This window comes from Sphaeramia orbicularis, chromosome 11 (assembly GCF_902148855.1).
Source record: "Sphaeramia orbicularis chromosome 11, fSphaOr1.1, whole genome shotgun sequence".
NCBI classification, from domain to species: Eukaryota; Metazoa; Chordata; class Actinopteri; order Kurtiformes; family Apogonidae; genus Sphaeramia; species Sphaeramia orbicularis.
Genome location: NC_043967.1, coordinates 27,729,198 through 27,801,286, shown reverse-complemented (window position 1 = coordinate 27,801,286; position 72,089 = coordinate 27,729,198). Strand labels below are relative to the sequence as shown.

General features: G+C 36.8%; 1 protein-coding gene and 1 long non-coding RNA gene across 2 annotated transcripts; both read left to right on the top strand.

Annotated features, from left to right (window-relative positions):
* Window positions 1-22,640: 22,640 nt before the first annotated feature.
* fndc5b (fibronectin type III domain containing 5b) lies at window positions 22,641-67,214 on the top strand. The gene is made up of 6 exons (XM_030147839.1): window positions 22,641-23,057; window positions 33,062-33,180; window positions 38,859-39,057; window positions 57,330-57,419; window positions 61,535-61,723; window positions 65,805-67,214. Exons 1-5 carry the CDS (start codon window positions 22,988-22,990, stop codon window positions 61,672-61,674), a joined length of 618 nt encoding a protein of 205 aa, XP_030003699.1. The 5' UTR covers window positions 22,641-22,987; the 3' UTR covers window positions 61,675-61,723; window positions 65,805-67,214.
* Window positions 67,215-68,160: 946 nt separating this feature from the next.
* LOC115428679 (uncharacterized) lies at window positions 68,161-69,460 on the top strand. The gene is made up of 2 exons (XR_003936671.1): window positions 68,161-68,559; window positions 68,590-69,460. It is a non-coding gene; the product is annotated as an uncharacterized LOC115428679 (long non-coding RNA).
* The last annotated feature ends 2,629 nt before the right edge of the window (window positions 69,461-72,089 follow it).

The window sequence follows — 72,089 nt, the reverse complement described above, 5'->3', positions numbered from 1 at the left end:
TTGTTTATGTTCTCTATGATGGAACCTACAAGTCTGACAGCAGATATCTTTCTGCTTTAGAGGAAGGTGTCATATTTTTTTTCTTTTCTGTTGCTAATCCTACATTACATTAGTTGTAATTTTTTACTGACCATGGATGGATGTATGTTAACTTGTTTAGACTTTCTAAATCATTTAGAATATTATAGTGCCTATGATCACATACAGGTCAGATATTAAGGAAATGATATAAAACGTCTGTATTAATAGAGACATTGACACAAACTCCATCATTTGCTCTAATGTAAGATAAAATAATAGCTAACTTAGCTAGCTTAGAACACAATTGCTACCAAACAACAAAAAATGTGCATGAAACTACCCTTACTGTTGTTTCTTTTAAGTGGTTACAGTATTTATTGACCCTCTGATGATACACAACCACCTAACTTAAATTTAACATGAATAATCCAGTATGTAACAAAACAATAGTTCATCTGTCTCTGTCAACAACTCCATTCAATATGAGCTAATGCTAATTAGCATCTTACCTTAGAGTTGTGTAGATCAAATTAACACTATATTGTGAAGACAGCCCTTCTAGTCCATTCTGTATGTCTCTCTCTGCTGTTACATAACTGTTACAAAACGAAAGATCCAAAGTGTTTGTTTTGGAGCATCTCTCTGATAACACTGAAAAACCCCACAGTGATATAATGAAGACCAAAAAGACTGACAGGTGTAGGAACACTAAGGATGGGCGGGGCTTAGACAACACATTAAGCATCTGCTTATGGTTGAGGGAAATGACAAAACATGAAAAATATCCCTAATATTACAAAATGCAGCAATGTTTATTTCAAGTGGCTCACTTTGGATGCTAACTGAGGTGGTTGTTGCCTTTTTCAAAAATTACTTAAAGGTTCAATGATCAAAGTCAATGATTTCACCATCTCTATTGTAAACTAAGGGTAGATACTGTTGTACTGCATTATTGTTGTAGAGGAGCAGAAGACAGGCATTCATGAATTAGAGTGACTTTTTCATGGAAACACTGACCAAACCCTCTAAACAGAGCTCAGTCAGCCTAGTTAATCTGGTGTAAATGCTTCTGAGGAGTTGGTCCCTGAGTGCCTTCAATGACGGCTCACTGCTCCTAATGTGTTACTGTATGTGCTAATGCTAATTGCTAATGCTAGGTACTGTATAGGATGGCTAAAATGCAGAGACCAAATTTTCCTTCAGGGATATTAAAGTGAGTTACCCTTAATCTTTTTTTAAATTTTGCTTAAAATTTGCTTGACAGTTATATGGAAACATGCAATGTTGTGATGCATTATATTTTCTTATTCTTTTAGACTGTTTTTGATCCATTTCAATACTAACTTCTGGTCCCTGCTGGTTAAAACACTATATTGCAGTGAGGTTACCACATGACTAGAAACAATTTCTTCTCTTTTGTCTCATGAGACACTAAAACGCAATTGTGTAGAAAACTTGAAAAAGTTTAGCCAAGAAAACGAGAGAAAGTGAATGAACGAAAGAATACCAAAGTTTATGCGTGTCTGTGTTCCTGTTGACTTTTGATAGCAGCGGTTTCATCAAGATGAGCACACACACATGCCTCCTACTGCTTTTCAAAGCCATTGTGGTGAATAAATAATGCTTTCAGCTGGAGTCCCAGAGCTCTTACCTTTTTGATGTCTTGCTGCCAAATATAGAGACAGTGTGCACAGAGGCAGAGATGGAAGGATTATTATATAACCACTGACCTCCACCACTGGACTTCCTCCATCATTGTACAGTATGTAAAACACAGTGCTAACTGGGGTTACGGTGCTATTTTGTTTGGTTTGATCATTTAATAATGTGGATGTCTACTTTTGGCTTTGCTCCCTTGGTGGGCAGCCATACCTCCAGGAGGCTTCCAAGGAACTTTGAGCCAAAATGAGCTGGATTTATCCACTTAAAACTACTCTCATTATAAAGAACCATGCGCTAATTATGCTTTTGATGGAAAAATACTTCTAAAATCTACATTTATTTTATTATATTTTAATTATAGAACACTTGTTGTAGCATTATTTATGCAATTATTATGCAATGTCACAATAAACATCAGAACATTTATTTAAGTCCATTGTTGTATTATTTTTCTTCAAGATCTTGTATTGATGATGGGAGAGTGGAACCACTATGTTAAGTTTTCTCCATCATATCCCAAAGATTCTCAATGGGGTTCAGGTCTGGACTTTGTGGTGGCCAATCCATGACTGAAAATAACATCTTATGCTTTTTAACCACTCTTTGAAAATTTGAGCCTGATAATCCTGGTGTTGTCATCTTGGAATATATCTGTGTCATCAGGGAAGAACCAGTGATGTTCATTCATGGTCATTCAGTTTATTCAGGTCCAACTGAGCTCATGCTGATCCAAGACCTGACCAATGCAAATGACAGCAAACTTGATGGACCGTCACTGTGGGACAGGGTCAATCTGGACTCATCAGACCACATGACTTTTTCCTTTGCAATCCAATCTTTATGCTCAATCAAATGTATTTTTATATAAAGAAATGAAAAGCTCCTCACTGAATCAGGGTAAAATATCTTGGTGCAGTTGAAACACATTAATCACTGTAGTAATTTTCCACTGGAAGGCTCTTATCTATTTGCTCAGTTAAATCCAGGTACCAACTTTTTCTTTTTACTATGCCGTGTATCATCATCCACTGTAATGTCCTCCACAGGTTTTTCGACTGCAATTTTCAAGCCAGCAGTTTGTGTTTCAGCCAGAAGTGACCATATTTGGTAAAAAGGGTGGAGCTCGGAATGTGTCAGGATTGATGCTCAACAGGTATTTACTGACACACAAAATGGTAAAGAATATTTTAATGGTCTTATTAATGTAACTTCTTGACTATATTTACAGTTTATATTTCTCTCAAGGAGAAGAAAATATTTTATTCAATAAACAGAAGCCTCAAAAGTCTGATTCAGGAGGAAAGTGAGCATCTATCAAAGGTCATTAAAATCTTTTCCCTGCCCTAAAATATTATTCATGTAAATATGGAGCACCAAACATGATAATAATAATAATAATAATAATAATAAGAAGAAGATGATGATAATGATAATGATGATCTGATAAAGTGAAGTTCCTGCTTAATCTGGTCTCGTGTCAATTGTGGAGAAACAACTACAAAACATCAGGGATTCAGGATTATGTTCTTAGATTATATCTGAACAGTTATGCCTTATATTGTATTGCTATAATTTCATAATATATTTGTATATTTCTAGTTGTTTGAGGCTGTTTTGCAAAGTGAGCTTTGTCAGCCAGAAGTAGTATCTTAGTGGAACTGGTGCCAGTAATACCAAACCCTGCAGGTATTATGCTAATGGTTTGTATTCTGTGCAGGAGAATCATGCTAACTGCGCCTTAATATAATAAATATACATAGATAAGAGTGTCACATTAGCACACTTTACCCACAGGCTGCACTGTTACTGCAGCGCTAATGAAGAAACACTTGGTGAACAGGGGGATCATTAAACAGAAGAAGCAAAGAATAGTGTGGTGACTCAGAAGAAGTTTGGTCCTGATGATGATGATGATGATGACGACGGTGCTATGAAGACCCATTCCAAAAAACAGAGGAGTGAGGTATTAGCTTCACTCGAATCCACCAAGAATGGTTAATGTGTCCCCATTCTGCCCTAATGAGAGCACACTGGCGATAATGGTACAGCCTGAAGCCTAGAAAGACAGAGACAGAAGAAATGAGCAAGTGTGCGGTTGATGTGTTATAGATTAGAAAACAGGCCCGTGAAGTGAACAGATCAGAAAAATTGGGATTTTGTTCGTTCAAGCTGTTGCTCATCATCAGGTAGTGAGGAGACGTATAGAGAGACATAAAGATAGAGGAGAGAGAGAGGGTGATGGCAAAAAACCATTCATCAAAAACTCGGAGAATCGCAGAAAATTAATCTCAAGGTGTTTAAAAGCTGGTGTTTTGCAGTGCACTGACAAAAACAGAAACAGACACCGATAGATACTGGATTTGTGTGACAGAGATATTGCCACAGACACACAAACTGGGTCTGTTCAGGGTCTGAGGGCTTGTCAGCGTCAGTGCTGCAGTTATTCATCAAAGCCTCTCCTCCCTTTCATTGCTCTCCTCGTCTCCTCTATCTATCCTTCTTCTTCGTGCGACTACTCATACGAAAGAGCAGATGCTGGAATGCTGCTCAGCGGAGTAGAATCAGTTAATCAAATGACCACAATCTGGGGGCATTTGCATAATCCAATGAGATCAAATGTAAAAAAGAGCAGATTTCCATCAGATGAATAATGGGGTTGAAGGGCTGAAATGATGGAAAGACGAGTGGGGAGTTTGCTGAAGAGGGATTCCAGGACCAAGGAGGTTCCTCGAGGGTTTCTTGCCACAGTGAGCCAGTTTAATTTTGCAATAATTTCATTCAGGAGAGCATATCCCATTAGAGCACTATCCAGGAAGGGTGATTTAATAATAGGCATTTCCATCCTACTTATTATCTCTCCATGACAATTTAATATGAAATGATCATGCACAACAATATGATGTGGGGGTTCAGGGACTAATCAGATGAATTCCATCTGGTCTAATCTAAGAATGAATTGAAGTGAAATTGAGTTTAGTGCTACAGAGCTTTCAAGAGGTATAAATAAATATCCAACCATCTCTTGTGTACATGTGGAAGTTGAGAGATTATTTGTCATTTATGCTCACAGTAGTTATGTTTCAATAGCTATTGTGTTAGAAAATGTGTGTGGAAATGATCAGGAGAGATAGTTTATTACTTTTGAAAAAAAAAAAAAAAGTCACTGTGGTTAATGGGAGATGTGAGGTTTGACCATTTAACTCACATTTAACTCACATTTAACTCACATTTTTGATTTATTCATGGATCTCCTACATCTTCCTGTCTACTTACAACAGATAGTGTAAATTATCCCTCAGTCTCATTTGTGGAAATACTCTTTAAATGAAGGTTTTTTACCAAATTTCAACCCTCTGGTATTGGTGAACTTCTTCGGTTTCAATAAAAATCTTCTAACATGTTTCGTTTTTTTTTTGTGGAAAAACACATTATACAGTATTGGCCATATGGTATGTTTTGAATAAATATGGATATTCTGCAAAATGGATTGTTTTCCTTTACATTTGGGCTTCTTGTCCAGACATAAGCAGTATTTTAGTTCACAAACCCTGAGATTTTTAACCTCCTGAGACCCAGCTATGGGTTTTCTGTCCACATTTGTGGACAAGAGTGTCACAACTTAATACAAAAAAAAAAAAGAAAACTGTCCACCACAAAGGACATTCCATAAAAATTTTGAAAACTGCATCTGAAAAAACTGTTGCATCATGATGTTTCCAATATAGGCAGTTATTTAATTAAAAAAAAAAAAAAAAAAAAAAAAAGCTTGTACTTTGCTGACATTTCCTGGGTCTCAGGAGGTTAAAAACTCATCCTTGTATGTATCAAGGTGGACAGGAAAAACTATAGCATCGTGTGCGTATCTAGTGTTGTCACCTGAAACATTAAATACAGGTGTGTAAATCCACGTAGAAAGTCATGGTCAGTACAGACACCTTTGGACATGTACCAACGTTGTGACAAATCAAGGATACACTTTGATTATATTACATTTACATTTATGCATTTGGCGGAAGCTTTTTTCCAAAGCGACTTACAAGGGGAAGATGAACAATTAAGCTCTTTCTCTCTCTCTCTCTCTCTCTCTCTCTCTCTCTCTCTCTCCTTTATTTGTAAAGCAATCACAGTGGACCAAAGTGCTGTACAGAAAAATAAATAAAAATCAAAATAAAAGAGTGAAATACAAGAATAGATTAAGGACATAAAACAGCTGTGCAATTAAAAACCGTGCTGTACAGAAGAATAAAATGTAAATGTCAATGATTATATGAAGTTAATGTAAGTCAGATGAATGACTAAAGCTTGTGTTTCTGCTATTTTCATATCATCTGGAGGTCCATGGGGTCCACAGTCTAAAATTAGAAACCAGAAACAGTGGTATATCCAAGAGTTGATACTGTTTTGAAGTTGTTTTTGCATCATAATGTGGACAGAAATATTTTGGGGTCAGCTTTTGGTCTAGAACAATACCCTTTTAGAAACACATCCGTACTAGTGTGACCAGGCTGTTATATTCAGACACTAACCAAAGGAGTGTCTTTTTTAAGTGTGAGTTTGCTGAGTGTACTCTTCCATAGAGTTAACTGCAGATTAAGTGTCATATGGTGCATGTGTCTCATGAAAGAGGAGTTTGCTCCCTCAGCACTGGGCACCTGTACATGTCCTTGTGGGGAGAGAGCCTCACACGAATGCTAAGAAAAGACACTTACGTCATTTACCTCCGTTGCTCTCCTGCTCACACAAACACACACTTTCCATCTCCCTCTGTGTCTGTCCCTGTCACTCATCTTTCCTCTCCTTCTGGCCCTCCTTGTGAGGAGGACAGTCCTTCTACCTGATGCCAGCACTTCAATCGGAACCACTTAAGGAAATAAGCTGCTGCTGTCTCCCTGCTACTCGTGGCTGCCACCATCCTTTTCAGAAACCTGATCAAGGATACAAGAGGAGCACTGATCTGAGAGAAGAGAATGTCCACCTCAAAATAATCATACATGTTAATGAGATCATAGTTAATTGGGAATATGCAACACAGTCAGGGACTAGAGCTGAATGAACCCAGACCTTCCTTCTGGCTCTCATGATGACAGATGACACTTGCGACAAAATAACTCTGGGATGTTTTGGTGACTCTTGTGGGTTGTCAGACCACATTCCTCTGATGAGAACAGTTACTGTCCACTCATGTTTATTATCTGATATATAGTATATCTACTCTGGGGCGCCGTAAAGGGGGGGTAAACATGACAAATTCATGGGGTCCAGCATTTGTGAGGGGGCCCATTGAGCAGTGAAGGGGGTCCAGTGGATACAGGTTAGAAGTTCTGAAAATTTCATTTTAGACATATAAGAGAGGCATAGAAGTAAGGAGTCAGGCATTGAAAGCATGTTAAGTTTCAGTTTTGTTTTACACCAGCATAAGTGACAATATTTATGGATCGCACCCACACGTATATTATATATTTATATATGAAAACTTTGTATAATGTATAAGTACACCAGTTAGCAGGCTTGCAAATATTCTATCTAAAGAGTGGTAAATTAGTTATTGTAGCTACAATATGCTAATGAGCCATACATTGGTCCAATCCCAATTCATCCCTTGAACTTGGCACTACCCCTTGAAAAGGAGTCGCAAGGGGTAGGGGTTAAAATATTCCCCTATGAAATTAGACAACCCTTCAAGACCTGTTACATCATCAGGAGTGATTGATGCTGCTGCAGACAGATGCAGCAACTTTGTTTCTGAAAGAATTTACCATGCCGTCAGCATCTGTAACCGTCTCTGTGGCATGGGTTTCGGGCATCTTTTTGCGGCTATCAACTGCAAACTGCAGAAATGCGGTCTATAACACATTAAAACAACATTAAACGGATGATCAAATGATTAAGTTGTTTACAAAGAAAATTTGTACATTTGTGTGTTTCTTTCATCACACTGCTACACTTTTTTTGGTGTGTTTACCTCCATCTTGCCAATGATTCAAACTGAATTGTCGGAAAATTGTCATACCCTTCTGTTTGTAGGGTGGTCTTGAAAAATTTCTGTTTTGAGGGCCAAACAGCCCTCCCCCTTAGGCCCTCCCCTCCAACTCATTGAGAATTGGGACACACCTACCCCTTCACGTGAATGCGCAAAATGGAGGGGTAGGGCTAAGGGGGAGGGGCCAAGGGGTGAGTTGGGATTGGGCCATTGTCATTAACTTCATGAAATATCTGTATAAAACTACAGATATATATTGACTGAGTCTTGCCAGTGTAAGTTGAAACTAAATCTATGTGACCTCAGAATAAAAAAAACCTTTTATGCAAAAATATTAAACTGAAAGTCAGACTGCCTAAAAGCCCTGTTGTCAGCCCTAAATATTGAATAACTGAATTTTAAGTGAAAAAAAAAAAAACTGAAAACAACAAAGAAAAAAAAAAAGATACGTACAAAATACATCGATATACAGTCAATTTTTACTAAAAGCTCAATGTGTAAGATTTGAGAATACTGTTGTGACATCTTGAGGTTTGTGTTGAAATCTGCATTATGTGGAGGTCTAGTGTTTTGTTGATGTTAGCCAACATTAACCGACCAGCTAATGTTGCAAATGTTGTCAATGTAGAGGAGCAGAAAAGAGGTGACTGAGGCAAATAGGAAAGAGTACAAAGACTTTCATAGAAAAACTGACCTATGTCCTCTGCATAGACGATCATACGAGCCAATACAAGCATTAGTTTAGAAATGAAGGTAATACACATGTACCCGCTGTACTTGTGCGTTGTGAATAACATGTTCCTCTCTTTCCTTGCCATTTATTCAGGAAGACAGCATGCAAAACTTCCCTTTCTCAGTAACAAAGTAAATACAAAGTAAATAAAAATGCATACCTGGCAGAAAACACAACGTCAGTTTCACACTTTCAAGATAAAAAAAAAGAAAAAAAAATCACAGTTAGCTAACACCACAATCAGACCATGAGCATACATAAAGAACATTGCCATTCAAAAAACATGCTCAGCTGACAGGGAGCCACAAACACAACGGTAGAAAGTAATCATTCAGATATGAAATTTAAAAAATTTAAAAATGTAAAATAATGACAGGACCAACATGGAAGACAGCACGCAAAACTGCCACTATCTCCCTGGGGTGTACGACCCTAGTTTGCAAGGGTGTGGTGTTTAATGTCCCTAAAATAAAATTGTAATTAACACAATAAAACAGTGTGAGATGGCAAGTGGAATCCTAGACTATATACATTAACTCCGTTACAAACACATGAGCTCATCACAGACTCAAACACAAACTTCACAGAAATACATGGACTAGCACAAATATTATATATCCAGTCGTCTATATTGGAGGAAATGATGACAGTGTATTTCTAGGCAGATGTTGATGTTTTTGAATGGGAGTCAGTTGCAGCCAGGATTTTTTTTAGAACCAGCATGAGCCATCAGTTGTAACACATGTTAACATACATTTGCACTAGCCTCTGTGTATTTCTCAGTTTCAATTTCTTTTCTGCTCAATATGACAGAATGAGGACCCGCTGATGAGCACAGTCATGAAGTCTGACTGCTTCTGCAAAGTTATGGCTGCGTCACAAATTCTGTCTCATAAGCTGTCAGTGTTTCCAGTGTTTGAGTATTAATGAGAGTTTGTTTACCAAAAAAAGGGCAGCAAAATAAACTAAATGAAAGACTGAGGCCATAGAGTTGAAATGACTTTGGGGATGCCAGTTCATAAAGCTGCTGCTACAAAGCCTCACTAGAGTGTTACAAGAACATCAACGGCACACAAACGCAATCACACATCAGCACTAGTGAAAAAATGTCAAAAACTAGCTTAAGCGTTACACACCTGCTATGTATACAGGGTGGGGAAACAAAATTTACAATATTTTGAGGCAGGGATTGAAAGACAGTGTATGACCAATTAGTTTATTGAAAGTCATGAGAATTTATTTGCCACAAGAAAATTGACATAATAGAAAATGTTTTTATTCTATGTGTCCTCCTTCTTTCTCAATAACTGCCTTCACACGCTTCCTGAAACTTGCGCAAGTGTTCCTCAAATATTCGGGTGACAACTTCTCCCATTCTTCTTTAATAGTATCTTCCAGACTTTCTCCTAATAGTTTTGCTCATAGTCATTCTCTTCTTTACATTATAAACAGTCTTTATGGACACTCCAACTATTTTTGAAATCTCCTTTGGTGTGACGAGTGCATTCAGCAAATCACACACTCTTTGACGTTTGCTTTCCTGATTACTCATATGGGCAAAAGTTTCTGAAAAGGTATGGATAATAGTGTTAGGTATGATTATGACATCAATATGTGTTTGGTTTCAAAACAATTGACGTAGTGCCTGCTGAGAAAAAACAACTAAATGTTCATTGTAAATTTTGCTTCCCTACCCTGTATATGTGAAGTTCTTAACAGGTCTGTGTGCTTAACGTCATAAAATCAGAGTGGTGCAGAGCTTTATGAAGAAATCCACCAACGCTTCTGCAGCCAGTGGAAATACATGATGATTACAAAGTCTGACACGCTCTACTTACATCAGCGAGTGCAGTAAAAACCACTGATAGTGATCACATCTGTCTGTGTCAAACTGATTTAGCAGGTGATTATTATAATTGGTCACCCTTCTTACATCTACTCACCGTTATAAGTAGGTTAATTTACCTCAGACTTTTGGTAGTTGTGTTCTTTTTGGATATTTTTGTATGTACTGGTTTTGTGTTAACATTTTTTTGTCAATGTGAGAACTATCTGCCATCTCTGCAATCACGTAATTTCTTAAACACAATTTTCTCTTTTTTTTATTTAAAGGGGTCAAATCCTCCTGAGACCCAGGATAGTACAAGTTTTGGCTTTTTTACATCAAATAATTGCCTTTTTTTTGGAAACAACACAATGCAACTGTTATTTCACATGCATTTTTAAAAATTATTTTCATGGAATGTCCTTTGCAGTGGACAGTGTTTTGTTTTTGTTTTTTTTTTCAATAAAGCTGTGAAACCCTACAGCGGACATAAATGCATTGCTGAGTCTTAGGAAGATATTTTGCTAAACCCACTTTTATTAGTCTTTGGTACATTTATTTGTGTATGTGGACCCTAATAGTTCATAAAGTTTGAATTTGAACCCTCCAGGTGCTACAAAGCTCTCTGTGTATTCATTCCGCCAAAAATTTTGTGGATTTCTACAACCCGTTTTAATTCCTGCTTAATTTGTTACATCTATTACTAGTTGCATCACGACATTTGCACATATAAGGTCAAGACTTCAGATGAACATTTCTCAGAGTACAGAGAAACGGGACAAAGCAGCATGGTTAACATCCTGGAGGGGGCGGGGTGTGAAGTGGCTCAAGGGCCAGCGCTCAAAACGACCTTTCTGGTGTCATTAGTCAGAAATAGGGTTGAAGATGGACCTGTGGAGTTGAATTAGTGAAGAATTCAGATCCAAGCATAGCATTTACAGTTTATGTAGACCACAGGGAAATGTTTAAAATCCATAATTCCATTTAAAAAAGCAAAATATCACCTCCTTTAACTAAAACTACACAATGTAATCTTTAAAAGGTTCATCAGTTCATTAGATAAGGGTAGCGTCATCCACAAGTGCTTGCATTGTGCTTATGTCTCTATAACCAGCAGAGTTTCCTGCTCCAGCGTTGCTTTCTGTCTATTCTTATCCACAATCCTCTGAAACAAAGGGCTAAAGTTCAAAACCTAATGTTAGTATGTCCTAGTTGTCTGCACACCACATGGGACAGTGCATAGCTCAAGCACATACCAACCCTTAAAAGAACAGAAAATGTCATTTGAAGTCTAAATTTCTTTCTTCTATAATTTAATGTACATGCGCAACTGGGATCAATTCTAATAAGACCCATAATGAACACTTAATGAATGATTTAAACACCATTTGTATGAGAATGATTTTGTCCCAGGTGTTGTTTATTAGTGATCTTTGTAACTATGATCACACATTTGTTTTTGTTTTTGTTTTATTTGTTTCTTTTCCTTCTGTGTTTGTGTTTTGTTTTATTCTGTCTTTTCTTTCAAGGTGGCTGGAAGGGATAATGTCTTACTCTAGTTCATTCATAGAAGCCATTTAGGTTAGATTAAAATTGTTGCTCTCAGGATACATTGTATAAAGACAACTGTCTACTACCTTGTTGAGCCGCATTATGTAATAAATTCCCATTATGTAATAAAAGTTCAAAATGTAATAAGAATGTCACGTCATCTTGTAATAAAGCTGCATTATGTAATAAGCATTATATAGTAAATTTTTTCACATTATGTAGTAAGTTAATACAATTTGAGAAATTTATTACAAAATGCACTTGACACATTTTTTAAAAAAAAATGTAATAACATGGTTCATTATGTAATAACAATCCAAATTAATATAATTTCAGAGCAATTTAGAAGAAATTAGTCACAGGAGCTACAGGTAATGTAATCAGAACTTTAACCACATAGTTTAAAGATGAAAATAAAAATGTGTCAAGTGCATTTTGTAATAAATTTCTCAAATTGTAATAACTTACTGTATAATGCGAAAAAATTTACTACATAATGCATTGAGGTATTTTATTACAAAATGCGTCAATTTATTACATAATGCGGTTTTATTACAAGATGACATGACATTCTTATTACATTTTGAACTTTTATTACATAATGGGAATATATTACATAATGCGGCTCAACATACTAGAACACTTGGAAATATTGTACATGTTAGATATTACCATGTGTGTATGAAAATCCAATAAAAAGATTTATTTAAAAAAAAATGTGATCACAACACACTACAGCCAGTGTGTTCCTTGCACCTCGCTTTACTTTTATTGTTCTCATGCGTATTTTTGTGTTACTGAGGACTTTACAGTACAATTTTAGTTTTTTTTTTCTTTTTTCTTTTCTTGTTTCTTCATGTTTTTACATCCTTAATAGGCCATATGGCTGCTTGGCTGTCATTAAAGCTGTGGAGTTCAGTACACAGCATGGCCATAACTCACACTCTTTGACAAGTGTGTTGTGTTCTTATGTAATTCTTCACTAGTTTCAAAGAAAGTGAACATGTGACTCCATACGAAACTTTCTGCCTCATTAAGATGAAAGTCTTTGCGTGGTGGACACACTGTGCTGTGCTGTTTACCTACAGTAATGTACAGTAGAGAGCTGTGAAAGGTGAATAACTTCAGTCCCGTGAGAGTGCCTTATAATGGACCGTCAAGGTGAAAAGGGCCAAATATTCATGAATGTGAGAAGACTGATGAAGTCAGCAGCTCTTTGCTGGAGCTTTTTTGGACGGCGGCATGAGCATGCGCACATATGAGCGGTGAGTGGATGTGTGACATTGCGGCGATGTCTTTGTGATGAGTTGAATGGGTTCAGTTTGGCAACAGGGTACTTTGTTAATGGGCTGAAATTCTTTATTATCTTTATATCATACATTTGACATTTTTATAATCAGTTTTTACTCCTTTTTAATTATTTGAGTGTTGTTCCATCTTCAAATCTGGTCCTTTTCTTTTATTTTGAGCGATTAGAGCTGTAATGATGATTACATTTTAGTTGATTAATTATGATACTAATAATAACTGTGATGCTTCTGTAAGCCTGATAACTTATTAACACATTTATTATACACTAAAGCATATATAGGCAAGGGAAATTTATTTGTATAGCACAATTCATACACAGGGCAATTCACAGTGCTTTACAAAAATGGAAAAGAGACATGTTAAAAACATAATTAAAACATAATCAGTAAAACATAAATAATAATCAATTAAAATAAAGTAAAAGAGCAGAGTGCAGATAGAACCCTTTCAGTTGTTCTATGCACAGTTGAACAGAACTGTTTTCAGCCTGGACTTAAACATTGTCAGAGGAGAAGTCTGTCTCACATCATCAGGAAGACTGTTCCAGAATTTAGCTGCATGGAACTGAAACATAGCTTCACCCTGTTTAGTCTGGACTCTGGGCATCAAAAGACCTGCCCCTGAGGTTCTCAGGGTCCGAGTTGGTTCATATGGGACCAGTGTGTCAGACTTTGATTCTGGCAATGTTGTTGAGATGGTCCTAGGTTTTAATTTTAACTTAATTTCTGGCATTCTGATGACTTTTTATGTACTTATTTATGGTGAAATTGTCTTTATCTAATGAACACAAGCACCAGGTGACAGTTTAAAACATATTAAGCACAGTAATACTTGCAAACACTGTTGTGTCCGTTAGTCACGTAGAGGAGCAAATGCATCTAAATATCCCCTTTTGTCTTTGGCTTTTAAAGACAAATTGCACAGGACGCATGTAATATAAATAATAACATAAATACACAAAGACATCACACCTAATGACAGGTCTCAGTAGAAGTTCAGATTGCTAAAGATGAATGAACAGCAAGATGTTAAAAGAGCACCAGTCAAATTGATCAGAGAGAAAATGATGTGGAAATGGTGGTTGAATATAACTTTTCTTTTAGTTTTAAGCATAGACTTTATATAAAGGTAGATTATGTGATCCTGTTTCCTCCCACTGTGCAAAAATGAATCCAAAATATATGTGAGTTTTATGTCTGTGTATCAGAGATGCAGAGGTGTCACATCCACCCACTGGTTTCCTGATTGGTTTTCAGAGGGATTTAGGACCACGGGTGGTCATTACAGCTGTCAGCCTCACATGATTATTGCATCAGATAACTTTTAAATGGCACAATGTTTCTACACAAATTACTATCATTGGTACAAAGTTTTTCATGAATTTCCACCATTGTGTCACCAATGTATTATATGCGTACTGTCACTGCATAAATTCAGACCTTAGATCATGCTGCTTTTATTCAGATGAAAGGACACAATTCTCATATTTATGCAAAATAATTACAGTTGCTTGAAATAACTCTGGTAAGGTGATTATGTAATAAAAATGGAAGCCTTAGTGGTATTCCATTTTTGACCATACATTTATAAACTACACTTCCTCACCTCATTTGAACCATGATCCTTCATCGTGTTCATTTACATAAATACTCAGCACACACACACAGACATGGACGTCTTAAACATATAACGTAATTAAATTATTCCAAGGGCAGTTTGGGGGTTAGCATTGAGTAGAGGCAAGGAAAAAGCCAGCGATAACACCACTTCAAAGCTGGTGAACTCACCTTCATTCCCCTGCAGCGTCAGATGGATTAAAGGCCACTTCAGGCCTGTTTGTACCCCATGAGCTGCGCTACAGTTACACACATGCACAAAGCTCTTCAGGCCAAATGTTTTCAATGATGCTTCAAACTCTATTAAGAAGAACTCATGAAACGGTCACTATCACAAGCACACAAAGGAGCCTAATGCGCATATTGTTTATAATGTGAAATTAATAGTTGAGTTTTTCTCTGCACAAGTCACTGCATATAATCTGAATTGACGTAAGCAACAAGGCAATTTTGTGAGGAAATTATTATTGTTTTTATTACCTCCACCAAGGAATGGTGGAGGTTATGTTTTCATCGGGGTTTGTCTGTTTGTTTGTTTGTTTGTTTGTCTGTTTGTTAGCAAGATAACTCAAAAAGTTATGAAAGGATTTTGATGAAATTTTCAGGAAATGTTGATACTGGCACAAGGAACAAATAAGTAAATTTTGGTAGTGATTGGGGTGGGGGGGCTGATCTACCTTGGTGGAGAGCTGCACTCTCTGAGTGCTTTTCTAGTTACCTCCACCAAGGAGGTTATGTTTTTGTCGGCTTTGGTTTGTCTGTTTGTCTGTCTGTGTGCAAGATAACTCAAAAAACTATGGTCGGATTTGGATGAAAATTTCAGGAAATGTTGATACCGGCACAAGGAACAAATGATTAAATTTTGATGGTGATCGGGGGGTGGGGTGGGGGGGCCACTGATCTGCCTTGGCAGAGGTCTGTGCTGTCTTTTCTCAAAAAGCACTCGTAGAGCGCAGACCTCCTCCAAGACAGATCAGTGCCCCCCACCCCACCCCCGATCACCACCAAAATTTAATCATTTGTTTCTTGTGCCAGTATCAATATTTCCTGAAATTTTCATCCAAATCCGGGGTGCTGATCTGCCTTGGCGGAGGTCTGCGCTCTCCGAGTGCTTCTAGTTATTAATGGAACATTCATTTTAACACAGTCCAAACATAAATATAAAATTAATCTCTGAATTAATAATAATAATAATAATAATAATAATAATAATACATCACACTTATATAGCACTTTTTTGGACACTTAAAGACGCTTCACAAACAAACAAAACAAAAAGAACAGAGAGAGGGAAAAAAAGAGGCTCAAGAGAATACAACTTTAAATAGGTGAGTTTTGAGTAGTGATTTGAAGTTTTGGATTGAGTTCGAGTTCCTGATGTTTTGTGGGAGTGAGTTCCTTAGGGTGGGGGCGGCTGCAGCAAAGGCTCAATCCCCCAAGGTCTGGTGCTTTGTCCTAGATGTGGGAGTGAGGAGGTTGGTGTTGGCTGATCTGAGGCAGCAGGTGGGGCAGTGCTGCTGAAGGAGATCAGAGAGATAGGGAGGGGCCAGGTTATGGAGGGACTTGTAGGTGAGGAGGAGGACCTTGTATTGGATGCAGTATGGTACAAGGAGCCAGTGGAGTTGTTTGAGAATGGGGGTGATGTGGTCTCTGGAGCGGGTGCGAGTGAGGAGGCGGGCAGCAGAATTCTGGATATATTGCAGTAAAATAGAATCACAAGACAACATAAAAGCAGATAAAAATACAAATACAGACAATGGAATAGGCAGACTGTCAGATAAAACACATCAGGGGAGAGCAATGGTGTACAGATGTATCTCAAGATTTTGTTTGAAAAATATCAACAGATTCAGAGCAGCAAATCTCTGGCCCAGCCTAAAGGTCTGAGGGGCTCTGAGCATTTCTAAAGGACATATTTCTTAACCATATCAGGCAGATACAAGACCATTCAGTAATGTAAAAAAGCAATGGAACAAAAATTAAATGAATTCTATGTCAGGCAGGCAGCCAATGTAATGATTTTAAGGCCGGAGCAATGTGAGCTCTTTGTCTGAGTTTCATCAGAACTGTGTTGCACAAGCTGTTACTGACCACTGGCTTTCTGAGACACAAGAGACAGAAGAGCATTACAATAGCCTCTGGAGATAAAAGAATGTATTGACTTTACTGTGTCCGCCTGGTAGACTTGAGCAATATTCCTTAAATGACAGAGGGACACTGTAGTCACATTTCTAATAACAGGAACTTTTAAGTCTATGGTCAGAATCATTGATAACACCAAGACTTTTAACCTGATCCAGGGTGTTTAATGGAAATAACTTTCAGGGCTCAGACTTTTTTTTTTTTTTTTTTTAATTTCTCAGGTTTTGCTCCAGATCTTAGTTTTATCTTGTATTTAGGTCTAAGAAGCTCACCACCATGTATGCATGAAACTGAATTATACGTATCTATGGAAATGTTGTTTTTGAATGGCTACATAAAGGTTAAAGTTGAACTCACTTTAACCTGCATTTTACTCATCCGAATTCACATAGCACCTAGCATTAGCATTAATGGTTAGCATTAGCACATAGCACATGAGGAGCAGTGGGCTACCATTGAAGACACTTGGGGAGCAACTCCAGATCTTCATCAGTACTGATAAGGGCATTGACAGGAGAATAAACCGACATGTACCTGTTTTGTGTGTGTATGGGGGTGGGGTGGGGGGGTTAATGGTGGGGGAAGAGGAGAGAACAGGTCATGGGGGAATTCAGAGTGCCTAAAGGAAACCCACACAGAGAAGCTCCTTGTTGCTGTAAGACGGAAGTCCCACGCCACCCCGATGCAGATGACTAAACATATGGAGACCAAAAAGAAATGGGCGTGAATTAGATCCCTGTGGCACACCACATATCAAGTCTATTGTATCCATGATCACAAAGAAAAAGTTTCTGGAAAAAAGAACAGTTGAGCAGCTAGAATGATTTATCAGACATGATTGGCAGAAGATCCTGCCTCCAAAACTCTAGCAACTATTGTCTTAAGTTCTCAAACATTTACAAACTGTTAGAAGAAGAGAGGATGCTACACAGTCGTAACCATGTCCCTACCCCATCTATTTCAGAATATGCTGTTCTTTAAAATAGTAACTTTCCTCATTTCAAAGATTTCATATGTTTTCTTTGTTCTATTCTGAAGAAAATATGAGTGCATGAGATTTGTAAATCATTGAATCATATTTTTATATACATTTTGCACAGTGTCCCAGCTTTTTTGGATTTAGGGTTGTCAGTCATCAGTTTGTGTTTAAATGTGAGTTTGTGATGCAGTTTCTGTTTCTGCAGAAGTCAGTGACATGCAGATCTTCATGATATTTTATATAGTATTCCCTTCATTTCCTACACCCACTTTCAATCTGCATACCATTTCTTTTTTATTGCACCAAATACATTAATCTCTGAGGGAAGTTCTCTAAAATCTATAAATCTCCCTGGAGAAAAATAAGACAAGAGACTAACAGTAGGTGAAAAGGCACAAAGTCGTACAGTATTTGCATGCTGGAGCTGTTGGAACCAGAGGTCATCGGAGGAGATTCTACACATTTTGAGCCTAAGTTGAGTGATAAAACTGTCAGTGGAAAAGTTGAGAGATATGACTGTTGTCATCGAACTTGAACAAAATTGTTCTTTTAACCTTCAGCCAAAAGACAATGAAGAGCAAATGGGAGAGGAAAGAAAAAGAGAGAGTGGCACCTTTTTCCCATCAGCCTCCACTGGTTCTCATTGAAATGAAAGAGACACTGAGCGACTTAGGTTTGGAATGTTAATCATGTATCGATCTGTGTAATCTATGGTCAACTCTTGTCCCTGGGTCCCTATATATGGTGTGAGCAATGAACGCTATTATTCCACACTGCAGTAAAACAGGAACCCTAAGGTCCCTGTTCACGACCCCTGTTTCCTCTTACATTTTAGATAAACCATTTTCTATTTCCGTACGTGCAAACATACCAGACAGAAAATCATTTGTCATTGTTTATTTGATTCAGTATATAATGGGACAAAGGAAACGTGTCTCTGCAAATATATACATCTGGAAATTAATATAGAATAGCTACTGAAGGCTAAGAACAGGATAAATGTGAAATAAAAACCTGTAGATATGCAAGTTACATTACGCTATATTAAAGTTGCAGGAAATGAAACACCACAGCATGGATTCACACGTCTTCCTTCAACAGCTTTCTCCTCCTGGTCCAAAAGAAAAGATTAAATTAAGATAAATGTAAATATAGATGAGAGACTAACGTTTCATGTTCACCTTTCCAACCTCCCACAGAATAAGATGAGACAGCTGTCAATCATGAATTTGACAGGTGTATAGGTATACAGTCGCGGTAAAAAATTATTAGACCATCAAGTCATCAAAAACAATTGTTATGCAATCAAGTACTAACTCCTGTGCGTATCATGTGACTAAAACAGACAGAAAAGAAAACATGGAATGCCTAAAAGCACTGTTTTTGTCAGTACAATACCATAGATATTGATGTGAAAACTGAAGTGATTTTGGTTATCATGAAAACATGGAAAATGGATAGATATCAGCTCTGAAATGAAACTCTTATGAGTTATTTTTGTTTTTATCATTATATTTGTACTTTTAGTTGTACCAGGCATTAAAATCAACAAGAAATTGAAGAAAACAAGGTTGGTCTAATAATTTTTTCTGCGACTGTCTATATAGTTTTTTATTTATTTATTTATTTTTAGGATGGACTAGAATTTCTATTGAACATCTTCAAAACCTTATATGAGGATGTTTAATATTCTCCTGTTCATGTTGCTGGAATCAACCTAAAGCAAAATATGATACATGGACAAGAGCTGTAGGATTTCTTACAGTCATATGAACCTCATTTTCCTATGAATGTCCTATTTTTGTCTTTTCATTATTAAAAGATCCAGGCTACGTGTTAATTTTGTTTATTATATTATTATGTTAACCCATAATGACGTGTGATGTTCAGAAGAGAAATATAATAATAACAACTAATGAAAAGAGGTGCACCCCTAACATGACATCTACAATTTTTCGATAAAGCATGACATGAACTGGGAGGTTCAGTGAGTTGGTTTGACATGGACACCATAAGGGGGCGAAAAGAGACAACAATTCTAAGGGGCCACAACTGACAGGAGTCTTAGAAAACAGAAGAAGACTGACTTTTTTTAAATAGAAAAAATTATTAACCTATCACTATAAAACAATGTTTGCTTCACAGAGCACTAATAATCATATAATATATAATGTTATTAATTTATATGTACACATGTTATAGTTGAGACCGGGGATGATTGTAACAAAGGGATAGTTGTAACACTCTCAGTTTGACCAATCAGAAACGAGCTGTGGTGATGTCATCAATACAGTCCACGCCCACTTACAAACTGAGCTCACTGGTGAAGCCTCATGTCTCTGAGTTGAAAAGTGTCTGCTCTGGAGCCAAAAAGATTTTTCAGGTAAGAAAGTAAAAATTTTCATCACAAATATTTTTAGCATAGTGTCCATTGTGTTGTACATACAATTGTTTTACTTACATAAGCTCAAGAAGTAGTTTCTCTAGTTTAATTTGATGTGTTGCATTAGTGCTAGCTTTGAAGCTAACTGCAAAAAACAGTTAGCTTTTTAATGGCTGCCTGGCATGGGGAGGGTTGTTACTGTTCTTAAAAGTCTAAACCTGTGTATTATACCTTAGACATTTTTTTTTAAAATTTTATTTTGTATGATATATATTCATTTATTCATTGTGTTGTATTTATTTTTATTGTATTTAAGTTATACTTTTTATTTATTTTATTCTTATAATTTTTGTAGTCTTACAAGTTTATAATTCCTTCTTTATTATTCATTAAAGTGTGTCCACACATTTATTAGTGTGGACCTTTTTAACCTCCTAAGACCCAGGAAATGTCAGGGAAGTACAAGCTTTTGCTTTTTATTACCTCCGCCAAAGAGGTTATGTTTTTGTCGGCGTTGGTTTGTCTGTTTGTCTGTCTGTCTGTCTGTGTGCAAGATAACTCAAAAAGTTATGGACGGATTTTCTAGCTGTCTTTTCTAGAAAAGCATTCGTAGAGCGCTCATCTCCGCCAAGGCAGATCAGTGGGCCCCCGTGGCCCCCCCACCCCGCCCCCGATCACCACCAAAATTTTATCATTTGTTCCTTGTGCCAGAATCAACATTTCCTGAAATTTTCATCCAAATCCGGGCCACTGATCTGCCTTGGCGGAGGTCTGCACTCTCCGAGAGCTTCTAGTTAAATAAGTGCCTATATTGGAAACATCATGATGCAACAGTTTTTTTCAGATGCTGTTTTTAAATTTTGTATGGGATGTCCTTTGTGGTGGAATTTTTTCTCTTCTTTTTTTTTTTGTGTAAAATTGGGAAACTTTTGTCCACAAATGTGGACAGAAAACCCATAACTGGGTCTTAGGAGGTTAAGCATAATAATTTAAATGTTACATCCATCCTCAAGTAGTGTTACAACTCACCCCTGTACTGGGGTAGGTTGTTAACAGCATACCTCTTTGTATTTGACATTAATTTACATAATCTGTGATGGTATGTAGAAATCCAAGTGTATGTCATTTATAGCAAACAAATATGGGTACCACGTGTCAAAATTTGAGATCTCTAGCACAAACTTGTTCAAACAAAAAGTGTCACTATCATCCCCGGTCTCCCCTACATATATAATTTGGACACTAGCCTATTCATTCCCAGTTTAAGAATGGGCTCTATGCACAGCCTCACTACTTCCTGAACTTCAGATGGGTCCTTTATTTCCTGTCTTTCATTATTGGACACACTGATTAATCCAGGTGTGTCTGCTATTTCTTGTTGTGACTACTGATTAATCAGGCACACCTGGATTAATCAGTGTGTCCAATAATGAAAGACAGGAAATAAAAGACCCACCTGAAGTTCAGGAAGTAGTGAGGCCGTGCATAGAGTCCATAATGACAGAATATTGATTATGTTTTAGGGTGTGCATGATTTGCAGCACTGAAGCTTTGAAATGGTGATGCCCAAAGTGTTTTTGGTTTTTTTTGTTTGTTTTTTTTCCCCCAACTCCCTGATGTCACCCCTCCCTGTGTGTGTGTTCCTTCCCAGTCAGTACATAAAAATATAGGCTATAGTCGCTGTTCGTTGAGTTGTTTTGTGTGTTTTTTGAAAACATTTAAGTATACAGTACAAAAATTTGAACAAACAACAAGATGTCAAAAGGGAAAAGGCATTTGAACATATACATTTAAGAAAATAATGAAAGATACAAAGCATAATATACAAATAATAGTATAGAAAAGTAAATAAATAAATAAAAATAACAGATCTAACAAATATAAATAAATAAATAAATACAACAAAGAGTTCAGTCAATATTAAATAACTGTATATAAATAGCCAGGGTGTTGGAGCTTTTTTTTTTATTATTATAGATAAATTCTAAAGATTTAATATAATTTTCCAGTTCCAATAGGAAGATTTTACAATGTGGGTGTGTTTTAGTGTATTTATTTTTATGTATATGAAATTTTCCAAATAAGATGAACAAATTTACAGCAAATTCTAAATTGTGAATATCATGTTTGAAATATGTCATTACTTTTTGGGATGTTATAGTTATCTTATTATTACTTTTAGATATGATACATTTTTCAATTTGAGTTGTTTTGTGTGTGTTTCTGTGACTGTGATCGGGGAAGTGATGCTGTGATGTTGATGTGTCGGGAGTGTGAGTCTGCGCTGCAGGTGTGTGCGTGTGCGCGCGCAGAGAGAGAGAGAGAGAGAGAGAGAGAGAGAGAGAGAGAGAGAGAGAGAGAGAGAGAGAAGCTGAGGCACGTTGCACTCTGCAGCACTTGCGCACTCCATTCACGCTCCGCTCGACTTTCCGTAGTAAAGCACCTCCACGCCACCCCTCTCCGGTACCACCAGCATCCGGACTGATCCCACTGGTGGTCTGAGGGGCTCTTCTGTCTCTGATGAGGCTCCACTGAGTCCTGCACAGACCCCCCCTCCCCATCAGCCCTCCTCTCACAGCACCTCCTCCTCTTCATCCTCCTCCTCCTCCTCTTCTGGCTTGTTGATGCGCTTCTGCTGCAGAGTCCAAGTTCAGGTGAGCCTCGTCTCCAGGCACAACAAGTCCCGCTCCGGATCCGAACCGGGATGCTTTGCTCCGTGCAGGTAGATGGGATATTCTAAATGGGCCGCGCAGGATGTGAAGCCTCGCTAGAAGAAGCAGGAGGATGGCTAAACCAGGCTTGTCTGCGGCGGTGATGCTGCTCCTGCTGGGCTCCCTCTCCTCCGTTAACGCCGGTGAGTTGGACCACAGGTTGATGTGCGATTATCAGTCAACGGTTCAACAAACAGAGGCTTGTGCTGCCGTGCAGAGCTGCCTCATGTCATGCATGTAGTGCGGATCCCTATAGGGAGAAAAAAAAAAGCACATGACACGACAAATTGTTGTGGTTTCATTGTGCATAGATGTGAGTGGATGAGCAGAATTTGCATCAGCTATAGGAAGAAACACTGTGAATTGTCATGATTGTAATATTAATATGAAGCTGAATTAGCACAAATGACTGTATGTAATATCAGTAAGTCACATTTGGATTCTAAAGAGTGCACATGCAATTAACAACTTAAGTCTATGAGTCTGCATGCTCCCAAAAAAACTACATTTACCATCCTTCTATGTAAAAAACAATTAGATACATTAGATAGCACTTTACAATAGAGGTACAGTAGAGGTACAGTTAATATTAGTTACTTGCTGTAGTTACTAGTTATATTCAACACCTAAAAGAGCATCCACTAATAAATGGTTATGTTTAATACTTGTATTTTATGACATGCAAAGAAATATAAGTTAATGAATGACCACATAAAGAAAGCACATGACACAACAAATTGTTGTGGTTTCATTGTGCATAGATGTGAGTGGATGAGCAGAATTTGTATCAGCTATAGGAAGAAACACTGTGAATTGTCATGACTGTAATATTAATATTAAGCTGAATTAGCACAAATGACTGTATGTAATATCAGTAAGTCACATTTGGATTATAAACAGTGCACATGTCATTAAGAACTTAAGTCTACGGGTCTGCATGCTCCCAAAAAAACTACATTTACCATCCTTCTATGTAAAAAACACAATTAAATACATTAGATAGCACTTTACAATAGAGGTACAGTTCATATTAGTTATTTGTTGTAGTTACTAGTTGTATTCAACACCTAAAAGAGCATCCACTAACAGACAGTTATGGTTAATACTTGTATTTTATGACATGCACAGAAATATAAGTTAATGAATGTCCACATAAAGAAACAATCAAACCTCCACTTACCCTCAACCTTTTACCAAAAATAAGTCATAAATTGCAGTACGAATAGGTAATAGTACAGTCATTACCCTCAAATAAACACTAAAACATAGAGGTTTTTCTTAATAAAAAGGTATAGGTGTGAACTACATTAAATAATCACTTTGTAAATCATTTACTGATTTTAGTTAGTACCTTAAATAACATACAAAACCTAATAAACATCACATGAAGACATTTGTTAACAGTTACCTGATGATTACTGTATAATTTAATAGACTCCTCAACACATAATTCAATAGTTAATTAACTGCTATGCTTTTTTTTATTAATGAATGTATAAGGATGTTTATAAACTGCTAAAAATGTAACTAAAAGAATCCCTTAATCAATAAGAAAGTATTACTGGTCAGATTTGATTGCAGTTTTTAGATGATAGTGTTTATTATAGTATTGTCAACATAATTAACATATAATTAACATCTTAAATCTTTATAAAGTTTAATAAGACATGTGTTAACACTTACCAAATGCTTATTACATAAATTAAATAGAACAGGATCTTTAGAAATAATGCAACAATGGTACAAAATTATTTCTGGAAATGTTAATTAACCATTATTTGTTATATATCAATTAGTGCGTGTAATATAGTCGTATAAACTGCTAACAATGTAGATCTGTAAGTATAAGATGTTAATACACATTATAATATTATCACTGTATTAACTAAAGTAAATACACTTTTACAAACTCAAAAAAATTAATAAATGAATATTATAGTTAACAAAATTATTAGTAGATGCTGAAGTAGCTGTTAATAATGCTAGTTAATGCATATTATAGCATTAACTAAGGGTTATTAGTGTACCTTTACTGTAAGTTCAGTGTAATATGATGAGTGTCAACATGGCATGAAAGCTAGGATAAATATTCAGCGTGGCATGCATGTTGGATACAGTCTGTCATCTATATTTTATGATTTTTGCATATTTTAACCCATGGCGTCTTATAGTGGAAAAGTGCATTAATCTGAGGTGTAAGATTGTGGTTACATCCTGTCCCTGTGATAAGCCCAGAGATGACAGATAGCTCTCTGAAAAGCCCAAATCTTGGCAATAAGATCATGTGAGATTTATCTCAGCCTCCAGAGATTTGATATTTGGCTCCTGAGGCTGGAGATGAATGTGGTTTTAACAGGGACTTTTGTAATTCTGCAGCCAGCTTTTAGCTCTGACAGCACACGGCTTAGGAATGGATGGGAATCCCTCACTGCTATTGTTGTTTCTGCGTATGTGTGTTTGTGTGTGTGTGTGTGTGTGCTGTAGATAAACAGTAGGGGAACAGCTCGTCAAACGGGGACTCATCGCAATGTATCAAACACACACCTGAACACACACCATCTACTCTGCATCAGCAAACCAAACAGAGCCTTTGGGAGCCTCACAAGGACCCCACCCCCACATCCACACACCCAAAAATGAATTTCACCCACAGTAGAGACTCTAACAGCCCAGTTTGACTCTGTATTGTGATGACTGTGTTAGTATTGAACAGACGGCCAGGGAGCAGAGACAGAGAAAAGAGAGTACTGTACATTTTTTTCCCATAATGCTATTATTTGACTCCTCGAACAAGTTGTGAGGTTGGAAGCCGGCCGTTCAATATTTGCAGAGGTGCGAGACTATGTGACAATCTAATTTGCCAAAAGTGACAGACTGCAGTTTCTTCTGGTGATGTGGCAGGTAAACAGAAATAAAGAACGAGCTTACCGGTGTAATCGGATCACAGGGCACATACTTTAACACAGAGCAGTGAAGGTAGTGCTGGGAAGTGAAGCTGGAAAGAAAGACAGAAGTATTAAAGCCATGCAGACAATGCAACTTAAGCAAAGAAGTAATGGTCTGTTTTCTGCTTACATGTGAAAATGTGGAATCAGAAACAGTAAAGCTTAGTCTTTGTTCAGCGTTAGCAGCTCAAGAGCCTTTACACAGTCTGGGTTAACCCTTAAACACCTACAGCTGTTTTTTTACCAGTGCTTTTTTTCCTCCACATCTAAGCTTTACTCAGTGATTTATCACCATTTATTATAATATTATCCACTGTACTGTGCATTTTTCAGTGACTATTCAGGTATTTACTTATGTTTAACTGTCTGACCTTGTAGATGTTTTTAAAAGCTCAGAATAAATCCAAAGGTAATTTTATAGAAATGCAGAAAACAGGAGAAAAAGTGGGGTTTTTTTTCTACAAAATATATCATTAATTTAACATATAAACATGTCATTTGTCAATATGACAGTAATTGCATGGGTTTTACTGGTGAATCAGTGTTGCAGAATATGCGCTTCCATGTTCATTACGGAGCCTCTGAGCATCTAAATGGGTCATACTAATGTCAGTGAAAAGATGTGAAACTGTATTTAATTTGTTTCTTTGTTTGTTAACACTCTAGCAGCAAAACTATTGGTTGAATTCATACCAAATTGGGTTTATAGATTTCCAGTGACCCAGAATAAATCTGATTACATTTTGGGAAAAGTAGGTCAAAGTTCAAATTTTTTAATGAATTAAAAAAAAATAAAAACATTCTCATTTACTTACAATGGGCGAAATTAAAATGTCTGTAGCAGCAACACTATTGGTTGAATTCATACCAAATTTGGTTTATCGATTGCCAGTGACCCAGAATAGTTGTCATTACATTTTGGAAAAAAGTAGGTAAAAGTTTACATTTTTTATGAATTTTTAAAATGTTTCTTCTTCTCCCATTTACTCAAAAGGGGCAAAATTTCAAATGTGTATAAAAACATCAATTTTGTTTCAATTTGCTTCAAACTTGGCACATATATTGAGGCATTTGATATGACATCAGCTGGATCCATGCCAAAATAAGCTACAATAGGTGCGAGGGGCGGGGTTTGTTGTGCCTGGCCCCACTTGTTAGAATTATTTCAATGTATTCATTACATATGGATTAGTGGTTTAAAATGTATTAAACATTTTATATCATTAGATGTTTTTTTTTAACAGCTGTTTAGGTCTTTGATGGCTAAGTATTGATTTTCAGTTAGTTTGACAGAGTAACTGACATTGGTGAGTCAGTTTACATCTCGTACACATTTTGACATTTACTGTTACATCATAATCACTCATGTTTACATTAGTCTCCACTAGGTCAAAGGTTAAACAATGTGAATGTTGAGTCTTTTATTCTGCTTTTTCCTAGTTAAATTAAGGTTATAATAATAATAATAGTTGTAAAAATAAATTTTTATGTTTCACCAACATCCTAGTTGGGAAACAATAACTGCATTAGCTAAGGTTTGGGACAAATACCTCATCTGAATAAAATCCTCTGTGTTTCGCCTGTCCATTGTGGGTATGCTAATGCTGTGTGTGTGATATTTTTGCTTTTCACTTGTGAGTGTGTGTATGACAAACTGTAGTAGACGTGTGTGTGTTCATCCCTCTTCTGTCTTGGATGGCATTTTAGACTGAAATCACACTGGGGATAGTCTGAGGGAGGTCTGAACGGGTAGAATTAGCCTTTTGAGGGTGGATTTTAGCATTAGGGTTTTGCCAGGTTCAGACTACACCATAAAAGTCTGATCACAGCCGGAACCAACTAACAACATCAGGTTAATTTTGGAGCAACAATGGACGTCAGATGAGACAAATGATGATTATATGGTATGTGCTGTGTCATAGTAGAATACAGATCCAACACATCCACATCCCTGTACTAGGCCTGCACGATTAATCTTAAATCTAAATCGGATTATTTAATAAGGACGACGTTTAAAACATCGAATTTCATCTCTCATGTCTCCGGGCTACTATAGGCTCCTCCTCCTAACTGTGAGAGCAGTCTCCTCAGTCTTTGGTCTCCACACATCATTACTCAAATGGCGTTTACTAAGGAGAGTGAGAAGTTTGTAGCTAAAAATAGCAAGAGCAAGTCAGTTGTGTGGAAGTGGTATGGCTTCGAAGTTTCCAACAAAGACCAAACCATTCTTCACTGCAAACTCAGCCTGAAGGTGGTCTCAGTCAAAAACAGCAGCACAACCAACTTATTTCAGCACCTCAAACATCATCACACACCAGAGTGGGAGCATTGTGTTGCATTGTAGGTTGCACACAAAAACAACATGCCGAAATGCCGACTTCTGTTTTCTTTTGTAGTTTTACCCAGAAATCAAAATTGAAATCAAAAATTGAGTTTTTAGAGGAAAAAAATCAGGATTTATTTTCGGCCAAAATCGTAAAGCCCTACCCTGTACTGACTAATCTTGCTTGGTGTCAGATAATAAAAGCACCAGGAACAAAACAGGAATTTGACATTTAGACACTTCCTGTGATGTTATGAACTTTATTAAGACTCAGTGCTGGAATTATGAGGTTATCTTTCTTTTGTTTGTACTTTACATTGTATGAAAGCATCAGAAGCTCCTCAGTAGTGATCTGAAGGTTAAATGAAGAACAAAAAGAAATACTTTCTTGCGATAATTACATTTCCTGTGCTGATATTTTCTTTCATGACATGTTACTCACCTTACCTTACCTTAGTGTTGTCCCTGTTAGTGCCTTCATAATACTGAGCCTCATTACACAGATGCCCTACATACTTAGTATCTTTGACTGTTTTGTAGCCCAGTTCTTCTGTGGAACACTAAATAATAGGTCTATCTTCTCATTTTCTTGTATATTTTCATGAGATTGCTGTATTTAAGGTGGCTCCTTGGTATGTTTCCCTGTGATAAATCATGATTCATATAATTTCTCATACAGGACCTATACTCACGGTTGGTTTTTGAAATCGTTTAACTCTTGGTGTGTCATAGTGGACAATGCCTGGAATCTGGCATCCTTCAATGATGAGTTCCACTTTTTCTGTATCTTCTGTCGACCAATATGTGCACACAGAAATGCAGGTCTGAAGACTTCTCAGTGATTACATATTGACCTGACTGCAATTATTTGAGGGGACTCTAATGATTTTGCATAACGGCAAGAATGGTGTACATATAAGTGTATAAAAAAGATGCACTAAACCAATAGAAATGATAGATTTTGATCACTACTCCATTTTCCACCATAATTGTTATAAAAGTTTTCCTTTTAATCTCGTACTCATCCTCATCCTCCTTGTCTCACACTCCTCCACTTTAACCAGAAATCCCTTGTTGGAGTAAGTGTTTAGTTTGTCTTTTCTTGGCTCTTTAGTCAAGGAGATAATACCTCTGGTCTATGCTTGAATATAAAACATAGTAGATAGATCATTGTGATGCTGCGTGCTGGTGCCATGAATGCAAAAATGTCACATGGCTATGATTCTAACCCACAGGTGTAAAACATGCAATCCGGGGGGCCAAATCCGGCCCGCTAAAGGGTCCAGTCCGGCTCTTGGAAAGAATTTATGAAATGGAAAAATTACACTAAGATATTAACAATCCTTTTAGTTCAGGTTCCGCATTCAGACCAATGCAATCTCAAGTGGATCAGACCAGTAAAATACTTTCATAATAACATATAAATAATGACAACTCCAAATGTTTCTCTTTGTAAATGTAAATATTTTCATGTATTTACACTAAAACAAAGTATAATTTTGCAAAAAATGCAAATAACCTGAAATGTCTTAAGAGAAGCAAGTACAATTTTAACAATATTCTGCCTGTTACTCAATGTTTTGTGTATTTGTAGATCCACTGTGATCTGTAAGTTATAATGTACATGTGTAAATGATGGACTGGGGCAGAATATTGATAAATTACGCTTATTTTTTCAGTTTGTTCATGTTATTCACATTGTTTGAAAGGATAGTTTGTAGATGTGAACCTGTTCATAATGTAAATTACATTTACATTTACATTTACATTTATGCATTTGGCAGATGCTTTTTTCCAAAGCGACTTACAGGGGAAAACCAATCAAATCAATCAATCAAATTAACTTGTTTTGCTCTAAAACATAGAGAAAAGTTTGGAGTTGACATTATTCATATATTTTTATATTATTATTTTACTGGTCCGGCCCATTTCAGATCAAATTTTAGCTGAATCTGGCCCCTGAACTAAAATGAGTTTGACACCCCTGTTCTAACCCATAAAGACCTCAACAGCCATCCATGACCAAGACCACCTACTGATCTAAAATGTTTTTAAAAAAATTCTAAATCAGTATCCTATTAATCCATATAAATTGGTGTAAAATGCAGTTTGTCATCTTTTCATGGTCATCAGATATGACCCATTTGGATGTTCAGAGGCTCTGTAGTGGGAGTGGAAACACCATCATTTTCTACAGCATTGATTCACCAGTAAAACCCATGGAGTTGGATCAATGACAGTGGATGGACACATTTTTTTATGCAAGGTTATAGTAGTTTTGGATTTTTCATTATAGTTTAGTTTTATTTAGTTTTGACTTTTTTTCTCTAATTCAGTTAGTTTTAATTTGTTTTTAGAGCAGGTTTGCTAGTTTTTATTAGTTTTCATTTGTTTTTCTAAATGCTTAGATTTAGTATTAGTTTTAGTTTTGTCATATCTTTTATCTTCCTCACTTTCATATTCAAATAAATCCCATATAGGACTCTGCTGCTTTCTCCCAACTTTAGTCTCCATGTTCCCAGGTAGAGTGGGGATGAGAAGACAACTCTAAAGGACAAGTGACTAGAGGTGACGGACCATGAAGTGTTGTATGGTGCCGCTAGCTAAAATTGCTAGAGCAAAATAAATCTATTTCAAAGATGAAAATGAAGGGAATTTTATCCATAATTTTTATATGTTTTAGTTAGTTTTGTAAGCACACAATACAGTTTCAGTTAGTTATCATTTTTTCTTTTAATTATAGTTTTTATTTATTTCAAACGAAAATGTTTTTTCAATTGTAGTTTTCGTCATTTCGTTAGTTTTTGTTAATGATAATAACCTTGGTTTTATGTTCAGTTAATGATGTCTTCTGCTTAAAAAGTCACTTTTTCTTCAGTTTTCTGTTTTTGATATAATAACCATCAACTTTAATCTGAGTTTTTATGAACATTCACATGATCAGTATATTAAATATAGGAAAATACCTGATGTCCACTGAAAAAAAAGTGAAATTCAGAGGATAATGTCATAATTAATGGTGATAAATCACTTAAGAAAAGCTAAATATAGAGAAAAAATATATATTTTGGAACTGCCACAAAAGTAGCACCGGGTCTTTATGGGTTAATATGGGCAGCCATGGCTCAGGAGGTAGAGCGGGTTGTCCAACAGACTTTAACATAAATTCAAAATAATGTGTATTATTTATGTATCACTTCTATCTATCTATCTATCTATCTATCTATCTATCTATCTATCTATCTATCTATCTATCTATCTATCTATCTATCTATCTATCTATCTATCTATCTATCTATCTATCTATCTATCTATCTATCTATCTGTCACTCTTTTCAATTCTCTTTTAAATGAACAATCATCTCTTCTATAAGGTACAGATAGACTGATCCATCACTTTGACCCTAACTGGACATTTTCCCAACAGTATCTGTATCACCTGAGCTTGGGGTTGATAGTATTTAACAATTAAAATGACTTCTCAGTCAGAAATACTGTCTTTTATAGGAAAGTAATACATAGTTTAAAAAAAACAAACTATATTTTCCACCATTAGTATGATATTTGTACCCACATGTATTAATGAATTACCTAAAGTGTGACATTCAGTGACTTTGACTGATTTATGTAACTTTGACTTAATGTTCAGTTCAAGAATCATTCTGCTTTTAATAAAAAAAATTAATAGTCCATACTAGAGAGCATTTGTTTTCAGTGACAAAAATATAACACAATCTGTCAGTCAACTTAAAGGTGGATCTGTATTAGTAAACTATTAACCACGATTATTCATGTGATTAATTTTTGACTTTACACAGCTGTAAACATGTCAAACACATCATTATTTTTTTGCCAAATGTTGCCCTTTTGAAGGACTGACGGCCCGTACCTAACCGCACCCTTCGTGCCATGCAGAAATGGGTTCTTTCTTTTTATAGGCTTTTCCAGTCATGAGATGACACAGCAAGAATTTATGACGCAATAATCACCTGATCTGACAAGGTGACCATCATAACTGACAAAAATAAAAGGGTTCAGCATTCAGTTTGCGATGGTTAAGGTTAGGAGATGAGGCTAGGGAATGCTTTATGTCCTCCTCTCAGTCTGATTTGACACAAACTTGTGTGAGTGTGCTACAACAGCAGACATGTGTGTGTTCCATTACAATGCCAAGGTCTGACTCTAATGTTGCTTTTACAAGTCAGGCTCATGGGAAATACGACCCTGATCACAGAAGACCTTGAGTTGGACTTGGCTGGTACAGAAGTGCTCAAATAAAACACTCACACACACACCAATTTGTGTTTTTTTTTTTCTCCACTTGCTGCCTCTTCTGTAGGTATAAACATCACCATTAATGCCTCTCTGCTGTGTTAATTCTTAAGGAAGTAATGAGGGTTGTAATTCTGTCCCCCAGTTATCTTTCTTATGATAAATTGTATTCTATTCTGGTATGTGAGGTTTTTTTTTTTAACATTTTAAGAAACGCATCCTCATGAGTCACACTTTAATGAGATGTGTGGGAGCGAGAAAGACAAGAGACGAGAAGGTGAAGATGGGAAGATGTATGTATCAGTGAAACACTGTAGGATGAAGACAGATGAGAAAGCGAGGCTGTTCAAGGAAACACCGGGAGATCTGTGTGTGGGTAATTAGGCCTGGTAATAATGAAAGCAGAGCCAGTCATTAGTGGGAGGGGAAGAGGAGATGTTAGCGGAGGCGGGGGCCGAAAGACAACAGAGTTCAGGGAGGAGAGGGAGGAGGGTACGGAGCAACATCTCCTGTAAGTACTACAAGGTGTACCGCCTGAATATTCATCATCTGTCTCTTGTGTCTCTTGTGGTTTGTTTCTTGTGGCCGTGGTGGGTTGATGTGTCAGACACCCTGCTGTCAGCTCCGCTCAATGTGACCATCAGAGAGATCGAGGTCAACTCTGCTGTGGTGACGTGGGAAATCCTGGAGGGAGACCCCGTCATTGGATTCGCCATCACCCAACAGGTGTGTGAGCTGGGATCTTATGTGGAAAAAAGTGGCTGCAAAAATGTCCTCCATAAAAGTGTTATAAGGTTTTTATATCATCCAAAACAACCGAGACATTTGTTTTCTCGAGGTGGTATAAACAAGGACAAAGTTTGTTTTGGTCAGGACAGTTCATACTTGATAAGAAACAGTCATTGTTGCTGTACTGATGCTGCATACTGTGAAATTTTGTACATATTAAGGCTATTTCATTATTTTTTATTTCTTTTGCATATGGCAGTTTTTATTCTATCCTATACACCATTTATACATTTTCATTTTATATTTTAGCTTTTTATCTCCTATGCTACAAACCAAGACCTGGTAACTGTAGTTGGTTCTATCATGTATTATTGATCGAATAGCAATAAAGCTGAGCCTGAAATTCAAGTGCAAGACTTGTGTTCTGAGTCTTTCTGTGTTGAGGTTATCTGTTCTCTGGATGCTCCAGTTTCCCCCCATCATTAAAAAAATAAAAACAGTTTCATAAAGGTTCATTCTCCTGTTGGTGCTTATGACTACAGTGCTAATGTAGATCTGGACTTGGTCCCTGAACACCTTCAATGGCCTTTCACTGCTCCTAATGTATGCTATGTGCTAATGCTAATTGCTAGTGCTATTGCTAGCTACTATGTGTGTGTGTATTATGGGTAAAATGCAGACTGAATTTCCCTACAGGGATAATAACGTGAGTAAACCTTTAACGTTTTTAATAACAACCACTCCAAATGTATGACCAATCACACAATAGTTACACTGGTCTACAAGGAAAATGCTTCCAGAATAAAAGTAATGAAATTTTCCCACTTGAGAGTCGCTGATAAAGAAAAATCAAGTAAAAAATGCTGGTTGGCTGAACTTTCCAAGATACAGCCTTGGGTCAAAATGTGAAATTCAAGAATTAACGAGAGAATGAGTTAGACTCAAAAGGAATATTTGTCTTAGAGCTACAAGATCTACTTCAAAACACTGTCTGCACATTAGAATACATTCACTTTACAGGCTCTATTTAGTGGAAGATTTATAAAACTATTATATAAATGTACATAAACCAATATATGTGTAATAACACTTAATCATATACCTTTAAAACATCAGCAAACAGGCACTTTTGTCATTTATTTTCCAATTAATCTTATTAAAATATGTAACATTTAGCACATTTAATCTCTGAAGCAAATCATTTCTAAAAAATTGTAGACCAGTGTTATTAGTCATTACATGAGAAAAAAGTTCTGGCCAGGTGATGTGTCAAGAACTCCCAAACCAGGGCTGTGAGAAATTTTTTTTATTTTTTTTGTTTTTTGCAGTCTCAATTTTGTTTTTAAAGATGAAGGTTAACTTACTTGGTAAATTCAGTATTTCACCCATCCTAATACACACACAACACCTAGCATTAGCATTAGCATATAGCACACAGTATAAGCAGTGAGTTGCCAGTGAAGGTGCTCAGGGACCAACTCCAAATCAGCCCCATGGTCAGGGGTACCAACAGGAGAATTAATCCATATGTACCTGTTGCTAATGACTGGGGGAATCCAGAGCACCAGGAGGAAACCCACACAGAAAGGCTTTGATCTGAGTTGAATCTGGAACCTTCTTGCTGAAAGGCAGAAGGGCTAACCATTTTGTCCCCACATTGCCCCAATGTAGATGACTAAACATGTAGAGACTAAGAACAACTGGGCCTGAATTAGATCCCTGTGGTACTCCTCTATGTATCTGTTTTGAATGGTGGGGAAAACCTAGCAAGAACAGGTAAACTCAACAAAGAAAGGATCCAGAACCTTCTAGCTTTGAGACACAACTGCAAACCACTACCCTACCACACTGCCCAAGTTTAAAGGTGCAGTGCCTCATAGTTTTTTTTTTAGAATCCTGGGGCAATACAAGTGGAATGAGAGGACATGAGAAGTCTACATTTATCCACTCCTTGACTGAGTTTTCAGGCTGTAAAAAGTCTGCATCTTGACACTAGAATTTGATCTAATCACAGGTATTTCACTATAATGTTTTATTATTGTATCAGAAGTAAACTGAATGTGATTCTGTTGCTTTACACAGTGTCTCACGATTGGAATTTTAGAAAAGAGCCATTATTTTCCCATATCGCCTTTGTCAGGTTGATCTGATTTGGACTCAGAGGAGAGATGGTAGTTTAGTTAGACAACTTCCCAAATATTAACACTGGCTTATTTTGAAGGTTTAATATGTAAGATTTGTATGTGTTTGTGTGCTTAGGCTGACGTTAGGTTTGTGTTGAAATCTGTGTTTTCCTGGGATCAGCTCATTGGTTAAAATTAGAGAACTGATTTTTTAAGCTACTGAATGTCTCAGTTGCTTACTTCCATACTAACAACATATACTGTACGCAAGCTTCTATACAGAGACTCTTTTTTTGCAGTGGAGATCCTTACACTTGCAATCCACCATTAACTTAGAAAGAACATCACTTAATGTCAACAAAAAAACAGTTCCCAGCACAACACAGACCTCAACACAAACTTCATGTAAGGATTTGAGCACATGGGAATGCTACATATGAACTGCTCGAAATTTAGCAACCCACCTCTATATCAGCTAACAGTTCTGACCTTTATTATGATGGTCAGTCAATAACACAAACCGGTATCAGTAACTAACAAAAGCCTAAACCTGGGACTTGAAGACCCAGAGCTAAAAGGTTCCCTCAGACCAGTGGTTGTATGTACTGGATATCCACTGTAGATGATCAAACAATCAATAAGTCAATCCTCTAAAGTGTGAAAAAGTGACAGTTTTTACATTTTACTTGAATTGTTGTACACCAAACTGTAAATAATCAATAAATCTGAACTTGGTGTTTGGTTTATCTGTCATATGAAGCATAGTGAAGCACATACAGCTACTGCTTTCATGTTCAATGCTGAGAAAATAGCCTCAAAATAACAGAAGATAACACCTCCTCCTGGTTACCCAAGCAGGGCCTTTATGGGGGGTAAAATAAAGTCCCAGGAAGTGAATTTAAACCCTGGTTCCTGTAGTGGAAACAAGTTTGTTCAAAGGTTCTGAGGAAAGTGGAAACTCAACAAAAAAAACAACCAACCAAACAAACAAACAAACAAAAAAACCCGTAGCTTGTAATTTGAGGTTTGTGTTTTTTTTAAATCTAATTAACTGTATGTATAAGTAAAGGGTCAAGCTTACTTTCCCACAAACATTCATTACCATTGTGCTGTTCAGTTTTACTATTCAGATCCACTGAGGCCAATTAAATTGCAGCGTTCCTTGTTTACACACAAACTAACATCCAATGTTAACACGTAACTCATAAATAAATAGAGTTACATATTGTTGCATATTACAGTGGTGGAAAAAAGTTTTCAGACACCCTTAAATATTTTTATCTCAAATATTATCATGAAATATTTGTAGAAAAAAAGTTTTTTGTGTCTCAAATGGTGTGGATGCATCAGACAGACACAAACAAGTGCAAATGATTTTTTTTTGCTTATTAACAAGAAAAGAATAACAAATCTAAATTCTTGACAGTTTCAACATGTCATACCCTGGATGTGTTTCATTATTTTGCTGAAACATCCAGTTTTGACCTTGATGGAACAGAACATGTGCAGAAAGGAGCATGTGGGTTTGGAGAATGGAACAATTCTTGGCTGAGCTCAATGACTTAAGAATGATTCTTAATGCAATATATCACAAATGCATGGAGTGTCCAAAAACTTTATTCCACTACTGTATGATACAAACCAGACATGCACAAAATCCAAAACATACATGTTCATATCATTTTAAATACAAAGAATAAAAGTGTGTTTGTTGCAACAATATAAATATGTAGAAATAATTAAATAAAAACCAATATTAACATAGTGAATGGTATTCATAAACAACTTTACTCAGAGTCCTTTACAATATACTGTATGTCCTTCTCCCATTCGCACACACATTCACACACATCAGCATAGCCGTGGTGCAGCCTCAGATGTCTCATGACAGATGTAATACCAGGTCACAACACAGTCTGAGACGTCTATCTGAACTCAGACAGACATCAGTCAGCGTCTATCTTTGTAAAACCAGACCCAGATTAGAGGTGGAAGTTTTCCTAAGCCTCATTTTTGTCACCACTTGGCTGCACCCGGACTCTTCAAATGTATATTTTGTCTGTATGCATTTTAAATAGGCCAAGAAAATCTGTTCTTTAATTGGCCGGTAAATAAAAGTGCCCCCGAGGAGACTTAGTCTTGATCTAGCAGGAACCAATTGACCTGAGCAAGCAGTCCTAGCTGGATAACAATGTAGGTTTCCAGCAGAGCGTACATGGCCAGAGCAGCACTTTTCTTAAGGATAATTACAATGCACACACACACAAAAAAAAAAAAAAAAAAAAAAAAACCTGGAGGCCTTATTTAACATTTTTCTCCCACTATTAACCAGATGAGATGTGTTTTAATTCGTTCCATAGCAGCACTGACCAGTGGGCAGTTTGTGGAGCTTTCACAGGAGGGAACGTCAGTGGGAAAATTGGACTTTTCCACCAGGAATTAGCATTTTATGATGTGTGCATGCAGCAGACATTGTGTAATGGGACTGGTACAAAGGCTGAACCCAAATGCAAGACCAGAACACAGATGACCAATTGAGAGTGTTTATTAAACACAATCACGGTAGTAAAAACACAGCACAAAATTGTTAACACGTCTATGAAGGCGTGTGATACTGGACTCTTCGTCAGGGCTGTGAGCGGAGAATATGGATGGTCAGCACGGCTGAGCCAGAGGATTCCCATCAACACCCCGACTAGGGCAAAACAAAGGATAGTCAAAAAACAAGCCAGGTCATACACAGGAGGGCAGTTCAGGAGGCAACGGGACATGAGGGATAGGCTACTCACGGTCAAGGTCCAGGCGAGGGTCGAAACACAAGGTAACACGTTGGAGGCTGAGGTAGTCAGGGAATAGGCAGAATCAGAAGTCGATGTACGAACCAGGTCAGAACCAGACGAGCAGGCAGACAAGGAACAGGCAGGATCGGTGGTCGGAAGGCAAAAACGGGTCAAGAACGGGCAGACAGACTGACAGGTATCCAAAAACGCTGGTAAGTGAGCACACAAAGGTAGAACACAAACTGGCAAAGGAACAGGGGAAAACACAGGGTTTAAATACACAAGAGGGAGGGAAGACAATAGGACACAGGTGGAGATAATCAGGGAGGAGTCAGGTAATCAGGAGCAGGTGAAACAATCAAGGAGGGGAAGTAAAGACACCAGACATGACACAAGAGGGAAACTTAACAAAATAAAACAGGAAATGACAGAGAAAACAGAAAAGACAGACACAGTCTGGGAGCAGACATGACACATTGTTAACAAGGGGGAATTTTGCCTTGAACAGGAAGGTTAAAGCTCTGCAGGTGAAGAGATAATGTAAACAGGTCTTAATGCAGATTTTCATTTAGCGCTTGAAAAAAATGTACGTGATGTTTTCTGCGCCTTATGCATCACTCTAACCCTGACCTGTGACTCCCCTGTTGAGGTGATGCCAAAGAATAGAGAATTTCCCCTCAGGGATCAATAAAGTATCTCAGCGTGCATTCTGGCCTTGATTTCACCATCACCCCCCCCTCTCCTTTTTGCTTTTTCTTTTCCTCCATTGCAGAAGAAGGATGTACGCATGCTGAGGTTCATCCAGGAGGTGAACACCACCACACGCTCCTGTGCATTGTGGGATCTGGATGAGGACACAGAATACATCGTCCATGTTCAGAGCATCAGCATGGGAGGCAGCAGCCCCCCCAGCGAACCGGTCCTCTTCAGAACGCCCAAAGAGTCGGAGAAGCTGGCGTCCAAGAGCCCAGGTGAGCCCAAGATGATGAGTCAAACAAACAAATGTACAAACATGTCATTTACAGCACAGTTACTATCTAAGACAGATTCACCAGAGACCCCTGCATAATCAGCAGCCAATTTATGGAGTTTTCCTTCTTAATATTCATTTTCTTGAAGCACAATTTTTTCCTGAGCTGTTAATGATGCAAAAATTACTTAATTTACTGCAGGGTTTGGTGGTTAGTGGGTTTGCTATTTTTAGAAATGGGAAAGAAGTTAATCCATATGAAATACATTACAATGGTTTTGCCTCTGTGAAATCCGCATGTGTTTGGATGGAGATGAAAAAGTGGAGAACAGTGAAGCTGTGGGCAGGATATAAGATGATAACCCATGCACTGCAGCCAGTCCAACCCCAGCCATTGTATTTACACATTTGTCCTGAAACTAGTTTTATAGCTCTGAATTATTATTAATACTCTAGAAACAAAAAAGCCAAGAGGAAATAAGTAATTAGTGCTTCTTTTTTTTATATAGATCCCTGATGCTACATTGCTGGTCTAGCTCAGTACATAATGTTCTAAAGCCAAGTCACAAGAGTAACATACAATACATACAATATAATACACGTTGTATTGTGTGTATTTAATAATCACTTCTCTCACACTACGTACTCATTTTATTATACATGTAAGACTCACCAATAATGAAAATGCAAAGAGACGGAAATAAGAGAGCATGTTATTGATGATTTGAGACACAGATCTTAAACTCCTTCACTCTTAAGTCCTATTTTGAGTGCGTAAGTGCATTCTTTCTGTCAGTTATGGTGAAATGAAATGCACTGTAAATGCAGGATGAATGCTAGACATGTATCGATTGCTGTCTTGGTGCGTTGCGGGATGGTTAGGATAAGGAAACAGCGGAGGAACCTGTGATTGGGGTGGCAGCAGCAAAAACTGCACTGTACATAATCATGGTCATTTTTTAAAAAGACAAATTATGATATGATTAAAATAGCAGAAATTATTTAATAATGACTAATGTGGCGCATAACTATGGAAAGTTAAATTTTAATGTCAGAAATTCTCCTTTCATTAATCATTAAAAAGCAGTAAAGAAAGACATTTGCATTGACATTTCCAGTTCTGGAAAATTGAGTAACTTTTAGAAACTTGAGCTCTGCCGTATTAAATGTGTGTACTGCATGCATGTGCACTAAGGGAAGTACTCAAGTTTATGGCAGGATTAGGGTTAGAATCAGGATAAATCAGATCCAGGTTTATTTTTTGTGATTTTGTCACAATTCTGCAATAATCAGAGCCTTTTCTGTGAATAAAATCATAGAGGACAGCTGAGATGGAGGTTATCAGTGGTGGAACAGTGAGGTGTGAGCTGTGAGAGTGATATGGGCTGGGGGGGGGGGGTATTATAACTCAACTGTGCTTGAAAACAGAACAGAACCACACAACACCATGGCTTAACCCTTTATAGGGCCCTCATTGAAATACTCTTAAATTCAACATTTCAACCTTAATGTGTTATTGGACATCGTCATCTACCTCTTCGTCGGTCGGCATGACAACAGTCCCCCTCCTTTGACCGTAAAACATCTGAGCAGCACTTGCTAAAAAGTAAACACATGTAAAAAAAAAACACAACTGTTATAAGATCATAAACTGACAAAAATCCCTCATATTCACTATTTACAGCTTCAAATGTCTATAAAATCTTCCTGAATAACTTTTATAGTGTTATAAAAACCGGGAACGGGATTAGCCCTATATTTAATGTTTGTGGAAATTACCAAAAATAGTCACTTGCCCAATAAAGGATTAATGAGTGTTACTTTTGGTATCATCTACTCACAGAGTACTGGCCTCCACTGCAAATCAGCTCAGAAATGGAACTGTAAAGAGTCTCCCAAATGATCTTAAAGGAGTTTTATTTTGCTTTTTAAAATGGAATTATGCATTTTAAAACATTTCCTTGTGGTATACATGAACTGTAAATGCTATGCTTGGGTATCAATTCTTCATTAATTCAACTCTACAGGTCCATCTTCAACCCTATTTCTGAGTAATGACACCAGAAAGGTTGTTTTGAGCACTGGCCCTTTAAATGCAAATGAGCCACTTCACACCCCACCCCCTCCAAGGTTGCTGACCGTGCTTTCTGTCCCGTTCATCCACTTGTTTTCATTAATAAAACCAACAACTGAACATTTTAGGTAATTGGCTCCAAGTCTGGACATATTTTCAGTTTGGACTACAACTGCTGCTGCTGATAAAAAATTATGGCGTACTAAGAGAAATATTCATCCGAAGTCTTGACCTTATATGTACAAATGTCATGACGTAACTTGTTATAAAACTTGACAAATTAAGAAGGAATTAAAGCAGGTTGTAGAAATCCACTCGATCTTTGCCAAAATTAATATATAGACAGCTTTGCAGCACCTGGAGGGTTCAAATTCAAACTTTTTGAACTATTAGGGTCCAAATACACAAATAAATGTACCAAAGACTAATAAAAGTGGGTTTAGCAAAATATGACCCCTTTAAGGTGGGAGTTACTGACATTAAGTCCTAATATAATTAAAATAGCAAACATAACCCAGAGTAAAAAAAAACAAACACTCCGCTCCAACAGGGACGACTATATAATGGAAACAGTCTGATCCTTTTTTTCTCTTTGTATTTCTATTGAAATTGTAAAAGCAAAAATAGTATGAAAACACTTTTTTTCCCATATTTTAGGCCCCCATGGAAGTACTCGCCTACAGTATACTACCTACACCAGAGGCCCTGTCTATACATATCTGCATAAGAAGTTAATTAAAATTCAACACCCACAGTCAAACACTAACATAAATATAAAAGTTCCCAGAAATAGAAGTCATGATTCAGCACAGGAACATAAACAGAAGGAGAACGATCTGCTTTTTCTCCAACTCACACATGTACTTACAAATACTGCACAGGTACTACATGAGCAGATTTCATAATGACAGTCACAGTCCTCTGTTTATGCTTCCATGCTCTACATAGACAAAAAAAATAAATAAATAAAAAAAACAACAGTTATTTGCCAAGTTATTACAAACAAAACAAAGAAATTGCTGTGTTTGTGTGAATCCCCACCTCCCATACAATGCATTATCCTCTTCCTCCAAAGCTCAGGCTGCCGTTATCTGGAGCGGCTTGCAGTGCTTCCAATTTTATCGTGTCCGACCCAGTTACAGTGCCAAGAGCAGCTGCTTCAGAGGGACATGGCAAAAGCTAAATGCTCATCAGCAACAAGGTGATAAGGAAACAGGGGACGTCAGAGAATAGTGTATTCCCTCGAAATACATCTGTGTGGGAGCTTGTCAAGACTCCCATGGGAACTAAAAGTGTGGCGTTTACTACACTGTGAATATAAAGGGCCATTTTGTGTTTACTACTGTTGTAAAGTAAGAGTAGATTTGTTATCGCTAAGTGGGAACGTCAGAGGAAGAAAAATGAACTCAAATGTCAAAACCTGCTATTTCTCAAATAACCACTAGAGCAGGGGTGTCAAACTCATTTTAGTTCAGGGGCCACATTCAGCTAAATTTGATCTGCAGTGGGCTGGACCAGTAAAACAATAACATAATAATATATAAATAATGTCAACTCCAAACTTTTCTCTGTATTTTACAGTGAAAAATGTAAAATTAAACAATGAAAATGTTTACATCTTCAAACTGTCCTTTCAAACTATGTGAATAACATGAACAAACTGAAAGAATAAGTGGAATTTTAACACTATTCTGCCTCAGTTTATCATTTCCACATGTTCATTATAACTTACAGATCAAAGTGGATCTACAAACACACAAAACATTTAGTAACAGGCAGAATATTGTTAAAATTGCACTTAGGTTTCTTAAGACATTTTAGGTTGTTCATATTTGTTAAGATTATTCACATTTTTTGTGAAATTATACTTTGTTTTAGTGTAAATACTTGAAAATATTTACATTTACAAAGAGAAAAATGTGGAGTTGTGAGTATTAACAGATTATTATGATAGAATTTTACTGGTCTGACCCACTGGAAATTGAATTGGTCTTAATGTGGAACCTGAACCAAAATTGTTGATTGTTGATTGTTAATTTCTTAATATCTATTTTTGCATTTCATAAATTCATCCCAAGGGCAGAACTGGACCCTCTGGACTGGATTTGGCCCCCAGGCCGCATGTTTGACACCTGTGCACTAGAGGCTTCAAAAGTGAATCACAGTACCCTAAAACGTATCTGTCAGTGGAGCCCGTATGCACCTTTATATAGGTTGTTTTTTTTAACCCAAAAAGACCCAAACAGCCACTGGCGACCAAAAGCATCTACTCATCTATAATGTTTAATAACTGTTGAACCACTAATCCTATTAAAACCTAGACATAATTGGTGTAAAATGCAGTTTGTCGTCTTTTTATGGTCATCAGATAGGACCCATTTGGATGTACAGAGGCTCTGTAGTTACCATGGAAACACTGTCATCTTCTACAACATTGATTCACCGGTAAAACCCATAGAGTTGGATCAATGACAGTGAATGGAGACACTGGGTTTATGTTCACCTATTGATATTATTGCTGAAAAAGTCACTTTTTCTTCAGTTTTCTCTGTTTTTAATATAATAACCCTCAACTTTACTCTGAGCCTTTATGAACATCTACATGATCAGTAAATTGAATAGAGGAAAACTCATGATTTATACAAAAAAAATGCAAAATATAGAGGATAATATTAGAATAAATCGTGATAAATTACTTAAGGATGGTTAAATAGAGAGAAAAAATATTTTAAAAGTACCACAAAAGTAGCACTGGGTCTTTATGGGTAAAATGAGGCACCAGTTAGGATTTAGACGGGGCTAAATCCATTTATTTACACAACAGTTATTAGTGTCATTTTCCATAGTCAATGTTTTGCCTGCAGTGGATCGGAACTTTTAGCGTCAGTTACAGTGACCTCTCCTGGTGAAGTGCAAAAGCTGCCATCAAATTAGACAGGCTAGATCACAGGTGTCAAACAGGCGGCCTACAGGCCAAAACCGTCCCCCCAAAGGTTCTAATCCGGCCCGTGGGATGAATTTGCACTGTCCAAAAATTCCACTGCTATCAACAATCAAGGACGTTTTTGTTCAGATTCCACATACAGACCAATGTGATCGAAAGTAAAATAATAACATAATAACCCTGTAACAATAAAATGTGGACAAAATAAAAATTAAGTGTAATATTAACAATATTCTTCCTGTTACTAAACGTTTTGTACATTTGTAGATCCACTCCAATCTGTAAATTGTGTTAATAATAAGCTGACATACAGTATAATATTGCAGAAACTGTTCATAGTTTAGTTCCAAATTCCAAACTTAAAAATTTCAACAATATTATGCCTGTTACCAAACGTTTGTGTAACAATGAGTGTAATGTGTGTACATGAATAAAGGATAAGTTGAGGCATATTATTGTTAAAATTTCACTTATTTTTCTGAAGAAATTTGTTTGGAAAGTTTGTAAATGTAAATATTTTCATAATCACCTCCGCCAAGGAGGTTATATATTTGCCAGTGTTGGTTTGTCTGTCTGTCTGTCCGTGTGCAAGATAACTCAAAAAGTTATGGACGGATTTGGATGAAAATTTCAGGAAATGTTGATACTGGCACAAGGAACAAATGATAAAATTTTGGTGGTCACCGGTGGGTGGGTGGGTGGGGGGGCACTGATCTGCCTTGGCAGAGGTCTGCGCTCTCCAAGTGCTTTTCTAGTTTTATGTTTTTTACTGCAATAAAACATAGAGGAAAAACTTGGAGTTGTCATTGTTTAAAGGTTATTATGCTATTATTCTAATGGTTCAGCCCACTGGGAACCAAATTGGGCTGAATGTGGCCCCTGACCTAAAATGATTTTGACAGCCCTGGGCTAGGTGGTTGACAGGAGGCTTTTAACCCTTTAAAATCTGACGTGTCATCGCTGGCACACCCTGCGCATATACAGTTTGGATGGCTCTAACTCTTCCACTGTTTGTGCAATTGGAAAAATTCCACTGGTTTCTGAAATCTGCACTTTATGGGCTTTACTGGGTCATGACAGTAATTTCACTCATACCTGTTCTAGAAACTGGAGAAGAAACTGTTTTAGCAGTATTATAACATGCAGGAAATTGTAAATGACTGCTAGATTTTGAAAGTTGTAAGAGCTCTAGAAAAAATGAGCAAAAGGACTCACTCACAGTATATTTTCTAACCTTTTTATGGTCAAAATCAGAAAAAAAAAGTCCAGGGTTTAAAGGGTTAATTACACCTCATTGTGCAGTGTTGAAGAAACTACTTTACATTTGTTGAAAATAGCTTGTGTTCTGAAGCTTCCATCACTCTTGGGTTTAAAGTGTGTTTGATTTCAAACTTATTTGATGCACAAAGACTGAATATTATATTCTACTTACAAACATAGACTGATGAATGTGTATTGTGTTATTGAGGACAGAGTGCTGGGAAAGTATGGCATAAGTTGGGTGTGCTTGTGTAACTTGCTTTTTATTGTGACACATAGTTTTTTCAACTATTTTTGGATTGAACCAGTTTCTTTTTTGCTCACAACTTCTCCACATTTGGAAAATACTCACTCACATAATACACACGATACCGCATGCATTAAAATTGTTTCGTAAGTTTATACTGATGAGGGTCCACGTTTTCAACTGAGATGAGACAGTGCCGGTGAATCATCTGATCGAACTGCCAACCACTCAGGTGATTCATTCAAGGCAGTAAAGTAGTTGCTGCTTCGGACCTCATATATCATATATATGTGATTTTTTTCCGCACCAATGCCAGCTTTGAAGCAGTGATTCGATATTCAGGGTTTGAAGCATGTATCAGAGCTTCAGTGTCGTACTCCCATCACTACTTGATACTGTTAAAGGTCCTGGTCCATTTCTAGCAGTTCATCACTTCACCTCCTGCTCAGCTGTGTTTAGACAAATGCTTATATTATTTCCCCTCCCCTGAACTCAACAGCACAGATAAAGAGCTGACGACACACAAAACACAACCTCTAAGATGTGAAAAACCTCAGTACAGCCATATTCTGTCTCAGGGATCCAGTCTGACGGGTGGAGTGGAAACTAATATTAGGGTGAGGTCAAGGGCGTCACAGATGGACAGCCCACTACTATTTGATTCATAACTTTGGAACCAGACCAGTTTAAGACAAATATTAGGAATATTTGGAAAGGTCTAAATGTCATCTTAAACATACTCAAAGGGCAACATTTAGTTTCAATATTTTGAAATGAAAAATATCAAAAACTACTGCGTCATGGATGGACAAAAAATGAAAGTCTATTTTTTGCAAAAATTACAAAGTTCTCAAAAGTGAAGTTCCTATGACATTTTCCTCCTAAAATGGATTCAGTGCATACCGTAAACCCTCTATTTTACAACCTAATAATTCATTAGAGGAAAAAGAAATAGGTTATCATACCTAAATAGCTAAAGTTTTGACAAATGGCAGCGTCACAGATGGACAACAAAAGTAAATATCAAATTAAACAATTTTATTTCAATTATCAATATCATATACTTTTTTTTACACCATACAAATAATATGAACATTATATTCAAATGTATTTTACATAGATATATGCATTTATTAATTTTAAACACTGTGTGTTTAGAATATGACATAAATAATATAATAGTCAAATATCAATGTATTTGGAATAAATTTAGTTTATTAATGAGAGTTTATAAAATGAACCCAGAATGACAGCAGAAAACTTTGTCACTTTCCAAATATTTACACTCATAAAACTCCTCAAATTTTTTTTTCCACAAATTTTTTCTCATTTCAAAATATATTTTCCTGAAAATATAAGCAATTACATACCAAAAAATATTATGTTGTTGTAGATTATTGTAATTTAATTTTTTTGACCAAATGTTAACCTTCCCTTGACTTTGCCCATTAGTTACCTAATGTCCAATATCGTTTTTGTTTTTTACTCCTTTGATCACTACTTGTATCTTTACTTATGAGCTTCTTTCACTTCGTCTGCTTTACATCATCACATATAACTGGACGTATTTTATGGACTCAGGGACACAGTACTTTACTGTAGTGGTATGGAGGAATGAATAGGATGGGAATCTGGAAGTAGAGATGTCACGACTTGACAACAGGGATAGACCCATGTTAAAAATACAATACAAATGAACTTGTGAGTGTTGTGCAAAAATGTCACAGAAATGAAGAATAATAAAGGAGACACTTAATTCAGATAGTCTGCTCAAATGTGTGTGAGGAAAAAGTCAGTTATTTGACACTGATGTATTTAGAAAACCAACATTTGGCAACTAACGTCTAAAAACTTGCCACAATATACATGTTGCAGCGTTCGTGTGGTCATGTGACACTGGCCTAGCATTTAACCCATTAAGACCCAAACATCCACTGGTGACCAAAAGCATCTACTGATGTAAAATGTTTAATACCTGCTGATCTGCTAATGCTATCAATACATTGAAATAATCACTGTAAAATACAGTTTGTCATCTTTTCATGGTCATCAGATACGACCCATTTGGACGTTCAGAGCCTCCGTAGCGAATGTGAAAACAAAACCTTCTACATCATTGATTCGCCATTGAAACCTACGGAGTTTGATAAATGACAGTAGATAGAGACATGTTGTTTAAGTTCAGTTAATGATATATTTTACTGGAAAAGTCACTTTGTCTTCAGTTTCCTCTGTTTCTGATACAGTAACCTATGAATTTACTCTGAGCTTTTATGAACATCTACATCAGGGGTGTCAAACTCATTTTGGTTCAGGGGCCATATTTAGCCTGATTTGAGCTCAAGCGGGCCAGACCAGTAAAATAATGACTTAATAACCTATAAATCATGACAAATCCAAGCTTTTCCTTTTGTTTTAGTACAAAAAACCCCCCAATTAAGTTATGAAAATATTTACATTTTACAAAAAAGATGTGAATAACCTGAAAAAACAGAAATTTCATTTGAAAAATTAGTGCAATTTTAACAATATTATACCTTGACTTATTATTTATACATGTACATTTACACACAATGTTACATAAACATTTGGTGACAGGCATAAAATTGTTAAAATTTTGGAGTTTGGAACTAAAATCTGAACAATTTCTACAATATTACATCTCTTATTATTAACACAGCTACAGATCACAGTGGATCCATAAATGCACAAAGCATTTAGTAACAGGCAGAATATTGTTCAAATCGCACATTTCGGGTTATTCATCTCTTTTTTTATTTATGCATTTATTTGCATTTTATTGTGAAAGAATAGTTTGGTAAATGTAAATATTTTCACAGTGTAATGTTATTTTTTTCACATAAATTTTTTCAACATAATTTTTCACAAAGAAAATTTGTAGTTGTCATTATTTATGGGTTATTGTGTTGTTATTTTTACTTCAGATCATATTGATCTTTATGTGAAACCTTAACTGAAGTGAATCTGTGGAATTTTAGCACTTTATAAATTCATCCCCGGGGCCAGATTGGAACCTTTGGCAGGCCGCGTTTGGCCCCCGGGCCGCATGTTTGACACCCCTGATCTACATGAAGTGCATGATTTTCACTTAAAAGTGCGAAACACAGAGGATAATATTATAATAAATGATGATAAATCACTTAAGAAAGGCTAACTGTAGAGAAAAAATAATAATTTGGGAACTGCCACAAAAGTAGCACTGGGTCTTTATGGGTTAATGGGACAATTCATCTTGATGTCGAGGGGTGAGGTGTTTTGTGTGTCCAACTCTGATGGAAGTTTCCTATGTGTGTGTGTGTGTGTGTGTGTGTGTGTGTGTGTGTGTGTGTGTGTGTGTGTGAGTGTGTGTGTGTGTGTGTTCATGGAAGCATTCATTAGCCATCCTGATTAAATCTCCCAGCCATTACTGCTCTCCTCCTCTTCTAAGCGGGTATTTATCAGCCTGACACCATTTAGTATCCGCAGGCACACTGCAACACAACACACAACCTGTCTGTGTTTCTGTTTGTCTGCTTATCTTCTATCTCTGTCTGCACCACTGCATATAACCATTACAAAACCACTGAGCCCACTGAATTTTTCATCGTGGTGAAGTGTTGGCAGTGCTACACATAACGTTTTTGGCTTTATTACTACAAAAACTTCCACTGTACCAAGCAGGCTATTACAGAGCATTCTTCTCATTCTAAGTGTTACAACCTTTAATTTATTTTTGACAGTGTGCAGCTGCTGTCTGTGTTAAAAAAAACAGTCACATATAGTGTAATAAAATTCCCAGGACATCAACACTGTTCTATTCTTACCAACACAGCTGCTGTTTTCTCTGTCGCCTAAACCAACTGCCTTAAAATCATAAATCATAAATGGCAGGCACAGCATGCCTCCCGTTTAACAGGATTTAGAGCGACAATTAGTCTTGATGTTGAGTATGTGGAGCAGTCAGGCCAGAAAATATTATTTTTATGGAGTTTGCTCATATTTGGAGTACAGAGATGCAATGCACTGAACTCACAAAGTTTTTTGAATATGCACATTTGTGAACAGGATTAGTTAAAAAAAAATAACAATTAATACAGGAATAGATGAAATGTTGATACATTGTAACCTCAATGTATGTTAACCTGTATTTAAAGGCTGTTTTACAGGGCAGTAAATAATGAAACCTATGTTCACAGTTTTAATTGAGACGTACAGTGGATCAGAATCAGAATAGACTTTATTGTCATTACACAGTTGAGTGCAACAAAATTAGGGCGCAATGGTATAAAATGACAAAAATTAATAAGGGGGAAAACAATCACAGTATGAGAACGTAAGTAAATACACAGTCCGAAAAAACAGAACAAAAATCTAAAGTATAAAATAGACAAGGTGCAAAATACAAAAACTGACAAGGTGTATTTTACTAGATTACTGCACTGTAAATGTAATGTTGTTTTATAAGGACATTGATAGATAATAGTACATTTCTGCTACTTTTTAGATGTTTATTACTTTAAATTTAACTTACTGCAGGGATGATAGATGACATTGGCGTGTACTTAAGTATCTCTTTACTGACATGCTTAAAGTTTTTAACACTAGTAACTGTGTAAAAGCAAAGGGCAAGGCTCCAAAATGAAGCCAATATGAATGTATGTTAAAATTGTAATTCTACTCACAATTATTAGTATTGACTCTGAATCATACGCTGTGTAAAATGGACAATATGCTGCTCTTACTGTCTATGGATTACTACTGTGGCGAAATACCAAGTAACTTACTGATGTACAAAAAATACACAGAAAACTTCTCTCTAAAATGGCCACAACTCTGGTTTGCTTTGAGCCACTCTTAAAGGATTGAATACAGTCATTTATGTGCAATTGGTCATGTGTTCCAGAAATGATAACCCTTTTAACCCTTAGGGGTCTGAGCCTATTTTGGCCATTTTTGAGTACTTTTGATTTTGCCATTATATACTCTATAAAAAAATGTTTACTATACCCATGTTTGGTATCTTTTTTTTCAGCATAACTTCATCTATCTCATCTGTCTATTATTTTTTCACTTTAACCAAATATATTAACACAAAAGGACAAAAAACACACAAATAATATCAAATCTGATTTGAAAAATGTATATAATTTATTGGATAAATAACACAAAGATGTTTAACGAACCTTTTCAAAGACGTTAAAAGTGAATATTGGTTCCAAATATTAGGTATTTAACATTAAAATTGTAATAAATTAAAACAATACTCAAATATTTGACGTAAAAGCACCTCCCGGTTTCCACCAAGGTTATTATCGTTGACAAAACCTAACAAAATGACGAAAACTAGAATTGTAAAAACATTTCCATTAATTGAAATAAATAAAAACTATAATTAAAAGAAAAAAAACAATAACTAACTGAAACTGTATTGTGTGCTTACAAAACTAACTAAAACGTATAAAAATTATGGATAAAATTCCCTTCATTTTCGTTTTTGTCAATGTCGGATTGATACGAAATCGATTAATTTCCCTCAAGCAATTTTAACTGCTGGCACCATATGATATTTAATGGTCTGTCACTTGTGGTCACTTGTGGTTTAGAGTCATCTCCTGGTCCCCACTCTACCTGGAAACATGGAGACTAAAGTTTGGAGAAAGCAGCAGAGTCCTGTTTGGGATTTATTTGAATACGACGGAGAAGAAGAGAAAAGATATGAACAAAAAACTAAAACTAAACTAAAACTAAGCATTTAGAAAATAACGAAAACTAATAAAAACTAGCAAACCTGCTCTAAAAACTAATGAAAACTAACTGAATTAGAGAAAAAAAAGTCAAAACTAAATAAAACTAAACTATAATGAAAAATCTAAAACTATTATAACCTTGGTTTCCACATCCGGTTCAGGTGGGGCTCATTCTCACCCTTACCTGTAATGCTAATGCAGTCTGTGAATTAGAATCCTCAGATTTGGCCAGTTTTGTCTGTTTTGAAAAAGGACAAAAAATGACATATATATGGTCAGAAATCTAATGCCCCCTCCCCACCTCATTTTTATGCTTTTACTCACGTTTGTTTGCTCTGGTTTCAAACCTTCATATCTCTGGTTGTATTTGTTCTATCAATATCAAATAAAAAGTGGGAGAGTGTCTCAAGTCCGCACTTTTGAATGCAGTTGTCCCCAGTGGTCTACATGAAGGACTTCTGATGCTATGATGTGTTGAAAATGTCATGTGATTCAGTCACAGGGCCATGACCGTGGTCCCCTAAAGGTTAAGGAGAAAGCTGATGCTATATATATTTAGATCTGCAATGTTGTATTTTACAGCGGTCTTTCACCATGCTCTTCCCTTTGTTTCTATCTGGTTCTAAACTGATAGATTTTTGGTATAACAGAACTCAAATGTAAGGGACCATTGTGCACATGTGTTGCATAGATGTAAACCTCACTCCACAGTGTCATGTTTTTAACCCTTTCATGCATGAATTATGAGAACATTAATCAAGATTTTTTTCTCTGTTCCTCTTTGGGCATTAAAAAAACAATGCGATTTTTTTTTTATTATTATTTATTTATTTTTTTAAATGAAGCTATTTTTCATAGAGTTGCAAAAATACCCACTCAGCTGGACACCATGTGTTTAATTTTTGAAGCAAAGAAACATGTATTTACTGATATACTGTGTGAAAACTATGAAATAAAAACATTAAATGCTGCTAATTTGATGTTTTCTCACATTTTAGCATAAACTACAAACAAAACGTTATGGATATTTTTAATGTTTGGGCTATTTTTTTCAGTTGGGATTGTTGCACAACGCTTTTTTTCTTTTTTTGTGTGTGAATTGAATTGAAACACTTTTTTTTTAATTACCTGACAGTTTTATTCACAAATGGCAAAAATGACAAAAAAAGACAAAAAAAAAAAAGAAGAAATATCCTTAACTTTTTGTTTGTAGTGTACTCTAATACTAGTTATTACTCACTTCATGGACATAATATGCCAAAAAAAAAAAAAAACAACTTTTGTTGTTAATTACACTCTAATAACAATAACAAGGAATTGATTTACACTCGAACATGTTAGATCAGGTTTATCTAGAACAGCAAAGTTACAGTAATGTTTTCAATGTCAGTGTATGGGATGGTGCATAAGCATCAACTGTGTTGGCTGATATGGAACTAAAACAACAAAATCCACGAATATACAAGAGAACAGCTGTAGAATAACTGTCCACTGGTGTGACCACTGTGCATGAAAGGGTTAATTAAACTAGTCTCCTCCATCCACCCAGGCAACACTTCTCTCACTTCTTCTCCATTAGACTCCATTGGAGGTCATCCCTCATGACAGAAACATATAACCTGCTATTATCAATTTTATCACAGTAAAAGCTCTTTTCTACCAAACCAGAGGTCTCAGCTTTGGTTATGAAGGATCACTATGGCAACAGGAGACCTAAGAGCCAACCAGAGAAGTACCATCATCATCATTATGGATGTTTGGAAACTCTCAAAACAATACTGTGAATAGAAAAAGAGTGAGAACTGCTGGTTATCAGACTCCAACCTCTGTACAGTTCAGATTGTACTGCACCTTTGAAAAGGAAGTGTGCAATTTGCTTCCCTTTGATGCTTCAGTGTAGCCTTCCTGTTGAATTGATTCCAGTTATTTTCATGTTGTACAGTCGTGGAAAAATGATTAGACCACCCTTGTTCATTTTAATGCCTGGTGCAACTAAAGGTACATTTGTTTGGACAAATATAATGATAACAACAAAAATAGCTCGTAAGAGTTTAATTTCAGAGCTAATATCTATCCATTTTCCATGTTTTCTTGACAATAACCAAAATCCCTTCAGTTCTTACATCAATAACTATGGCATTGTACCGACAAAAACTGTGCTTTTAGGCATTCCATGTTTTCTTTTCTGTCTGTTTTAGTCACATGACACACACAGGAGTTAGTACTTGATTGCATAACTATTGTTTTTGATGACTTTTGATGGTCTAATAATTTTTTTCGCGACTGTATGTATTTGAGGCATCACACAATTAAATAGGGTATCATGTGCACCATTATAATCAGCAAGTATGTTATTTTAACAGGCTACAGAATGTTATCCTGTTAAAATGTCACTATTACTAAGTACTTATGACTATTTTTGTAACATGACAGGACATTAAACATGAATGCATGGATCAGCCATAACATTCTGATCACTGACAGGCAAAGTGGTATTAATTTTGATTATCTCATTATAATTGGACCTGTCAGTGGGTGGATATATTAAACAGCAAGTGAACACGTAGGCCTCAGAGTTGATGTGTTAGAAACTGCAAAAATGGGTTATTTTGATGAGGGAGAAACTGTGATGTTCAAATTACTGGGTCAGAGCATCTCCAGATCTTGTTGTTTATTCCCAGTGTGGTGAAAAGAACAAGAACCAGATCTAAACTCAACCTGTCTAATATTGCGGAGGTCCTCCTTTCTGTGCTGTGGTATCTGGACCAACATGTTAGCAGCAGATCCCTGAAAACCTGGAAGTAGAGGTGGTCCTCCAAGGATCAGATTTATTTGTCCAACACCTCCCACAGATGAGTTAGTCTGATATTGGGATGTCCTTCCTTTGTCCATTTTTGGCCTGTACTGCAGACCAGGAACACCCAACAAGACCTGCAGTTACAATCACCGTTACAGTATGGACCTGGTCAACGACTACGTTCAGACAGCAGGTCTTAATGCACAATTCAGATTTTTGGTGAAATTTTTTTGTGTGCTTGTTTATATCACACACTTCTATCAGTTTTGAGTATGAACTGAATGACCTGAAGAGACCCGCATGCGCAAAGGAGGTCCTGATGTAATACGTGATGCGCTGTGTTTACGGAAGTAAATATATTTTTCCCGACACTCCATCTCCTGGGACACAGAATTGTGATGTTTGTTACATTTCAATGACATAAAGGTCGGATAAATGCAACCTGGCCGTTCAGACTGAAGTCGCATTGCAAAATATCAGATACGTATCGGATTTAGGACCTCATATGAAAGTGGCCTGGGTCGGATTTGAAAAAATCAGATTTGTGCTGTTCAAACTGTCTTTAACAGATCAGATACAGGTCACATATGGGCAAAAAAATCGGATTTGGGCCACATTTGCCTGTAGTCTGAATGTGGCCAAAGTCACTCAGTTCCTTATGTTTCTTATTTTGCTTCAACTTCGAGGACTAAATGTTATATTGCTGCCTAATACTGTATATCCAACCCAGTGAAAGGTACCGTTGTGATGAAATAATCAATATTACCACAAACTAAATTAACTCTGGAGCACATAAATGCCATACAGTTACATTAACTTATCTGTAGATGTTTCTTCTCATTATGCTTTAAACCAGGGCTCTCACACTCATTTTCTTTCAGGGGCCACATTCAGCCCAATTTGATCTCAAGTGGGCCGGACCAGTAAAATAATAGCATAATAAGCTATAAATAACGACAACTCCAAATTTTTGTCTTTAAGTGCCGAAAAAACCCATTAAATCATGAAAATACTTACTTTTATAAACTATCCAAACAAAAAAGATGTGAATAACCTGAAAAAAACTTAAATTTCTTAAGAAAAATAAGTGCAATTTTGACAATATTATGCCTCAACTTATCATTTATACATGTGCAGTATGGATCAGATCTACAAAGACACTGTTGTTCATCCATCAGTCTCGATGACGACCTTGACTTCAGTTTTTGTGTGTCCTGGAGTGGCTTGTCGGCCCTATTTTTGCCCTGAAGTATCTGCCACAAAGACACTAAACACTTAGTAACAGGCAGAAATTTGTTAAAATTGTGCTTAATTTTCTTTAGACATTGCAGGTTGTTTATATTTGTTCAGATTATTCACATTTTATTGTTTCAGGATAGTTTGTAAATGTGAGTATTTTCATAATTTAATGTTATTTTTTGTACTAAAACAAAGACAAAAATTGGAAGTTGTCATTATTTATAGGCGTAATGTAATATTTTTTTCACATCAAACCAAGAAGAAAATATGGAGTCATTATTTTTTGTAGGTTATTATGTTATTATTTTACTGTAGATCATATTGGTCTGTATGTGGAACCTGAACTAAAATGAGTTCCACAGCCTTGACTGTGGAATTTTTGCACTTTGCAAATTCATTCCACGGGCCGCATTGGAACCTTTGGCGGGCCGCATTTGGCCCCCGGGCCACATGTTTGAGACCCCTGCTTCAAACTGTACAGTAACATTAGAAAAATTTTATGTTTTCAGAGGTAAAATATGGCTGAGGTTCAGGACTGTGAGGCATCTTGTCTGAGAACATGTTCACCTGCCTCACAGTGGTCGGGTGGTTGAAGCCAGACATGACAGACTCAGGTTGCTTAGAGCAATGCACACTCAATTGATTGGCAGACACAAGGCGATGCAAATTCAGACAAGACAACTGATCAAAAATATGGCTCAGACTTTGAGAGTACACTACCAAATGAACAGAACTTATCCAGCTCATTGTAAATCATCCTACGCTTTATGATGTTCTACTCAAATTTGCCCCAACAGATTTGCTGATCCACGTTGTCTGGAAATCTGCCAAAAAAACGAAATCCTGCCGGGAGAAAAGATACACAGCAACCGAATCAGTGTCATATCTTAAAATATTATATTCAGATGTAACCCATTACATTTAGATTAGACACTGCACTTGAAAAATAGACTTTTGTCTAATTCTGTACAATTACGATGATTAATGTCATCATCCCTGTCAAACAATGTAATGAAATTTAATAAATAAGTACAAATCACTGTCAGATCATTTTGTATCTACAAAAAAATGCAGATTTCCCATCAAGATTTTAATTTATCATAGAATAAGTAATCAAATATACGCAATTCATTTATTTTAAACTAAATAAATATTTGATTTGACAACAAGTACTTGAATAGAGAATTTTCCAGCTAGGACTGTAGATCTGTGACAATTATTGATAACTTGAATGTGTGATTACAGGATCATTATAAAATTAGTATTAGATCTTCTATCTCTCTCTCAGTGAAATCTTTGCTTTAACTCCGGCATCTTATTCTGCATTTAACAAAAATGTGAATATCTAAATGACACTGAAGATTTTTTCCATTTACTATAAAATGCATTTAGAATGCTGTGAATATTTAATGAAGAAAGAATGAGCTATAAACTTTAGAAGTAGTCTATTTCACTGTAACATTCAAGACCAACTTTCTCTGAGAAATTGTATAGTAAAAATACTGGACACTGCTTTAATGTTGTTTAGCAGTGTTTGGATACTGTTGAAGACTAAAAGTACCTTTGGCTTGGATAGTTTGACCAGAGAGCAGGATTCAGTAGCACATGGCCTGCATTTGGCACCACACAGTGGTTGGTTGTAATCCGGATGGTCCTCCAACCTTTAACCCTCTGATTGGTGGTGTAGTGCAGCTGCCAGAGTCCTGTCAGTGAGTGATTGGGTAGTGATCTGGCTCTGTGTGTCTCTGCAGACCTCTGGTCTCACTTAGGTTTAATTACAGAGTGTCCAGAGTATAGAACTTACAGCACACAGTCTCTCTGCTCTCCTGCTGCCCTGTTTGATTCTTTTGTCTTCCCCTGTGGAGCCGGAGAGTGATGGCAATTTCACATTTCTGTAGTGGGACAATGAATTGCAGTGGCACTTTGTTGATTCTGTTTGTGTTTGTGTGTCTGTCCTCTCTCCAGATGAGGTGACGATGGAGGAGGTTGGTCAGGCTGCCCAGCTGAGGGCTGGAGAACTCATCATCATTGTTGTGGTGCTCATCATGTGGGCAGGTAATGTTCCTCTTCAACAAAGCACATTCATCACTGCAGACCTTATAGGACTCCACTGTCTGAGGAGGAAAGCTCTCTGTTTGAGGTCCTGTTAAGACACACACACACAGACACTGCTGCTGGTGTCATTTCTCTGTGATGTGTATTTTGTGCCCTGCGGTGGTTTTTAGATGATATGAATCTGACCACTGCACATTGGATCTTTGTGATCATATCACAACAAAAGTAAAGTGTTGTAGATAGAGATAAGAACCAGAGAAGTTTAGACGAAGTGTGTCCAGATGCTAGCAGATTTTGATATGATTGAGACTGAGATTTAATCTTGATATATATGGGCAGAAACTGTCTCATTCTGAGATTTGAGATTAGAATTTGGAATGTTATTCATTAAAAGACATGGTTCAGAGTATAACTCTGAATTCTGACAGAAGGATTCTTAACCACACATTAATCAAGTACAAAAAATAAATGTTACATTAGACAGCTCAACTTACCTGGTGTATTGTAATATGTATGTACTGGCTTACATTTTATTTATTCAAATGATTATGCATTTAACTTAAAGGTGCACTACTTAAGATTTATGAGTATATATTTGGGGAAATAGATCACTAATTATACATTTGTATAAAATTACCTGGAAATCAGAACTGCTGTGTTTTTTAAACTGTGGAATGGTCTGTTTACATCTATAAGGGGTGGACATGCTGCACCACCACTCTACAGTGTTTTACTACATTTTAAACAGCACCACAGGGTGTCATACATGTTTTAAAGGGGGAGCATGTGGCTTGTTTGCAATGTGCAATGTGACCACTAGATGACACAAATTGCCTCACATTGCACCTTTAAAGTGAGGACACAGTAAGAGCTATGCCCAAATTGAGTGCATGCATTTAAGCTAGAATACCTTAAGTGGGGTATGCACATAAAGATAATCGGGCTGTTTTTGTCCCCATTTTCCCCCTTCCTGACCAAGGACAGCAAAACACCAGATTATTTTATGTTTTATAAGATTATGCTATAAGATTATCCTGTGAATTTGTCCCGATAATCAGCCCCAAAAGAGGTTGGGGACAACAATCGTAAATATTAAACTTGTTCAATATTTACGACCAAAGTTCTTCATGTGTAGGGAAAGCCAACAACTCACGAGTCATGACTCTGTGAACTGTGACATGGAACAGAATGTAGCCAGTCAAGAAGCGAGCTGACTGAGGAAGAAGGAAGCAGGTGTAAATAAAAACAAGCATGGCCGACCTGAAACATAAAGTTCGGTGGACCTCAGAAATTCCTGATTTTTCTGTCAAAAATAGTCCCAAGAACACCATCATTCTGTCCTCTTGTATGTCCTCTTTCATGTTGTGTGTTGTGTTTTCCAGTTGTCGCTATGTTCCTTCTTCGTTTTTGTTAGATTACGTTTGATCACGCAAGATTTCTGGCGTGGAGGACTAGATTCTAGATCAGTGGTGGGACAGAATCCTTATGTGTGTGGTGTGCTGTGTTGAAATGATCGTAGCACACCACACAGTACGATCAAAACTGTTCATTGCCTGATTTTTTTATCTTCATGTGCGGGGTCTGAAACAGATAAAAAATCTCTTCAGATTTAGAAAATCCTTAGGTGTGTACCTCATTTTAGTCTATCACTAGTTCTGGATCCAGTAAACGGTAGTATTGCAAATGAAAAAACAAGTAATAGAAAGTAGGAAATATGAATAATGGAAAGGAAAAAAAACAACTTGTATGCACTTGCATTAGGTGGAACATGAAGGAACAACAGGCATGGTCCATGAATGAGGAGGCAGAAGGCTTCTTGTTCCATTAAACCATTTCAGCATCATATCACTGATGTAACATGACAGCCTTTCTTCGGTATTATTTTAACATTTTCAGTCATTTCAGTCATCATAATCATACTGTTGAGTAGCTCACATACACAGATGTCTCTATGGAAACTGGCCTCAACATACTTCACTGTTGAAAAAACAAAGAACTGCTGGCACTGCTGTTGAAGCAACAGCAGAGGGAAAACTTTTTCAATTTAGGCATTTTTCCCATCTTTCAAAAGCAAATTAATTAGTTTGATTCATTGCCTAACCATACATTCATATCAGACTGACAAAGCTTCCAATACAATTGAAAGAAAAAGTGCCAAGAGTTGTGAGAGTCTTGGAAAGCTGGTAGCAATTGTGTTGGGTGAGTTTTTCTGTTGTGCATAAATCTGCTGTGTATTTATTTATTTATTTATTTATTTATTGGGGACAGTACAGAACATCTACAACAATTGACGCTGTAAATATGCCAGATTGTAACATCAGTGCTAATTTCCATCTGTAGCCCCTAGGCAGGTGACAAGAAAGACAACTGACAAAAGGCAAAACATCATAAAAACACACAAAACAACACAGTGAGGAAAATGTACTGATGGTCACAGGCTTGGTTTTCCTTCATCCAATCTTTAAGTTGTGATTTGCAGGGAGCATAGGATTGTGACTCTCTTATATTGAGTGCTAAACACGGTTATTATCGTTAACGAAAACTAACGAAATGACGAAAACTAGAATTGTAAAAACATTTTCGTTAACTGAAATAAATAAAAACTATAATTAAAAGAAAAAATGATAACTAACTGAAACTGTGTTGCGTACTTACAAAACTAACTAAAACGGATAAAAATTATGGATAAAATTCCCTTCATTTTCGTCTTTGTCAATGTTGGATTGATATGAAATCGACTTATTTCCCTTGAACAATTTTAGCTAGTGGCACCATATGATATTAATGGTCAGTCACTTGTGGTCACTTGTGGTTTCCAGTCGTCTTCAGGTCCCCACTCTATCTGGAAACTTGGAGATTAAAGTTGGGAGAAAGCAGCAGAGTCTTGTCTGGGATTTATTTGAATACAACGGAGCAGAGGAGAAAAGATATAAAAAAAAAAAAAAACTAAAACAAAACTAAAACTAATCATTTAAAAAAAAGCAAAAACTTAAAAAAAAAAACTAGCAAACCTGCTCTAAAAACTAATTAAAACTAACTGAATTAGAGAAAAAAAAGTCAAGATTAAATAAAACTAAACTATAATGAAAAATCCAAAACTATTAGAACCTTGGTTCTAATAAACTCAATCATTTGACAGTTAGAAAGTTGGAGTCACACATTATAATGTAAACAGATTGCACCAGCTCACCTTTACAACATATCCGCTTGCGCCAATTAGTTTTTATCTCTGCATCTGTACACATAGTTTCTTTAAACACCAAGAATATGCATCTCCTGATTTAAGTCTCCCATTTATTAGCTTATACTATAGTTATGTGTATCTGTAGCACTGACAGATGAGTCATAAATATTCCCTCCTAACCCACAAATTGAAATGAGATACAAATGTGGCCTGATTACTATACATGGAATATATGTACAGTAACAAAAAAGGCCTAAATGTCCTTTACCAATTACCCATGAGAGGAAGAGAGGAAGAGTCGAAGAAAAGTTGGAGTGAGAGTGAAGAGTGAAAGACAGAGGCATCGACGCATGAGAAGAGCAAAAACCAGGGCAGGGTGGTGAAAAAACAACTCACAGTGAAGGAGGCGAATTGTGTTTTTCAGCTCTAATTGAGCCTGTGGGGCATGCTGGAGGATATCACAGCGAGATATCCCATCTTGCCCTTTGGTATTGCAGTGATCAGATGAGTTGAGGCTGACATAAGCAGAACGCCAAACTGAAGCCCGCTCGGGCCAGATATTCTCCCACTTCCACCGTCCGCTGACTCCTCCACCGTCATGAATTATTCTCTTTTTCTGTGTTTTCTATCTCGTTCAGCATCTCTCTCTGCTCTCTGCCATGTTTTTAATCACTTTGGCTGTAGGTGGGTGTCATGCTGCTATCTTAACATCAAGCTCATATCTCAGTCTCAGTCTCCCACTTCAGTTCGGCCTCAGAGATGTAGAAACAAACAAGCTGCAGATCTCATTACAAAATCAGATTTAGATTTTGAGATTTGCACAGTTGTCAGAAAACTTTTGATGTTTAAATTTTCCATCAAGGGCTTTTCAATATATTTCAACAACCAGAAACATCTTGACAAATAATCACCATGTCTATTCGTCTCCCAGGTGTGATTGCTCTGTTTTGTCGTCAGTATGACATTATCAAAGACAATGAGCCCAACAACAATAAGGACAAAGCCAAGAACTCCTCAGAGTGCAGTACCCCAGAGCACCCACAGGGTGGGCTACTGCGCAGCAACGTCTAAGACCAGCCCTGCATCGCCTTCTGCAATAACCAACTCCTCCTCAGGACAGGTGAGGACCGTGTTGTATAGTAACGAAGCAGTAACACTTCACTATTATACTGAAGTATGTTTTGGAGAATTTGTACTTTACTGAGTATTTTTTATTCTGTTTACTTTCACCTTTACTTTACTACATTTCCTAACTCATTTGCATACTTCTACTCCGATACATTTTTAATGCACAGTATTGCTACTTGTTACAAAAAATAAATAAAAGGAAATTTGGTGTTTTCACCGCTAACTTTACCGGTGACTGCAACAAAGTTAGGAAGCTGATTTGTCATTGGCCCTAATCGCATAATACAAGTTAAACGACGGTCCACACTCAACTCATTCATTACTTGAGTACATTTAACTATAGAGTACTTGATGTACTGAAGTACAGTAAATACTAGATACATAAAGACTTTAACTTGAGAAGCATTTCAATTGGTGACTTTAACTTCTACCAAAGGGTCCGATCCAGCAGTAACACGTGGACACATTTCGTGTTCAGCAGTCTCTGTCATGTAAGCAGAGTAACTTATATGCATGTATTATACATATTTGAGTAGGTACTTATAAGCACTTTAACATTATATACAACAAAATTTGGGGAGAGAAAATTTTTAGGGGAAAAATGCCAAATTCCTGCTCGGTAACACATGGATTTGAAACGGACATCAATTTTTTAAGCTATACGCAAACATTCAAAACATGCAGTTCTCGACAGAAATTGATATGAAGTAAGACAAAACCTTTTAAATTTTATGTTCAACTATGATGAAAATAAATTGTGGAGTAAAATATTGAAAAGTCTCGTGGACACGTGGACAGGTTGCCATAGTAACATGCGGATGACACTTTACCATTGTATACATCACCCAAAATGTTGACTTATTTTTTTAAAACAACAAGCCAGATATAATCAGAATGCTTTATTTAATGTATTTAATACAAACAGTGTTATTTACAACTTGTGCTGGTCCATACTGATATAGGTAAATTACAAATTAAGACTCATTTCTTGATAACAGTTCACAGATCTTCAGTCTTTTTAAATGTGACCAGTGTATGGATTCACAAACTTCATCATTCAGAATTTTAATTTCTCAATGCAATAGACAGTCTTTTACATGTCTTTTTTGTTAATTTAATGCATCCTGTGTAAGTGGTATTTTAAGAAGGATAACAGTTCCATAAAATAGAGATCTTTAGCTAAAAATTTAGCCCACCTGATAAATGATGTGTGCAAATTTACTTTTTCATGTTGACGTTCTCTTTCACTTAATCAGACCCCAAAGTCATTTTTCAGTAGGGTACCTGTACTTCTACTAAAGTGTGACTTTTCCAGTACTTTATACAACATTAGGTGAGGATCATATGTAGGAAACATTTCTTCTATACTTCTATTCAACTTCTACACTTTTAAGCAGAAAGACTTTCGGGCATTCATCCTGACAGCTTTTCCCACAATTTAACCAAGTAGTTTTTTTAATACTGAAACCTAATTAAGTGGGTTTGGTCCTTGCTCTAGCCAAGCAACTCATTCAGGATCATTTTGTCAAAAAGTTTCATCTGCTGTAATTCTCTTTGGCAGCATTGCTCTGCTCTGCCTTTCCATGTGACACATAAAAGCCTAAGGCAGGGAGAGCAGCAGCAAGACAACCTTTACTAATGAAAAACTGAAAATAATAAGTTAGTCTAAAAATTGTACTTTCCTCAGGATGAAGAAGTAGTATTTGGGGTGACAGTGCAACGTAATAGGCATACATCCACCACATGTTACATATCAATGAAAACAGACTCATCCACAAAAGACCTGAGACGCCACTAAGATTTGTTATTTTAGACTCAGGAACACTCATTACTTTATTATGACTATCATGATCCTGTCAGTCAATCTGGATGTCATTCCTCCCCTTATTACCATTTGTAACCTTATGTTTGCACCATAGAAACAGCAACTTCATCTGCGACTAATGTGCCTTTTGCTAATAAATAAACAATAATAGTAACAAATAGAGGACCCTGAATCCACCCCATCGAATACCACCTTACCACCCAGGAGGACTAGTCAAGAAAAATCAAAACGTTTCAAGGTCTGGTTATCTAAAAAAAAAAAAAAAAAAAAAAAAAAAGAAAGGGGGCTGTGTTATGTGTCGGTGTTTCCCTGACATTATTTACCGAGCCATGAGGCCTGTTTTATAATGGTTACAGAGAGAAAAACGTACATTTTCACAATTTATATGAAGCAAGAATATGTTTGTGTCAATATAGTTTTTAAATTTATATGGAAAGATTTATTTATTTATTATTTCGTATTGTATTGTATTGAAGTAGCCTGCTTAAAGTGATCACTTATCAAAACAGTATGTTGCTGCTGTTTGCTCTTGGATAATGTAGTGATTAACGTACAGTCCATGTTTTGAATTCCTTAGCTATAGTGTTGCATTTGATTGACAGGCATGGAGCAGATCATAGAATGGTCCTAACAACCAAAAGAGACTTGAGACTTGACTTGGACTTTCTAAACAATGCCTTATGAGCATCTCCACATGTGAAGTTTGTCACCCTTTATACTACCTCATCTACTTCCTAAAGCCTTCCTGCTGAACAGTCTTTCTGTTACAGAGTCCAGTCATCAAACTGTGACTACTGTCTTCCAAACTCTCATTTAAGGCTTTATATGCACACACTTCCATTTTTATTCCTGTTTACTCTGTGCTTTATGTTTTATTATGCTGCTTCAGTAAACTAAATCCCCCACACATTTATTCAAGTTTCTTCCTCACAAAGGATCATCGCCTCATGAATTTAGATAACTTTTTTTTTGTCTCTGATTCACTTATTTCACATCTTCTTTTATGGTTTTATGCTACTGTCAGGTGTGTGTAATTTTTTACTCATGTAAGAATGTTACATTTCAGTATGTTAAAGATAAATTAACCCTAAAAGCCCCACAAATATATTTGTCACAAGGTCCAAATGATTTTTTTTGTCTTTCCTAAGTGATTTATCATCATTTATTATATTGTCCTCTATGTGTTGCATTTTCAGTGAAAATCAGGTGTTTTCCTATATTTAATTCACTGATCATGTAGATATTTGTAAAAGCTCAGAATTCTACCAAACATTATTATGGCAAAACTGAAGAGAAACTGCCCTTAACTGAACAATCAAACAAATTTCTCCATCCATTGTCAATGATCCAACTCTGTGGGTTTTAGTTGTGAATCTAAGTTGTAGAACAGTGGTTGTCAACCGGGGGCACGCCCCCCTGGGGGGGTGTGGACACTTTCCCAGGGGGGTGCAAGCAAGTGACACTGTGGTGTGTGTGTGCCGGTGCATTAGCGAATACTGTTGTACATCACAACATTATAAATCACCCAGCACATACTCTGGGGGAGGGGGGGTGCATATATCGTCCGGCACATCATCCCCCGTCGTTCGCAAATTCGTTTTTGGAGTGCAGCGGGTAGTCAGTGATAAAGTGAGTTGTGGAGCTCACTTTCACTTTCTCACAGCTTTATCTACAGAACTATATAACACACCACATCCTCATCATATAGGTCCATCGTGTTACTTTTAGATTATTTGGGGGGGGGGGGGGGGGGGTGCATATTGTCCAGCACATCACACCTCCCGCCACAGTCGAAAATGTGTTTTCGGGGGCAGCAGGTAGTCAGTTATTAGGTGAGTGGAGCTCACTTTCACTTTCACACAGCTGTATCTACAGACCTATATAACCCACCACGTCCATCGTGTTACTTTTAGAATTATGTACACCCCACCCCTGGGGATAGGGGGTGCAACAGTAGGCTCATGATGCCGTTAGTGGGGCATGGCTCAAAAAAGATTGAGAAATCCTGTGGTAGAAGTTGACGGTGTTTCCATGTTCACTACAGAGCCTCTGACAAACTGCATTTTACACCAATTATTTATATGTATTGATAGGAGTGGTGGATCAACAGAGATTAAACATTTAAGATCAGTAGATGCTTTTGGTTGGAGGTGGATGTTTGGGTCTTCATGGTGAAAAAAGCTAAATTATTGCAGAATCTTTCCTGACTCTTGCCTGTTATCCACCCTTGTAAATCAATGTTTTACAGATCCTGAGACCAACAGAAAGCCATCCTCAGATATCATCACACTGAAGAACAGCTCGACCATCATTCAACTCAACTATGCTCAACACTATGGAGAACTGAAGCAGAATTCAGCCAATTCTGAACTTGCAGAAGCTGCAAACATACAAACAGCTGAAGACTGAACTACAAATTTACTTTAGTGTGACCAAAACTTGATAACTACTACAGGCCTACTTTTGAATGAACAGCTGAATACAAGATACAAAAAAAAACAGCTGTCGATCAACAGCAACAGAGGGGACGTTGTAATTTCCTCTGGACGTGGACTGTTTGAGGCATATGTTCTGGTTATTCATCATCAGTGGCATCGAATCCAAGGAGAGGATCATCAAACATGAAAATCTGAGAGATTTTTTTTCCACTTTCAGGTTTGTATCCCTGGTCAGAGGTGGCAGAAATGTAGGTTGGCTGACAGGAATAGCTGGTCCTTTTGGTCCAGGTATTAGTCAGTGCCCAACCAAGGACTTTCTCTTTTCTATCCGTCCTTCTGTCATTCTGTCCTTTCTATCTTTATTACGGCCCTTTGAGTAGCAGCTCATCTCTTCCCATCTTTCTGTGTTGGTGTCTCTCTAATAAGCACATTGCTGTTTGGTGCTCCTCCTATTGCGATTGTTTGAGCTTTCACAATCCCAATCTTGATTAGGGGTATATATTTTGTTATTGGGTCCAACGTATTTCATATTGAGTCTGCTGTCTTTCTAAAATGATGTGTCTATTTTTCTGTTTTCTCTCTCTAATGCTCTCTTCAGTTTGGGGATAAAATTGGACACAGTTTTTACAGTGGCCCATATTTCCTTTGAATGAATTGGATGACACTTTGTGAAAGCAGCTATGATTCACAAAACAGTTCAAGGACTGGTCAGGCTGTCTCTCTTCAAACTGCTATCTCATTGCAAAGCCAAATCCTACAACTTTGAGGTTTGACATCCAAAGTTAACCTTCGACGTCAAACTTTAAAATAACTGACATGGGTGAAAAAGACTGATTCAAGTTCATATTGGGGTTTATTGTTCATCCCTGCATATTCAGCACCATATGCTGTTTGTGGGCTGCAGCAGGATGTGCAGGGAATAAGGATGGCGGTATGCAGGGCATCATCTCTAATGAAATGTATACACTGGGCAAAGTTTGGCTTGGTTTCCGCTCTGATTTGGCCCAAGACCATCAGGGATGCCAGGTTGCAGAGGCCCACAGATGATGTACTTATCTGTGAGGCTGCATTCATTTCCCCATTGCAGCTCATGTCAACATGTATCTAATGTGACTGGATAGTAATTAGAGTGAAAAAGGATGTGATACAGATATGACTGCCCAAACCTTAGAGCATTAGAATCATGTAGAGCTCAAAAAATTTCACGCTTTAAATGCTTTAAAACAGGGGTGTCAAACTCATTTTAGTTCAGGGGCCACATTCACCTAATTAGATCTGAAGTGGGGCAAACCAGTAAAATAATAACATAATAATCTATAAATAATGTCAACTCCAAACTTTTCTCCATGTTTTAGAGCGAAAAAAGTAAATTTACATTATGAAAAGGTTTACATCTGCAAACTATCCTTTCAAAAGACGTGAATAACATGAACAAACTGAAAAAAATAAGTGTAATTTTAACAATATTCTGCCTCAGTTTATCATTTACACATGTTCATTATAACTTACAGCTCACAGTGGATCTACAAATATACAAAACATTTAATAACAGACAGAATCTTGTTAAAATTGTACTTACTTCTCTTAAGACATTTTAGATTGTTCATATTTGTTCAGGTTATTCACATTTTTTGCAAAATTATACTTTGTTTTAGTGTAAATACATGAAAATATTTACATTTACAAAGAGAAAAATTTGGAGTTGTCATTATTTATATGTTATTACCTCCGCCAAGAAGGTTATGTTTTTTCATGGTTTGTTTGTCTGTCTGTCTGTCTGTCTGTCTGTCTGTCTGTCCGTTAGTGTGCAACATAACTCAAAAAGTTACAGACAGATTTTGATGAAATTTTCAGGGTTTGTTGGAAATGGGATAAGGAAGAAATGATTAAATTTTGGTGGTGATCGGGGGTGGGGGGGCCCACGGGGGGGGCCACTGATCAGCCTTGGCGGAGGTCTGCGGTCTCCGAGTGCTTCTAATTATGATAGTATTTTACTGAATCCTGCCAATGCGAAATTGAATTGGTCTGAATGTGGAACCTGAACTAAAAGGATTGTTCATATCTTAGTGTAATTTTTGCATTTCACAAATTCATCCCAAGGGCCAGACTGGACCCTTTGGCGGGCCGGATTTGGCTCCCGGGCCGCATGTTTGACACCTGTGCTTTAAAACATGACATCCGATGTCTTGACTCTCTATTTTAAACAGTCCGTTAGTTTTATTTTTGGTTCAATGCTCCTATAAAGGGTTAACTGTAATGCGTCAGGCTGATTGAGAACTGTTTGTCAGGATGTCAGAGTAGAGACACTCTTTGGGAGAGCGTCGAGTTGCAGACCAAATATTAATACAGATGTCTTTTCAGTGTTATCAGATTTGACAGTTTTATTATTCTTTTAATAGTCATCCAGGCGTTTGTTAACTAAAGCATTAGAAGTATTTTTGCATCAGTTCTTTGGAGAGTGATGGGCCTCCATTTTATTTTTTATTATGGTAAATGAAAGAAGGCAGAATATGTGTGAAGATGGGAAAATGCATTGTACATTATGGTCCTGGTAAGAATAATACAGTCCACATTATTACCCTGATCTATACACAGATAGACATATTTCATTCTCAGTTGTGTGTCTGATAAAGAAAAGTGATTACAGAACTTTCAGAGTCTGTTCCAGAACTAAGGAAACCATTGTCATATTCAAATCATTTCTAGTAAAGTTTGGAACATTTTATTTCTTATTGGTTTTCTGTAAGGGTCATGTTCTTCACTAAAGTAATGGCATTCCGATATTAAACACATTGTTCATAGATTAGGAGATAATAACACCACCTGGTCTAAAATGAAAGAATGTAAGTGACCATTGGAGGTGTTAGGACAGATAGAACCCATTTACTCTGGCTCAGTACTTGTGTAGTCATGTATAATGGCATATATCCACCCATACTGAACTCATTATGTACAACAGGAATCCTCAAGGCTACAATAATCTGCTCTGTTGAACCACAACACAGATGACAATGGTATAATTATACATAGCCTGGTCAAAAAAAGTCCCACATGGACCTTCTTTTTCTGTGATTTGGCTGCACTATCTATGGTAACATTTCAATAAGCCGATGCAGTATCACAACCTTTATTTCCATCATTTCTTGTTCGCATAACACTGCTGATCCTAGACCTCATCAACTGAATCAGCCCCAGATCACAACACTGCCCCCCCCCCAGGCTTGTTCTGTTGACACTAGGCATGATGGGTATCACTTCATCCACCTCGATCTCCTCATCCTGATGGGGTCAATCTGACCACATCATCAGACCACACGACCTTTTTCAGTTAGGGTTCATTTTTTTTCTCTTTTTTTGACATATTTGGTTCATGTGATCCAAACTATCTCTTGTAAGTCATTAGTCACTTTTCCGTTGACCCTCAAAGCGCGTGACTATAACTTGTGTATAAAAATTTGCCTACTGGTAAAACACCAATTTTGCCCAGACTCTTGTTTTTCGATGAAAAGGTTTGCGCTGACAAAGGGTGGTTTTTCGGGCGTAGTGAAATTGGTATATCACATGAAACTGCAAAGGAAAGACCTTTTTCTGCAACTAGAGTCATATAATTAAAAAAAAAAAAAAACGATGTTGACGGATGTTACAACAACCAAAGAAGAGTTTTAAAAGAAACATGGCGCGGTATGTGTGGACACACAAGGAAACCGAATAATTTTTTAATTTAGTACGGGATAGAGGGATAATATTTAATAATAATGAATATATCTGTAAATCAACCCGATATTTACGTTCGTTGCCATGTTTATGGAATGACTTCTCATGTCATCTTGCGATAATAAATAAACAAATCGTCGCATTTGTGATTTAATGGAAAAACCGACATTAGTACTTCTGTTTTTTCCACATTTAGTAAATATCGGTAAAGTTTTGCACAGATGTCCAATGGAAAAGCCACTACTGCTTATTCTTCAATGAGTAAACCATAGACTGTATGTAAAGATGGACATTATTGCTTTCAAATCTGATGCCAAAACATCTCAATCTGGTGCCTGGCTCCAGTATGGTATCATAAATCCAGTCCTTTCTTGTCATTTACTGCAGCCAAAATAAAAATTCTCAAGTACACATCCAGTCCACTTTTCCCAAAGGCATTGGCACTGACAGCTGTAGGTACCTTTTCCTGAATCTGTGCAGCTGGGAGCCAATCAGGTAAATTGCTGCCCATCACACAGACAACATTGCTGCTATCATTACTACATATTAGCAGCACTTTTATATAGTGAAAGGTAGTGGCATCACGCCATTCAGCTTTATATACAGTCTATAAGATTAGTTGCTTTTCCATTGACCCTCGAATTGCACAAATATAACTTGTGCATAAAAATTTACCTAATGGAAAAATAACAATTTTGCCAAAAGTCTCATTTTTTGATTAGAAGTTTTTGCACTGGCAAGAGGTGGTATTTTGGGCATAGCGCTAATGGTATATCACGCAAAACTGCAATGGAAAGACCTTTTTTGCAACTAGAGTCAGGTGAATTTAAAAAACGGACGTTACAACAAGCGAAGAAGAAGAAGAAACGTTGTGGTATGTGTGGACACACCAGGAAACCCAATCATTTTTTAAATTTAGTACGAGATGGAGGGTAATATGTAATAATAATAATAATAATGAATATATCTGTAAATCAACACCATATTTACGTTCGTCGCCATGTTTATGGAATGACTTCTCATGTCACCTCGCAATAACAAATAAACAAATCATCGCATTTGTGATTTAATGGAAATAACATTAAGCACTTCTGTTTTTTCGACATTTAGCAAATATCGGTAAAGTTTTGCGCAGATGTCCAATGGAAAAGCGACTATTGTTTTCTCCCCCTTTAATGACAACATTTCTGGTTCAGTCATTAGCAACACATTGTTCATGTTTTTTCTTTGGACAATGGAAACTCATTTCTCAAAAACTTTTTAAAGAGATCACATTATCCTTCAGTCTCATACATTAAAAAAAACATTGCAGCGATTATCAATGTAAAACATCAACCGAATGCTTTACTTCCTCTACTCTATTTGCTACAGCCATGTGTTACATTGCTTACATACCACCACCTTCTGATGACCGGTCAATGGAAATGCACCACAAATCCATTTTTTCTCTTTTTGTTTTTTTTTGCATTATTTAAAATTCTTTTGACAGTTATGGAAACATGGTGAGTAGTGAGCATTTGCCCCCTATAAGTCTTAGATATTTACAGTAGTTTTAACTTGTTGTTACTCCCGGTATTTAGGCAGGAATAATCAATGCGGAAAATCACTGTTTGCAGCCTGACATCTTAAGCACAGTTTGACATCTTATCATAAATGGCAGCATAAATATTCATGCCATTTTCTTTCATTTCAGTTACTATTTAATCAGTGGTTTTATGTACAGTATCAAAAGACCTCATCAGAGTTATCCAGCTGAAGATGAAGCCTCATTATCTTCTACGGGACTTCCTATTCAATTATGATGTGTTATTCAAATAATTGCAAATATATTAGACCCCAGACTCTGGATGCTGATGCTCGCCAGTGGAGTTCACTAAAAAGTCAGACACAAAAACGCTGTGAAGCTGAACTCAGCAGAGTTGCAGCCATATTAGAGATAATGAGTGAATGTCTGAATGGCTCGGTGGTTGAGATGACTGCTAATCAGTACCACATACAGACACAGAAACGCTGGATTTGATGTTAAATACTACTCCATGCTGAGAGAGACAGCATTAGTTTCTCAGTCATCTGTTCTGTGCTCAAACTCTCACCCTACCATCCATTTTCCACCTCCTCCCTCTTTCCTCCTCTATCTCCAGCCACCCTCATCCGCCTTCATTCCCCCATTTATGACTTTCCCCTCACTTTCTCTCCTTTTGTCGCAGTGTTCTCTTTCTTATATATCACTCCACGCTACCTCATTTCTCCCCTCCACCAGTCTTGTCCTCACTTCTCTCCCCCTCCCCAGCTTTCCCCTCTCCCCTGTTTCTCATTATAGCCGCTCTCAGACTCCCCGTTAGCCACCTTCTTCCTCTCTGCATCAGCTCTCCTGTGTTCTC

What these genes read in the sequence shown, in the direction of transcription:
- fndc5b (XM_030147839.1), top strand. Translation starts at nt 22,988, where the DNA reads ATGGCTAAACCAGGCTTGTCTGCGGCGGTGATGCTGCTCCTGCTGGGC. An exon ending in GATTCGCCATCACCCAACAG is followed by an intron (nt 33,181 to 38,858) that starts GTGTGTGAGCTG and finishes CCTCCATTGCAG; the next exon opens with AAGAAGGATGTACGCATGCT. An exon ending in GGTGCTCATCATGTGGGCAG is followed by an intron (nt 57,420 to 61,534) that starts GTAATGTTCCTC and finishes TTCGTCTCCCAG; the next exon opens with GTGTGATTGCTCTGTTTTGT.